Raw genomic sequence first — 72,089 nt, forward strand, 5'->3', positions numbered from 1 at the left:
TTTTGAAAAGCTAGTCTCCGGGCTCCTTATTAACAAAAATATAGGAGAACTGGTAGAATATGTCAATGACTTTTGCATTAAATTCCTGTGAATTTTCTTTCCCTGGTTGTCCCCTAGACAATATGCTCTTCTTACCTCTTGTGCTTCCTATGCTTGCTCATTATTTCTGACTGCTGTGATGTTATCTCTCTCTATATATATGTTTATTTGTGTATCTATATCTACATATCAATGTGTCTATATGTGTGTGCATGTATATGTATATATAAATGTGCAACCTTGATAATATCTATTTTATGTATATATTGTTGGCGATCTTGAATGCTTCTTTCCAATAGAATGTAAGGTTCTGGAGTGCAGGGATGACTTTTCATTTTTGCCTTTATATTCTCATCTCCTAGAGGAGTGGTGTGAAAAAAGGAGTCACTTAATAAATACTGACCTTGGCCAAGTTACTTAACCCCCCTGGAGATTAGATTACAAGGTCTCTTAGGTCCCTTACATCCCCACATATATGATGCTATAATTCCGCTGTAGCTCTTGTTATTCCCTCTGCCAACAATCCATGCAGCTGGGAATAAATGTTCTATTGGGCAAAATGTAATTCTTTGGCTCATGATGAACCATTGGCTAAGGAGGCATGTAGTTTCAAACAAAGGATGACAGTAGGTCAGAAATAAGATTTTAATGAACAGCAAGAATCTTAGTCATTTCTTGTGTTGATTACAGAAAAATATATTCTCATTTTTTCAGCATATGATCTTGGGCAGTGTGGTATAATTAAAGGAAAAATGGCGTTGGAGTGAAAAAAAAGTTGTGTTTCAATGGTAATTCTGACTCATAGAAATCACATAACCATACAACACTAGCTTAAATCTCTCTGAGTTCATTTTCCTCTTTTATAACATAGGGAGGACTAAAAATACTTCCAATATCACCCTCATTAATTTATTGTGGGGAGCAAGTGTAAATCCCTGTGTAAGTAAAGGTAAATAATTATTAGATTTTCTTTTATAACGAATTTCCCATTGGGTACTTGAATACCCATAGCATGTTAGTAAACAATAAGTATAAATTAGATGCACTGGGAAATGCAGAAATATACAAAACATACATGGCATGAGTATTAAGTAATTACTCTACATTTGATTTACTAATGATATTAGGTCCACTTTTTATTGCATTTTTTAAAGGGCAGCAAGGGTATAATTTTGACACTAGGTAGCCATCTGAGGGGAAGAAGAAAAGAACTTGAAAGAAAATTATCTCACATATTCAGGGAACACAAGTAGATAGCTATACAAACAAGGAGGAGGGGGTGATTGGAGGGATGGTTGACATGTTCATCTCACTCTCATCTGAAGTGATCAAGGGGAAAGAAGAATACACATATGCCTGTGGGGACAGAAATACATGTCACTCAAAATGGAAATGGGAGGAAAGGAAAGGGGAATTAGTGGGAGAATAGTTTAAGAAAAAAGATTAGTCTAAAGGAAACAAACTCTAAGTATGTACATAGATATGTATAGGTCCTTTTGAGATAGCAAATTATGAGAATGTCCATACAGTAGAGAATTCTTAAGTTATGGCATGAGAAATGTGATGAAATAACATTGTGCTGAAGATGGCGGCTGGTAAGCAGGGACTAGAGTGAGCTCTGTTACCAAGTCCCTCTAAAAACCTATAAAAAATGGCTCTGAACCAATTCTAGAATGGCAGAACCCACAGAACAGCAGAGGGAAGCAGGGCTCCAGCCCAGGACAGCCTGGATGGTCTCTGGGTGAGGTCTATTCCACACGGAGCTGGGAGCTGGGAACGGAGTGGAGCAGAGCCCAGCCTGAGCGGCGTGGACCATCCAGACCAGAAGCCGGGCGAAGGGGGCCCTAGCGCCCTGATTCAGTGAGCTGCGGCAGTTACGAGACTTCTCAACCCACAAACACCAAAGACTGCGGAGAAGGTTAGTGGGAAAAGCTGCGGGAGTGGAAGGAGTTCACGGTTCGGCTTCCAGCCCCGGGAGCAGCGGAGGTGGGGCAGCTACAGCTGTTGTTACTTCTGGCTCCAGGCACACCTGGTGAGAGGAATTAAGTGGCGGATCAGAGCAGGAGTGCAACAGCCTGCTGAAGATCTAAGCCCAGTTCAGGTTGGGGGTTGGGGAAGGAGCAGTGCTGGTCTGACAGAGCTGGCACCTCCCCATCAAACGTGGAACATAGAACTCGTTAGTCTACAAGCAGTCATACCCCACTGAAAAACTCAAGGGTCAAGTTAGTTGGTTGGGAATATGGCCAGGCAGCGAAAACGCGCCCAGATTCAGTCTCAGACTTTGGATTCTTTCTTTGGTGACAAAGAAGACCAAAACATACAGCCTAAAGAAGACAACAAAGTCATAGAGCCTACAACAAAAGCCTCCAAGAAAAACATGAACTGGCCCCAGGCCATAGAAGAACTCAAAAAGGATTTGGAAAAGCAAGTTAGAGAAGTAGAGGAAAAATTGGGAAGAGAAATGAGAAGGATGCGAGAAAACCATGAAAAACAAGTCAATGACTTGCTAAAGGAGACCCAAAAAAACACTGAAAAATACACTGAAGAAAACAACACCTTAAAAAACAGACTAACTCAAATGGCCAAAGAGCTCCAAAAAGCCAATGAGGAGAAGAATGCCTTGAAAGGCAGAATTAGCCAAATGGAAAAGGAGGTCCAAAAGACCACTGAAGAAAATACTACTTTAAAAATTAGATTGGAGCAAGTGGAAGCTAGTGACTTTATGAGAAATCAGGATATTATAAAACAGAACCAAAGGAATGAAAAAATGGAAGACAATGTGAAATATCTCCTTGGAAAAACCACTGACCTGGAAAATAGATCCAGGAGAGATAATTTAAAAATTATTGGACTACCTGAAAGCCATGATCAAAAAAAGAGCCTAGATACCATCTTTCAAGAAATTATCAAGGAGAACTGCCCTGATATTCTAGAGCCACAGGGCAAAATAGAAATTGAAAGAATCCATCAATCGCCTCCTCAAATAGATCCCAAAAAGAAATCTCCTAGGAATATTGTCGCCAAATTCCAGAGCTCCCAGATCAAGGAGAAAATACTGCAAGCAGCCAGAAAGAAACAATTTGAGTATTGTGGAAACCCAATCAGAATAACCCAAGATCTGGCAGCTTCTACATTAAGAGATCGAAGGGCTTGGAATGCGATATTCCGAAGGTCAATGGAGCTAGGATTAAAACCTCGAATCACCTACCCAGCAAAACTGAGTATCATGCTCCAAGGCAAACTATGGATTTTCAATAAAATAGAGGACTTTCAAGCTTTCCCAGTGAAAAGACCAGAACTGAATAGAAAATTTGGCTTTCAAACACAAGAATCAAGAGAAGCATGAAAAGGTAATCAAGAAACAGAAATTGCAAGGGACTTACTAAAGTTGAACTGTTTTGTTTACATTCCTACATGGAAAGATGATGTGTATGATTCATGAGACCTCCGTATTAGGGTAGTTGAAGGGAATATGCATATATATATATATATATATATATATATATATATATATATATGTATATGTTTATGTTTATGTATATATATAGGTGAATGTGTATGTATGTATATACCTATGTGTATATGTATGTATGTGTATGTATGTGTATATATATATGTCTGTTTTTTATATATATATGTGTGTGTATATATATATGTGTGTGTGTGTGTATGTGTGTATATATATATATATATATATATATATGTAAAAGAGAGAGAGCAGACACAGGGTGAGTTGAAGATGAAGGGAAGATATCTAAAAGAAATAAAATCAAATTAAGGGATGAGAGAGCAACATACTGAGAGAGGGAGATAGGGATAGATAGAATGGGGTGGATTATCTCGCATAAAGGTAGCAAGAGGAAGCAGTTCTGTGGGAGGAGGGGAGAGGGCAGGTGAGGGGGGAATGAGTGAACCTTGCTCTCATCAGATTTGGCCTGAGGGGGAATACCATACATACTCAATTGGGTATCTCACCCCACAGGAAAGAAGAGGGAGGAAGATAAAAAAAATAAAAGGGGGGGGGATGATGGAGGGGAGGGCAGATGGGGGTGCAGGTAATCAAAACAAACACTTTGGAAAGGGGACAGGGTCAAGGGAGAAAATTCAATAAAGTGGGATGGGTTGAAAAGGAGCAAAATGTAGTTAGCCTTTCACAACATGAGTATTGTGGAAGGGTTATACATAATGATACATGTGTGGCCTAGGTTGAATTGCTCGACTTCTTAGGGAGGGTGGGTGGGAAGGGAAGAGGGGAGAGAATTTGCAACTCAAAGTTTTAAAATCAGATGTTCAAAAAAAAAGTTTTTGCATGCAACTAAAAAATAAGATACACAGGCAATGGGGCATAGAAGTTTATCTTGCCCTACAAGAAAGGAAGGGAAAAGGGGATGAGAGGGGAGGGGGGTGTTAGAGGGGAGGGTTGACTGGGGAACAGGGCAACCAGAATATAAACCATCTTGGAGTGGGGGGAGAGGGTAGAAATGGGGAGAAAATTTGTAATTCAAACTGTTGTGAAAATCAATGCTGAAAACCAAATATGTTAAATAAATAAATTTAAATTTAAACATCAAAAAAAACCAAAACATTGCGCTATAAAAATTTATGGTTTTATATGATTTTAGTGAATGATTTTAGAGATGTGTTCAGAGAAATCTGGAAAGTCTTAAATGAACTAATATAGAGTAAATTGAACAAAACCAATGTCTTGATTTATATCATGACATCAATCTGGTGAAGACAGACTTCTCTGAAAGAATTAGGAACTCTAATCAGTTTAATCACCAATCACAATTCCAGAGGTCTAATGAACAAATGTGCTACTTACCTCTGTGGGGAGAATTGAGAGTTTCAGAGTCCAAAATGAGATTATATAACGGGGAAACTGGTTTTGCTTAACAATTTTTGTTTGTAATAGCAGTTAAAAGTTTTCCTTCCTTTCAATGGGGCAAGGTTGGGGTAAAAAGGAGAGAAAGCTGATTTTGGCTTATTTTTTAAATATAATTTCAAAAATAATAGAAAGCTATCTAGACAGTGGATCAAAAGAAGCCGACTTACACCAAAATCTCAAATATATACCATGGTACCTGAAATCTCACCATTAGAAAGTTCGTCTTTTGTGGTATTGGAGATATAAAATTATTTACGAGAGACAACACTTTAAATTATTCTGGCTAAAATCTCAGTGGGATAACAATGGGTAGGAGCAAGTCTATCAGAATAGGATGAGTTGCTGAAAGGAAGAAATTATTGGGACATTAGGAGCTAGAAGAACACCAAAAAGGAAAACTGAGAGTGAGTCTAACTTCACAAAGTTTGCTATGAGCCAACACTATTTAATAAATAACAGCACTTTAATGTTTGCAAAGTATTTTCCCCAGCACAATTCCATGAGGTAGATGTTTGTGGGCCTCAAAATTCAAATCTTCAGCTAAAACCAACTGAGACAGAGCTCCAAGCATAATCAATTTATTACGGTAGAATAGTGGTCCCTAAGCAATTTGGGGGGGGGGAGGGCAGCAGGGCAATTGGGGTTAAGTGACTTGCCCAAGGTCACACAGCTACTACAAGTGTCTGAGGCCACCTTTGAACTCAGGTCCTCCTGACTCCAGGGCTGGTGCTCTACTCACGGTGCCACCTAGCTGCCAAGCCAGCCAGGATTCAAACCTAGAATCTTCTGATCCGTAGTCAGATGAGTTATCTGTTGCTCCAGTGGCCCTTGGCTGGTCCCTAAGCAATTGGATCCAAAACATTTCTATCAGTCAAAAAGACCCCTGCTCATGGGATAGGGGTTTTTATTACCTTCAGGAGGTCGCTAAAAATAAAATGAGGCCTTACAATTTCACCATCAGTCATTTTCAGAAGTGGGAAAACTCTTATGATTAGCTAAGGGAAAGAAGTGAGGGAAACCCCAGGATTGGCTAAGGGCAATATCATTTTTTTACTCTGTTACTACTTTGCCAGCAGTATTCTTGGGCCTTCCACTGCCCATATCAGCAGGTGTTTTCCACAGGCCACCATACACTATGGCTTTGTCAGCAGGGGTTTTATACAGGCCATCATACTCTAGGGTTGAAGAACACTGTAACAAGGGACCAACGAAGTTGTTGCTTTCAAGCAAAGGTCACTTAGAAGTAGAAAGGGAGTGGTTCTAATACAACAAATTCCTAAAACAATTTAGTATATGTTGTCATAACAGGCCTAACTAATACAATATAACTGTCTTATAAATCAAATACAAAAAATATTATCATCCAAGAACTTTATTTCAGGAAAGCCTTGGACATGCTTCACTTCACTCCTTCTTCTGGTCACTCCCTCAATAGCTTTGCTGTAACCCTTACTCTTTCTTCCCCCATCCCACTTTTTCCTTACCATTTCGGGAACAATGAAATGTGATCAAATCAAGTATGCTTTTTTTTTTTCCAAATAGGATGACGCATTTTAACCCCCATGGCCCTACTACCCATCTTTGTAACATTCTGGATCTTTGTGGCCACCACTCCCCTTTATGTTTTGTGTCCTCCATTAGAATATGAAATAAGGGACTTAAGGGCAGGGACTACTTTTGCTCTTATATAACAATAACAATAATAATAATAATATACATAGCTTTAAGATTTGCAGAGATTAAACGGTTTGCCCAGAGTCACATAGCTATTAAGTCTCTGAAGTTGGATTTGAATCCAGGTCATACTTTAGATTTGCTTCATCTAGATGCTCTATTTGTGTCCTCATTGCTCAGCTCAGTATTTGACAAATATTGAGCACTTCAGAATTGCTTTTTTCTTTATCTATTCTTTCTTGCCACCAAATTACTCTGGTCTGGAACTTTGTGCAGTATTATAAGCCAATAGAAAATGACTAATAGGGTCAAACGAGGGGGTGGCCCAGGAAACAGCAAAACGGAAACAAAGAGTTTTCATGAAACACTTAGAATTTTCACTGGCACATCTTGTTTTTTGTATGTTATGGTCAGTTTTGCCATCTAAATCTTAATGAAATGTTTGTCACTGGCATAGTTTAAATGCATTTTTATTCTCTGAGGGAAAATTTCTAATCAGTAGAATAAAAGAGTAGATAGAGTAATTCTGAAATGTCAAAGGGTTAATCCCACAAGAATGATCAGCTATCACTATAGGATCTATGGGTAACCATGAGAGAATCAAGCAAAAAAAAAAAGACAGATTAGAGATCTTGATTATGAGAGCAAAGATTCTTGGAGGTGTTGCAACAACTTGGCTAGCAGCTGCTGTGGGGGTGAAAGACCAACACAAGCCCAACAACAAGAACGCTGTCAGCACAGGTTGTTTGGATCTGCTTTACTAAGGAAAGCAACATTAAGGGGTTAACAATCTTACTTTAATCCAACATATACATATATCATTCACTTAGTTCAGGGGGAAAAGCCAGCACCCTGAACTTCAGAGCAAATACAAACAAATTACAAAGATCCATTACACACAGACCAAATACAATTCATAGTTACCAAGAAGGCATCAACACCTGGGTTCACAAGTTGGAGGACTCTTTACTACAGCTTCCCAGAGTGTCTACATCAACACTCCTCCAAGAGTGTGAGTCCCAAGCAAATAACTCTGTTCTCTCTTTTTATATATTCTTTGGACGTCATCTGTTAGGCGCATACTATTGACTCTGGTATTAGAAACTCCCCTTAGGAAACTGAGGGCTTCATGCCCACATAGGCTTAGCACCTAGTAATTAGGGGTTTGGGCTCGGGGCTTTGCACTTAGTAGTAAAAGGGTATGGGCCTGGGGTTTAGCACCTAGTAAGGCTCAATCAAAGAGAATTAATTAATCAATCTAAAACAGTAAGAAAGTTCCACCTTAGTTACCAATGCAGGAGGAAGCACTGGAAGATATTGACTGTAGTAAATAAATCAAGATAAGGGACTAGAGAACCTGAAGAATTTTGGGAAAATTTTAACTAATGATAATGTTTTCTTTTCTTATGCTTTGAAATATACAGAGGGAGGGATATGCTTAAGCTCTAATCCTGTTGCCTAAGATATAACATGGCATCCTTAGTAAAACTTGGTGGTAAACAAGACCTGGGTTTAATTTCTTCCTCTGTCACTGTCATGTAGTGGTTGCACAGTAGTGAATAAGTTATGCAACTTCTCATTCTTCCTATAAAATATCTAAGATTCTAAGTTACTGAATAGTTGCTGATCAGCATTAGAATTAGGAGTTTTGTTTTTCGTGGCTATATTCAGGAATGAAATGACAAGTTCGGATTTTTAAAAATCAAGTTCCTGTTTCTAAATTAACTTGGCAATTAATAATGGTTTGATGATAAAGATTATTTCTGGTAGCATAAACACAGTTTGTAATTTTTGCATATAGGATGAAATATAAACTCCTCTAAATCCCTCTAAATGTCTTTTTAAAACTCTTTACAACTTGGTTTCAATCTGTCTTCTCTCTCTCTCTCTCTCCAAATAAATATAAATATATATATATATATATATGTATATGTATATGTATATATGTGTCAGTAAGGCAAAATTCATGACCTCAAGATATCCATGAACATGCCTGAATGGTTCAGAATCGCAAAGTATGAAAAACTCTCTATAGGTAGAAGGCAGAGGAAGGATAACATTTATTTAGACTCCAGAGGATAAAATCCCAAGACTAGTAATTCCAATTAGATATATCAGTAATTGTATTCCAAAACTAGTAAGCCCATCTCAATGTAGCAACAAGGAAATTATAACACAGTATTATAGCAAAGAACCAAGTCATCCTCTAACCTTCCCCTCTGCTAGGGCCTTCCTATAAATAATCACTCATGAATCCTAACTCTCTGCTCAGTGCTCTCTCTGTAGCTCCGTGGACTCTGAGTTCCTGCTCATCCTCCTTGGGCTGAATTCTGATTCCTGTAGCTCTCTGAAGATTTTGCAGCTCTCAGTTCTGAGTTCTCAGTATATACAGTCCTAGCCAGCATCTGATTGGCTAGAACTCGGATCTCTGATTGGCTGAATTCATGATTGACTAGAACTCAGTGCACATACCATTGGCTCTGGTTTTAGCAACTCCCCTTAGGGGCCTGAGGGGTTCACACCCAAATTGGCTTAGTACCTAGTAAGTAGAGGCTTTAGGTCTACTTACAAAGATATAATCAGGCTTTCCCACCTAGCCCCACCTGAGGCCTATTGAATGGGTGGGGAAGATCTTTGATTCCATTAATACTATAATATACACATATCAAATTCCTCCTCCCTCAATTTACAATCTAAGTCACACTGACTTTCTCTCTGTTTCTCATATACTGCTCTTCATCTTCTATCTGCATGCCTTCATAATGGTTGCTACTCATGCCTGAGGTGAACTCTCTCTTCAACTTTGCATCATAGAATCCCTCACTTCTTTCAGAAACAAACAGCTCAAAGGCCACTTTCTATATTGTTTTTCTTCATCCCTGCACCACTGGTGTCCTCCCTCTCTGACTGTCTTTTGTTATTTTGAAATTAGATTGCATATACTTACATATCTACATGTTGTCTCCTCAGATGCAACTAAAGATCTCAGACAGCAGGAATTATTTCATTTTGATTTTTTGTTTCTGTATTTTTGTTTGTTTTTCCATTTGTATCCCAGCATCTACCACACTGCCTGGTACATAGTAGAGACTTAATAAAAATCTTATTGATTGATTGATTGAATAGATTTGCATCTCCAAATAATTTTGTTGTCAAATTTTCATTATTTATTTGAAAAATATTCCCCCCTTTTTTTTTCTAATGTGGTAAATGGTACAACAAAATGTCTATATAAATATGATAGCTATATATATATGTATATATATATATAATGCATATACATATATGCATATGTTGTAGAGTAAATATATCTATGTAAATATCTGTATCTATCTATCTTTACACATGAATAGATAGGTAATATAGATATGCACCATATCAATATAGATATTGATATAGATATGGACAGAAATATAGATGATAGAAATGAAAGTTAGAGATAGTAATAGAAATACAGGGAGAATGAAGCAGCTAAGTGACAACAGATAGAGCACTGGGTTTAGAGTTAAGAAGATCTGAATTCAAATCCAACTCTTCAAATTCAATGACATTGTGATTCCACAAATTATACTTGTGGCAGAGTACTTTCCAATGCACTGTGAAGATACTCATAAATAATTTACCTATTCATTTTTCTAATAAATATTTTTCAGACCAAAATAATTTTCAAAGCAAAATAATTTTGTGTATTGGGGCTTTGGTGGGCCAGCCAAGACTCCTTAGCATCTGGGGTTTGAGTCAAGAAAGATCACCACACTATATGTCACCACTAACTTTTCAAACCAAGTTTTAGTTATCAAGTCAACAAGCACCTATTAAGTGCCTTCTGTGTGGAAGTCACTGTTCTAAGTATTGTGTATTAAGTAAAGGACAAAAAAGTGAGAATTTCTGTTTCATCCATCATAGTCATGCCTGAGCTCCAGGATTTTTCAACCCTGGGATATACTGAAACACAAGAATTGTCATCAACCAAGAAATTGCTAACAACTCATGTGTGTTTGCTTTGTCTGAACCAATTAAAGGAGTTCACTGTGTATATGGGATTTTTTAGAGCAAAACAATCAACCAAAATACTATTAAATATCTGTCTCTATCTATCTTTACATATGAATGGGCAGGTAATATAGATATATATCATATCAATGTGGATATAGATATCAATAGAGATATAAATGATACAGATGAAAGCTAGAGATAGAGATAGAAATAAAGTGAGAATGAGGCAGCTAAGTAGCACGGTAGATAGAGCACTTTTGGTTTGGTTAGAGCACTTTTTTTGCTAAGAATTTTTAAAATATTGGTTTTCATAAAAAGTCACCAAGAGAATTTGTTTTCCTTGATTATGCATATTTGTTACGAGTTGTGTGTGTGTTTTTTTTTCTTTGTCTTTCTCCCAATGGAGAAGAGCAATTAGGGAAAATAGATTTTTCTTGATCATTAAACTCAAGCTCGATGGGGGAATAGTGGTAGGTGATCCTTCCTTTAAAAGATAACCACTCTAGAAATAAAAATGTCTGCAGAAAATTTAATTTTACAAGGCTTCACTAGGTTATGATCTTCATACTGCTTGAAAAACCATGAGAGAGTCGCTGGTTTGTCAGCATTCTAAGATAATACTATTATAATGGGTAGATGAAACCCAGGAGTCATTTTCACCAAAATAAATGAGTAGGTTAAAGTAATTATCATAATTTTCATCATCATTATTATCATCATCTTCAAAGAGGACAGGGGTTCAATTCCTGCCTCTTATGTTTAATACCTGCATGAACTTGGACACGTCACTTCCTGGGCCTTAGTTTCATCATTTGTGTAATTTTGGGAGTGGATAGATGGCATCTAAGGTCCCTTTCAACTACAGATCCAAATCCTATGAAGCCAAAAATACATTTTACCCTTGAATAATCCTAATCCTTACATAGATGAACATGGATGACCAGGTCTTTCTTTGGAAGGGGAACAAGGGAAAAAGCATTTATCAAGTGCCAGGCATAGTACTAAGTAAATGCTTTACAAATTTTAACTCATTTGATCCTCAGAAAAATCCTGTGAAGGTAAGTGTTGTTATTATCCCCATTCCACAGTTGAGAAACTGAGGTAGACAGAGGTTAGTGATTTGATCAGGGGCACAAAGCTAGTGTCAGAGGCTGGATTTGAACTCAGGTCTTCCTGACTCCAGGCCCAAACCTCTATCTTTTGGACATCATTTTTCTGTGCATAGCACCATCAGTCAAGTGGTCCATGAGGACTTTTTTTTAATCTTCCCTCTTCCTCTTCCTCACCTCTCATATATATATATATATATATATATAAAGTTATTAGGTCATGTCAATTGCTACAACCTTAATTCACTATGGAATTATCACATACCTGGAGTATTAAAATTGCTACTTACAATGATTCATACCTTTCTACTCCCCTCAACCCCCAGTCTACTGTTCCTTTATCTGCCAGAATATTCTTTCTATTTATCAGCCAAATTATATCACTCATATGCTCAAAAAATTCCCAGTGGTTCGGTGCCATGTATTGAGTAAACCTCAAATTCTTTTGCCTGATAATCAAGGAGTACAAGATCATCTGAAACCATTTCACCTTTTCAGGTTTATCTCATATGATCTCTTGTCATATGTTCTCTTATCATACCAAACTGAACTGTGTAAATTTTGGAAATTTTTTTTCATTCAACATCTCTGTGCCGATGCTTTCACTGGGCCTTCCCAGTAACCTCCTCTATATTCCCTGTATTGATCCCCCAAATTGGACATTATAGGACACCTCCAACTTCCTAATTTTACAGGTGAGGAACTAAGGCCCAGAGAGATGGAAAGTTACTTGTCCACAGTCATACAGATAAGTTAGTAGCGTAGCAAAATTTGAACCCAAATCTGGCCTTCATCACAAGATCTCACATAGTATTGTTCATTGTAACTTTTTTTAATTTTTTTAATTTTTTTTTATTTTTTTATACTTAGTGGTGGTATTTGACATGGTTGCTATTTATTTTATCATTCTCCACTAGGCCAATAGTTAGAAAAGGAAGAGATCATAGCTTGTCCAAGATTTCTAGTTCTATCACCACCCTTTATGCACTTATTAAGCTTATTGCTGCTGGTACATGCAAAAAAAAACAAAAACAAAAACAAAAACAAAACAAAATTAAGGTCTTTATCTTCTGGTAATTAACCATGTATGAAACACCATCCAAAATCTTCCTTTCCCCTAACCTTTCAACTTGGAGTTCACAGTTCTTTTCTTAGCCTGCTTAGCTATGGGTTTGAAATAATAGAGATAGTAATAATGCCAATCAACCAAAGAATACACATTTAATGAATACCTCCTACGTCAAAGGCATTATATTAGACATTAACCAGGTGGGACAGGGACATTTAAAATATAGCACCATAAAAAGTGATACAAATAAACCCATTTTAGCTTTGACTTCTTACCTACCGTACCTGTCTCAATCAATCAATTACAGCTAGGTCTTCATTAGTATGAATAATGAATCTATTATTCACACGTACCATCTAGAAGTATATGTATCATCAAAAGGTACATGTATTAGAATTTGAACTATTTAAAGTTATAATTATGTAAAATGTGAGTCTTTTTATGATCTCTGGGGTATAGACCTATCAAAGGGTATGCACAGTTACATAGCCCTTTGGGCATAGTTCAAAATTACTCTCCAGAATGATTGGATCAGTTCACAATTCCAACAATGCATTAACATTCCAATTTCCTCACATCTTCTCCAAAATTTATCATTTTGCTTTTCTGTCATATTAGTTAATCTGACAGGTGTTAGGTGATACCTCAGAGTTATTTGAATTTGCATTTCTCTGATCAATAGTGATTTAGAGCATTTTTTCACATATTTAGCTGAACTCCTTGAGATGGAACTGCCTGGTGGGAAAGTGCAAACTCTGGGTTTGGCCCTGGCCAGGCCTCCTTGCATTCAATTCCACTCCCCTTTAACCACAGAAGGACCTTGACAGTTTCAAAATATCTGGAAAATGCTAGACCTCATCACCTCTGTATTAATATCTTCGCATTTTACTATTAAGGCCAGCAGTAGCTCCTATCTCCCTTTTGGTGTTTTAAATGGTGTTCTCAAATGAGTTCTGTGTACTCTGCCTCACTGGAATTTAAAAAAAAAAAAAAACCACTGTATCCACAGCTTTACCAAGAGTCCAGGAAAAAGATTATGCCATATTTAAGAGGAATTTCTGTTGTACCCTATAAATGGGAAAATAAAGTACTTCTACCAGCCAGGAGGTGTGAGTTGCCCCTTTGTTATATGTGTTCACTAAACTTGAACATGCTTTCCACTGGACTATACGTGGGACAGTGAGTCACAACTTTTTTTGGGGGGGGGAGGGAAGGATTTAAACCAACAATTTTTTAATGTACCTTAGTAAATATTTCTTTCTAAAAACTGTTTCAAGCTGGCTAACTAAAATGATTCTCAACTAAAAATCTGGGGGAAAAACCCTGGTGGGGGCTCAGGTCAATAGTATGTTTTACTTTTCCTAAAGTTTTGCCCCTCCAAAAAAAACCATTATTTTCCATGACTTCAGAATTCCACAACTTTTACATTTCTATGATTAAATCATACAAAGATAAGGTAGCATGTCAGTAAAAAAGTACACAGATGTGGCAAAGGTGCTACAAAGATATTATGTTTCATCTAATTATCGAAAGTTGTCTGTAAAGAACACTTTATCAAAGATAAAACATCAATACCTCATTTTATTGTAATTATAAAATATGTAACTATTAAATAAGAACCTTAGAAACAAATTTTGGGGAAGCATTCTTTCAAATATATTCAGGTAATTAAACAGTTTCTGCCACTTGACACACTCTAAATAACTGAAAATTTTCTTTAGAAGTTGTTTGCTTTTGTTCTTGTTGTCGCTATGTTGTTTCTATATTATCACCTAGCTCAAGGAAATGATATTTTACTTGATTTTTTTTTGAAGACTAGAAATGATGGAAACCACCATTTTTGAGATTTACTAATAATGAGTTTTCATGTCACACATATGAAAATTTATAAACACAAACATGGTTTACAAGTAAAAAAGATGAGAAAAAGAATAAATCTTGATGCAATTGGGGAAAGGCTGCAATTTTATTCCTAGGTTACAGGACTTACATTATCTACACCACACCATTCTCTACAGAAATATCACTTCACAATGCTGAGAATAATTGTGATTTGACTGAAATGTGTGTGAGTGTGTGTGTGTGTCTCACTCTATCTGTATCTATCTCATAGGTATGCATATTCACATAAATTTATGCCTATACACAAAAATACACACACACACACACACACATATATATACATACAGCCATATGAACACGTATATACCCATGCATATGCAAAAAGTTAGACATGTATTGTGTATGTAGATGCATTCAATACATATGTGCCTATGTGTGTACAAGTGTGTACATATGCAGTACACATACAGACACAAATATTGCATAAAATGTATATACTATATGTACACAATTACATGTACACATGCATGCACATGTATACATGTATAGATATACATATACACACATTGCACTGTCTATAAACATATATACATACACTCACATATACATGTGTATATGCATACCTATATTCAGGCACATATACACATATATATCTACATAATGCAATTCATATGCATACAGACATGTACATAAATAAATGTATACTTACTGACATGGCACCTAAAGATTGATCTCGAGATTTACAACAAGGTGAAAAATTGTGGTTTCCAGTGATAGAGTTCTCCCTCAGAAGAGGACAATTATGTTAATGTTTAATAACCAGCAAAGTCAATAAACATTGATTATCCCCCTACTATGTGGAAGGTGCTGCACTAGGAACTGAGGGGTGGGAGGGAAGAATGATATAATGCTTTGCCTCAGCTATATTTTTTTCCCACAAAGGCAGTTGGGAGAGAAGGGAAGGGGAGTAGAAGAATTTAGATTGTGTACTCTATTACAAATTGACTGAGGCCAAGGCTACAAAAAATTGCAGCAAGGGATCTACAGTAGAATCCTCCAGGTAAAGAGAGCCATAATGAAAGTCCTGGGGAGAGAAGCCGACACAATATACATGGCAAGATTGAGGGAAAGAAAACGCTAGGATGATAATCATCCAGTGAAAAAAATACATTTTCATATTTATTAGTGCTGAAACTTCCTTTGATGTAAAAACCTGTTTCCTAGTTAATGGGCTAGATGCACAAAGTAGGAAAATGCATTTCTGCTTTTAGTAGGGACCAGGAAATGATTCAGAGTAGAAAAAAATATGTAAATGTTTTAATTGAACAGTAAAATTTTGCACAATCACATACAATCATGAATGCATTATGAAATAATGTTTCCCAATCCAACAGAAATGGATGTGTCTTTACCAACTACAGATTAAAAAGTGAAGTGTGGGAGAATTACAAATTTAATATACAAGATATATGAGTAAAGCTCTAGTCTAGACCACAATTTCCTGAACTTGGTTATAATATCATTTAAGAATAAATTTTGACACCTTGCTAAATCAAACTAGATTTAAATAAAACCCCTATATAAGGCATGACAACAAGGATTTCTCCCTTACTGACCAATGAAGGGAAAGCAATGAAATCTATGCCATGTAATCACACAGCTCATGGCACCCATCACAAAGGACTAGCTTCAGTTGGCAAATCTAGAACTTGTCAAGCACTCTTGTACATACTTAAATAGATCTGTAATCTAATCACTCTAGAGATCCCTCCAATAATGCAAACTGAAACATATTCATGTCTAACCATTCTTTACTACTCTTCCAAAGGATAGCTCTTCCAAAAGTAAATTACAACCACTCGTCATAATCACAACCCCGCTTCTTATGCCATGTTTTTAGCAGTTCCTATTTTTTTCTGCTAAAGTTCTGCACCCTCTCTGATTGAGCTCTGTGTTCCAAAGAGTCAACCATACTTCTGCTCAGAAGGGTCAGTCATCGATGTTTTCTCAAACCTACCTGTTTTATTGCCAGAATATCATGAGTAGTTTCCTATTGGCTTTCCTCTGATATTTCCATCACTTCTCTACCTCTAAATTCCATTTCAAGTTTTCAAAAGCCATTAGAACAAAGAAATTCTATGGATATGGGAGGAAAGTAAAAAAAAATTAGTGCTGTCATGGACAAAAGCACAAGCAATGTTTAATTTATGCACTCTTGTCAGTCAGAAAGGAACCCAGTTGTGGGTCTGTAAGCAAGATTGTTCCATTTAATTTCTAAAAATTAAAATCTCTAATATGTCTTTCTAAAGAATATTAATTATGTGGTACATTGGTACTTTAAGATAAATAACATGGAAAATATGCCTTATAGTCTAAAAGCATGAAAGCTGTTAGATACAAATTACTTAGAAGGGGAACAGTGAGGTTAAGTCTGCATCAGACGTCTGGTCCCTGTGGCATTATAAACATCCAGCTACTACCACTTATGACACGCTAGTGTTACCTTTTCAATGTACTTGAGACATCTGACAAGCAGAGATGCCATGCTAGAATGCACATGATCCCCAGATACTTTAGGCTTCCAATGATCTTAATCCAACAAGCTGGATTTTGCAACAGTTCCAAGGAGTCAGAAAAGCCAGTGGGATTTATTTTTGTTCCATAGACATTGAACTAACAGGTGTTAGATTGTTTCCAAGGGTTAGGTGGCTAAACGATTATTCCACTAGCTTTCCTTCTTGCTGTCTTGATTTGAACACCATTTTACACTATCATATGAGACAAGGATGAGATTTAGTGACAAAGTCTTGAAGACAAACTAAATCACAATTATACCTGCCTTTTAATTCCTGGTAATTTAATGTACGCTGCAAAATCTAATCTCGAAAGTGGGGGTATATCGTTGCTTGGAACGTCTGCTCATCATCTAAACTTTTAAAAGCAGATCAAATGAGATAATGTCTGTAAAGCACTTTGTTGCGTAAAAGTACCATTCTTCTCACATGCTAATGGTAATCATGTTATGGAATATTAAGGAGGAAGGGAAGGGATTAACCATTTATATAGCTATTATTATGTGCCAGGCACTGTGCCAAACCCTTTAAAATTATTATGTCATTTAATTCTCACAAAATCCCTGGAATATTGTGCTATATTAGCATCATTTATAGATGAAGAAACCAAGGTAAACAGACACTGACTACCCAAAATCACACAGCCAATAAGCATATATTGATAAATTTGAATGTAGGTCTTCCTGACTCCAAGCCCAGTGCTCTAATGCACTATTGGCTGCAAAGAATACATAGATGAAAGATGCTACCTGTATACACAAAAATATAAATATATGAATTTACACGGCCTTTTCCCATTATAGAGCACTAGTTAGCTCCTAGATGTATTATGTACCATGCATTATTTTTTTTAATCATCATCCTTTGCCTCTGTGTACATCCTATTCCCTTTCTAAATTCTAAGCTCCATGAGGGAAAGAAATTGTATTAATTATGTTTTCACTCTCTCTTCAGAACCTAGCAGTACTCTGTATACACTTTATGCTTAATTAATATTTTAATGGAGTAAAGGCAAATTAATTAGTAAGTTGATTAATCTAAAAATCACTAGCAGTTGCCTTTGGAACATATTTTCGTTTCTTACTTTGCTTGGTTGTGTGTGTGTGTGTGTGTGTGTGTGTGTTTGTAACATCATCATGTTTACCTTCTTGTGTCATGTAGTAGAGGAGAAAAGCAAATACATGCCAGACTCATTGAGGCAGCTGGGAGTCAGGGAGCATGAAGTAAAAAAAGGCATAAAACACACTTGTTAGCAATGAACATTTGAGAACTTGAGAACATCCCCATGTGCACAGACACCTGGACGCTTGATGAATTTTCCATGTAGAAACAAATACTTGTTGAAAACTTTAACAAATAGCTATGTAGTGGATGGGGATGTTAAAAACAATAGAATGGAAAAAGTCCAAACAAGTTGTCATGGAGCAGAGAAAGAGAAAATAAGTAATTTGGACAGGTTTATGTAAACTGGAACCTTGACTTCCATCCCATAAATCAAGTCCACAAGTATTTATAAAGCATTTGCTTTTTGCCAAACAGTGAGCTAAGCAATGGGGATAACAAAGAACAGAAAAAATCAGTCCTTGCCTTCAAGGAGCTCACAATCTGATGTGGGAAACAACATGCAAATGACCATGTATAAAGTGAAAGGTATTTATAAGAAGAAGTGGCAGTCATTTCTTGATGCTGGCAATCTAATCCAACTATTTTACTCTGTTTAAGAAACATAGATTATCATTAAGTGAAACATTGATTAACAAAATAAATTGAAAAAGTTCAAGATCATGTGAACCAGGGACCTCTTTGGTCACAGTGTTTAGAATATCTCACTCTATGTTTATATATTTGTTGGCCTATTGAAAACTGTCCATTAGAGCAGTTACATGTGTATGTGTGTGTATTTTGTGTTTATGTGCATGTTTACATGTATGTACAAATGCACTGATTCCAAGAGAATGAGGACCTCTAGAAAGAGCATCTGTTGCTTCTATGTTTTTGAAAAGACTTAGAAAGCTTGTCTACTCTATTCAGGTGGCACTGCTGATGAAACTTCACCCCAACTATGCTGTCAGCTCTTGTTAAATAATGTAGCTGTGTGTCATTCCCCATTTTTCTAAATAGACACCCAATAAATCCCAGAATTCCTGCAGTATTACAAGTGCATGTGGAGCTTTTCTGGATATATTTGATGGACATGAAATTCCTATGGCAAAAAAATCCAGGAAATGCAGATGACAATATCACAGTTGGTTACACAACTCTTTCAGAAGCCCAAGGAAGTAACTAAGTCACCATAATTGTGATAGTGTACAAGAGTACAGAACAGGGTTCCTAAGCTATTTTGTGCCAAGGACACTTTTATCCGTCTAATAAAGATTTTGGATACCTTCTAAGAATACTTTTTAAAGTACAGAATAAAAACATAGCATTATGAAAGAAGCTAATTAAATTGAAATAATTACCAAAATATCAAAAACAAAAAAATATCACAAGTCCTAGGTTAACATTCCTTCCCCCATTCTCCCATAGGTTATGATACACAAGTGTATGCTTAAATAATTGGTCTCAGAATTCATTAAGGACACCTTACTTGAAAGTAAATAGCATGTCATATCTAGTACTACCATATCAAATCTACCATCACTCTTTTATGAAGGCTCTAACTCTTAAGTTTGTTTGAGTGGCATACAAATTGTATGCACTACTCATCTTCCTATGTTTTCCATATTGTAATCCAGAGTTCAAATAGTGTAAATACATAAGATACTCCTCATTGGTGGAAATGGTGGAGAAAATGATTACTTGATGATTCATGTATATAAAGGGCAGTGTTTGTGAGAAGTTGGAAGAGATTTATTTGTTCGTATGTTTTAACTTCAAGAGATGACATAAAATCCCAGGCTCTCTTGAGAAAGATAGCCCCAGAGAGTCAGGGATTTTGTACACTGAATTCCTGTTCAGGTTTGAATTATATTGATACCTTCTAAAATTTCTTGCAACTCTATGATTATGTAAAATTCAGGCAGCTTACTAAAGATTCCAAAGTCTGTAATTAAATTACCTGATTAGATTTTAAAGACATATGGAAAAAAATTGATAACAAATAAAAGTACATTGTAAAAGTGAGGATAGTCTGACCAGTACTCTTAAGTTTCAAAAACTTTGCTTATTTTTAAAATCATTATCCTCATTTATGATTTACCTCTCTGTGTAGTTCTAAATTTCAAAATTTGGGCATAAAAGGAGTAAAAGGTAGTATAAAAACATGCAAATCGGCACTGTTCTTACTCATGGTACATGTCTCCCACATATGCTGCTGTAGCTGAAATTATAAATCACCTTGACTACTCTTTAGTTCATATTCAATTCAGTTTAATAAAGTTATCAAATGTTTACTATATGCAAGGCAGAATTCAAGGCCTTCTAGTGATAAACAAACAAACAAACAAATTACCCAAACCTCAAGGACTTCCTATTTGACTTGGAGATACAATATGCACATAAATAAGTAAATGCAAGATAACTTGAGAAGAGTATGGTCACAAACAGCTAGAAGTATCTGTAAAGGACCAAAGTAGGAAATGTCCCTGAAGCCACTTTTCCAAAGAGCCTAGGGGCTATTAGAGGTCAAAGTAAGGAAGGCTTGGATTAGAAGCCTGTGCATAAGATGTGGAATATGAAATACAAAATTTTTGGGAGTAGATGATAATTCAATTACCTGGAAAATAAAGTGCCAGAAGGGAAGTCATATAAATTACAATGCATTATATAGCTCATGTTTTCCTTCAAAATGAATGTACTTTGCCATGGCTGACAAAATGATCAATAATTTTAAAATTTCCAAGTTAAACTAGAAGAATGAAAAGAATAACAATAATAATTTAGTAATGCCATATCCTGCCCTACTTCTGAATATTACTGAAATAGGCATAACACCCCAAACTAAGCTTTTTAGTGTTTCAGGTAATGAAATGCAGAAGAATTCAGGTAATAAAATGCAGCAGAATTCAAAAGCAAGGAGGAAAAATAGACACAATCCACTCATTCTTTTTGTCCTCCAAAGACAATATTGGTGATTTGGAAGATTAATTGTCATATCACCACTATCAATGTTCATACACAAAAATCATCTAGTCAGAAAGAAGAGGAAGAAGAAGCAAAATGGAAAAGAGAGAGATTACTTTGAAAATGAAATGAGGGTAGTTCATTCTCTCATTTTGTCCCTTTGTCTCCATTAGTCTCTGTCTCTACCACTCTACCTAGCTGCTGTTTGTTTCCTTCCTTTCCCAAGAAAGAGATATAGAAATAGAGGATAGATGATGGATCGAGAGACTGACTGACACATAGACAGGCAGATAGATATGTAGATAGATATAAGAATGTGTGTATATACAGTATATACACATATTCCTATATCTATGTGTATTTCTATACACACACATATGTGTGAGAGAAAGACAGAGACATGTAGCTGTTGGTCATCAGTTCCCAAGAATTAAATAATCTCTATATTGATGACTCTCAAATCTAGCCCTGACTTTTCTCTTTATCTCAAAGCCCACTTATTTATTAGACATCTTGAACTGGATGTTCCATAGATACCAAACTCAACATTCCCCAAACTAAATTCATTGGCTTTCTCCCAACCCCTTTCCTTTTGCTAACTACTCTATTATTATAGATGGTACTACAAACCTCCCAGGATCCAGAATTGCCATCTAGATTTCATCCTCAATTCCTCAGTCACTCCAACCTGCCGCCATACCCAAACTGTCACTAAATCCTGTTGATATTACCTTCACATATCCCTTGTATATGTCCCCCTTCTTTTCTCTAATATTGATACCAACTTACTACAGATATTCATCACTTCCTCGCTAAATTATTGTAAGCTACCAAGTTGGTCTTCCTGCTTCAAGTTTCTCTTCATTCCAATCCATCCTTCACTTTAAAGCCACTTATAATTTGGCCCTTTCCAATCATTTTACATTTTATTCTTTTCCAAGTGCTCTATGATCCAGTGACATGAACCTCCTTGAGAACAACATACCATCTCCTGATTCAGTGCATTTTCCTTGGCTGTCTTCCACACCTGGAATGTTTTACCCCATTGCCTTTACCTCCTGGTTCCTTGGCTTCCCTCAAATCTCAATTGAAATTCAATCTTCTATAAGAAGCCTTTCCTGGCTCCCTTTAGTGATAGGCCCCTTTCCACTTAGAGAAAGAGATATAGACAGAGACATAGACATACAGACAGATAGATTAGATAGCTATTGAGAGAGAGACAGACAGACAGAAAGAGATTGTATATACTTAATAAAATGCTTGATGACTTGACTTAACTTGACATTACCCCTTCTGGACACACCTTGAACACTGAGATTCAGAGATGATCATGCTTCAGAACAATAAGTAAAGGAGAAGATGGGCTGCATATGATGACACAGGTTCTGTAAACCCCCAATATAAGATAGTAACTTTTTGAAGGCAAAATCTTACAGTGCCTCAGAATACATTCTCCAAGATCTTTGACCACAGGGCATAAATATGAGGAATGTGGAACAGTTTAGCTGACTGAGCTTCAACCCACCACAGCAAGACCTTTGGTTGTAAGGAGCCATTAAGAGTGCAAAATGTCATGTCAGATAGCATCATTATAGTTACTTATTAAGAAAGTGTTCCTTAAGAAAATGGTTTGTGGAGTTTATTGCCTATAGCTTTTCCAGGATGCTTACAATAATAAAATTTTTCTGAAGAATGAGAAGCAGAGGAAAGCACATAGGGAGGAAATATTGAAATCTTACAGTTTGAAATTAATTTCACAGCTGTCATCACTGATCTATGTGGAATAAGTAAAACATTTTTTTTACTCTAGAAAAGAGTTCATAATCTATCAGTATAGCAATATGTTTTGTATTGCTATTACATAAGTCTTATGGATATAATTCCTTTAGAAAGACCTTTTTACATTTAGGATCCATTTTTATTGCTGAACTTAAAATACAGCCGATGTTATTGATGGAAATTATATCTCTTGGTTCTAAGATATTTTGCTAGTATAAGTTGAAATTTTTACGAATAAAATGGTACAGAATATAGGATATAAGAATAAACACCACCAAAATTATGTGATGTTGATATAAGAAAAGAAAAATCATAAAAAATAGAACCATATAGCTGAAAGTAACAATAGAAATCTAATGAATTATTGACATTCTAGAATGTTAAGAAAAGAAGATTCAAATGTCATGAAGATGGCAAGGTTGACTGGGAAAGTTTAAAAGTCATTTTTTATTTGTAAAAGAAAAGTTGCCCCTAATCATGAACCTATACTAACCAATTTCATCCTTTATATTAGGAATTTCATGTGACAATGTATTGAGAAGAATACTATGTTTGGGATGATAGGTGGCGCAGTAGATAAGAGTGCCTGGCCTGAAGTCAGGAAGACGCATCTTCCTGAGTTCAAATTTGGCCTCAAAAACTTACTAGCTATCTGACCATGGGTAAGTCACTTAACCCTGTTTGCCTCAGTTTCCTCACCTGTAAAATGAGATGGAGAAGTAGATGGGAAAGCACTCCAGTTTCTCTGCTAGGAAAATCCCAATTGGGATCATTAAGTGTCTTGAGAACAACTGAAAAATGACTGAACAACTGAAAAGAGCCAAGATAACATTAACTTGGCCTGACATTCTTCTCAAAAGGATAAGAATTATGATACATGCATCATTTGTAGTTGTTTTTGTGGATAGAAAAAAATAATGGAACAGAATAAAATTTATCTATGTGAAGGATACTTTAACTTTACAGAAACCAGACACAGAACTTGAAAAATCTGAAATAACTAGTCATGGTTAACAATACCATAAGCGAAACTTAAATTTTGTCCTACCAAATTCTTTTTATGATGCAAATATGGTACTGATACCTAAAACAAAGAAAGAAAATTATTGAACAATTTCCCTAATGAATATAGATGCAAAAATTTTAAATAAAACATAAGCAAAAAGATTACAGCATCTTATTATGAGAATAATACGCTATGATAAGGTAGGATTTATTCCAGGAATGCAAGGCTGGTTTCACATTAGGAAAGCTACCAGCAGAATAGATCATATCAACAATAAAACTAGGAAAAACCATATGATTACCTCAATAGATGTAGAAAAATCTTTTGATAAAATACAACACCCATTCCTATTAAAAACATTAGATAGTGTAGGAATAGAGTCTTTTTTAAAATTATAAGTAACATCTATCTAAAACCATCAGCAAGTGTTATACATAATGAGGATAAGCTAGAAGCATTTCCAATAAGATCTGAGGTGAAACAAGGATGTCCATTATCACCCCTATTATTCACTTTGGTACTAGAAATGTTAGCATTAGCAATAAGAGAAGAAAAGGAAATTGAAGAAATTAGAATAAGTAAAGAAGAAAATAAGTTATAACTCTCTGAAGATGATATGATGATATACTTAGAGAATCCTAGAAAATGAAGTAAAAAAACTACTTGAAATAAATAAATTTAGCAAAGTTGCAGGATGTAAAATAAAACCACATAAATCCTCAGCATTTTGATATATTACTAACAAAGCCCAAAAGCAAGAGATAGAAAGAAATTCCATTCAAAGTTACGGTGGACATTATAAAATATTTGGGAATCTTCCTGCAAAAATAAACCCAGGAAATTTATGAACACGATTACAAAACACTTTTCACACAAATAAAGTCAGATCTAATTAATTGGAAAACATCAGTTGTTCATGTTTAGTCCAAGCTAATATAATAAAAATGACAATTTTACTTAAATTAATTTACTTATTTATTGCCATGCCAAACAAAACACTAAAAATTATTTTATCAAGTCAGAAAAAAGATTAACAAAATTCATCTAGAGAAACAAAAGTTCCAGAATACCAAGGGAATTAATGAAAAGAAATGCTAGGCAAGATGGCCTAGCCATACCAAATCTTAAACTGTATCATAAACCAGCAATCATCAAAACCACTTGGTACTGGCTAAGAAATAGAGTGGTAGATCAGTATAATAGCTTAAGTACACAAGACACAGTAGTCAATAACTACAGCAATTTACTGTTTGATGAACCCAAAGACTGCAGCTTCTGGGATAAGAACTCACATTTGACAAAAACTACTGGGAAAACTGGAAAATGTTATGTCAGAAACTGGGCATAAATCAATATCTTATACCATATACCAAAATGAAGTCAAAATGGTTTCAGAATTTAGATATCAAGGCTGAAGCTATCAGCAATCTGGGAGAAGAAGGAATAGCTTACCTGCCAGATTTATGGAGAAGGGAAGAATTTATGACCAAACAAGACGTAGAGAACATTATGAAATGTAAAATGGATAACTTTGATTACATTAAATTGAAAAGTTTATTTTTTGTACAAAGCCAATGCAACTATGATTAGGAGGGGAAAAAGAAAAGAGAAACAATTTTTATAACCGTGTCTCTGATAAAGGCTTCATTTCTCAAATGTAGAGAGAACTGAGCCAAATTTATAGGAATAAAAGTCATTCCCCAATTGAGAAATGGTCAAAGGATATGAACTGGCAGTTTTCAGAGGAAGAAATTAAAGCTATCTATAGTCATAAGAAAAAATGCTCTAAATCACTACTGATTAGAGAAATGCAGATCAAAACAACTCTTAGGTACCACATCACACCTGTCAGTTTGGCTAACATGACAAAACAGGAAAATCATAAATGCCAGAGAAGATGTGGGAAAATTGGAACCCTAATGCATCATTGGTGGAGTTGTGAACTGATCCAGTCATTCTGGAGAATAACTTGGAACTATGCCCAAAGGGCTATGAAAATGTGCATACTCTTTGATCCAGCAATACCACTTCTATGGCTGTATCCAAAAGAGATTATACAAGTGGGAAAAGGACCCATATGTACAAAAATATTTATAGCAGCTCTTTTTTTGTTGGCAAACAATTGGAAATTGAGGTGATGCCCATCAATTGGGGAATAGTTGAACAAGTTGTGGTATATGAATATAATGGAATACTATTGTACTTTAAGAAATGATAAGCAGACACACTTCAGAAAAATCTGGAAAGTCTTATATGAACTGATGCTGAGTGAGGAGAGCAGAACAAGGAGAACATTGTACATAATTACAGACACAATGTATGGTGACTAACTTTGATAGACTTGGCTCTTCTCAGCAATGCAAAGTTCTAAGTCAACTCCCAAACACTCATGATGGAAAATGCTATCCACATCCAGAGGAAGAACTATGGAACCTGATTGCAAATTGAAGCAAACTGTTTGCTCTCTCTTTTTTGTTTTGTTTCTTCTTTCTCATGCTTCATTCCATATGTTATAATTCTTCTTTGCAACATGACTTATGGGAAAATATTTTCAATGTGAATGTATATGTAAAGGTCAGATTGCATGCCATCTCAGGCAGGGAGGAAGGGAAGAGAGGGAGAAGGAGAAAATGTGAAACTCAAAAGCTTGTGGAACTGAATGTTGTAAACTAAAAAATAAATAAATCTAAATTAAAAAAATTAAAACCCTTAAATTTTACTTTATTCTACTTATTTATTGCCTCTACTACCCTTCTTTTAAAAGTAATTTCTTAAAAGACTGGAAATATCATACATTTCTACTATAACACAGCATTGATAAAGGTTATTGAATTTGACTTTTGTGTGCTCTTAAAGATGTGAAAACCCTAGGGTGGGGGACAGGTATCCTGAAATAGAATATGGTTGGCATTTCTTTGGCCAGGAGAAATCCAATAAGGTCAAACATACATAGAGAAAGTAAATCAATCATACTCATTGTACAATAGCTTTCTGACAATTCATTGAGCTCTGGGCTTAAGCTCACCTCAGTTCAAAAGAGATGTTTTAATTCTTCCAAGCCAATGAAGTATCACTTTAGATCATCAGGACATTAATTTAGATTCTAATGGGGTTTCATAGTTTATTTGCCTCAACTCTCATTTTGCTGGTGAGGAAACTGAGGCTGAGAGAGCTTAAGCAACTTGCTCAAGGCTACAGAGGTAGTAATTATCAAAGATAAAATCCTGACCTAGGTCTTCTGGCTCCAAACTCAACATCCTTCCAATTGTAACTCTTCTTTTCATAACTTCCTACCATAAAATACTTTCTGCGTATCTAACATTATAAGTAAGTGAATAAAGTCCTTGAAGAACTGGGTTGAATGGTATTTTAATATCATGAAGATGATATTAATATAGTCTAATAAACACTAGTCAGTGGAAATAAAAGGGAGTTTCTTCCTAAATGCTTGATGAGGTCCACAAGCAAAATTTACAAGTACTACAGAAACCAGACAATCAGATTTCTAAATTCTACAAAACTATATACTGTACATAAGTAAGCTATTTCTAAGTGAGAGAAAAACCTGGTAATTGGGAAAAAAAGTATGTTCCATGCTCCCAACTTGTACTCCAAATTACTGCAAATATTGTGACCTTTGAAGTCCTCAATTACTTATTAGTAACTGAATTTTTACCTCTGATTTGCTTTATAAAGATTACCTAAGAACTTATATCAATCCCTCAGCTTAAAGGTCAGAGTGTTCTTCCATGTTACCTGAATTTTCATTATTTCCTCATAAACTATGACATTTTCAAAATGTCAGCTTCTGAGGAAGCTTGTGTGCTCTCTTACTCTCCTTCATATCAAGAATATATGGGAGAGGCCACTGAAATAGATTTTATACTTGTATATTTATTTTAAAATATTTATTATGAATTGGGAGGGTGAGGATTTTGAGTGGGGAGAATGAAATATAACTACAATTAATAAATCTATTTTTATTGCTTATATGTTTTAAACATGTATATGTAATATATTTTTAAAGAAGTTTAGGATTAAAAATTAAAAAGGATTCACAATTTGCCGCAATGACTCTTGAAACACATTACCTCTTAGGTGTCCACTACTTCCAAAACCTAAACACTGAATTGCATGTACATCCTGAGAATAAAGGAAAGAGAAATCAATAAGGCCTATTGTGAACCTAATATATAAAGTTTAAACTAATAAAATAAACATAAAGAATGTTTCCTCCAGTGTAAAAACTGTGCTCCATGATTTCTCACATAAACCAATCATAATGGTAGGTATGTTTTCTTACGATTTTCTAATTTGATATATTGATGTCAAATATTTTTATTCTCAGCCTCACCTAGGATAAGATTTACAAGGTAACATTCATAATAGATATAAATTACAAGGGCATCCTCTGTGTGTGTGTGTGTGTGTGTGTATGTGTGTGTGTGTTTGTAACCCAAATCCCAAAGTCCTTTGGAATGGGATTCTCTTTTCATTGGTGGTGGTAAATGCCCTGTGCCTACATGAGGATCAGGGCAAAGTTGCCCATAAAAAGAGAAAAGAGAGCACCAGGATCTTTGAGTCTCTTTGAGTTTTTCAAAGTTGTTCATTCTCTTTGAATTCTGTAGTCATTTCAGTGCTTCTGGCTTCCAGCTTTGAAAGAGGGAATGGATTATGCCAACCACACTTCAGGTTGCTAAAATTAAAGACTAGGAATAAATTGAATAAGAGGAACTGGCAATTTCCATCATATCTCTATCACCAGCTTACTATATTAGAGTCTTTAAGGAATTTCCCCTTGGGTGAGATCTGAGTCTCTCTTTCTCTTATCTAAGTGTTACCTCACTTCCAGTGAGAGATCTGGCACATGTTCTCAGTATAGTTTCTAGGATTTTTGTTTTGCTATTGACTTGGATAAATGGGTTTCTTTACTAAGTGCTATGTGTGTGCTCTGTGGAACTAGTACCCAATGGGAAAGGACTGAAGGATTGATAATTTTGATAACATTAAATTGAAAATTTTGTAGAAACAAAACCAATGCAACAATATCACAAAGAGAGCAGAAAACTGGGAAACAACTTTTATAACCAGTGTCTCCGATAAAGGCTTCATTTCTAATATATATATATATATATATATATATATATATATATATATATATATATATATATATATATATATATATATATATGTATATATATGTATATATATGTATATATATGTATATATATGTATATATATATGTGTATATATGTATGTATGTATGTTTGAGTCAAATTTATGAGAGCACAAGCCATTCTCCAATTTATATATGGTCAAAAGATATGAGCAGGCAGTTTTCAGATGAAGAAATCAAACATATCAACCAAAATATGAAGAAGGACTCTAAATCATTGTTGATCAGAGAAATGAAAATTAAAACAACTCTGAAGTACTACCTCATACCAGTCAGATTGACTAACATGACAAAAAATAAAAACGACAAATGTTGGAAATGATGTGGGAAAATTGGGACACTTATGTACTATTGGTGGAGTTGTGAACTGATTTAACCATTCTGGAGAGCAGTTTGGAACTATGCCCAAAGGGCAACCAAACTGTGCCAACACTTTGATTCAGCAATACCACTACTAGACTTGTATCCCAAAGAGATAATAAAAAGGGAAAAGGACCCACATGTATGAAAATATTTATAGCAGCCCTTTTCATGGTGGCAAAATATTGGAAATTGAGGGGATGCCCATTATTGGGATATAGTTGAAAAACCTATGGTATATGATTATAATGTAATACTATTGTGCCATAAGAAATGATGAACAGGCAGATTTCAGAAGAAAAAAAAACTGGTAAGACTTATATGAACTGATGCTGAGTGAATTCATCAGAACCAGGATAACAATGTTCACAGTTAACAGCAACACTGTGGAATGATCAACTGTGACAGACTTAGCTCTTCTCAGCAATACAATGATCTAAGACAATTTCAAAAGACTCATGATGGAAAATGCTATGCACAGACAAAGAACTATGCAGTCTGAATGCAGATAGAAGCATACTATTTTTCACTTTTTTCTTTTTTTTTTTCCCTCTCATGGTTTTTCCCTTTTTTTTCCTGATTCTTCTTTCACAACATGTCTAATGTGCGAATATGTTTAAAAAATACTGCTGTCATTGTCACTGGATCAGCTATTTATTTTTCATTTATACAGATGGAAAATGGAGGAATCCTTGAACTCCTGGAGGATAACTTCCTCTTTTCATATAAGTCAGAAAATTTCAGTCAGTTTTTTTTTTTTCGATGTGATGGTTCATAGACACACAAATATTATTACTCCTATATAGTAGGAATAGATGCATGTGGTTGGCTGGAGTCCCCCTTCCACATATGAATAATAGGAAAGACAAACTGGAAGAGTTTTAAGAAAGAGTTGAAGGCTAACGATTCCATATAGAATTTCCTGATCTATTTTTTTCAGTTTTCACTTTATTTAACAAACTACATGATCACAGCATGCTAACACTTTTCATCTGTGAATGTAGAGGCTTACAATTTTAATAAATAAAAGAATATAGGTGATGTGTTGACTCACAAACTGCATATAGCCAGTAGATTTCATGTTTTATGGTTTGGGTAATATTCTTTTTAATCGTCTTGATTAATGTGGGAATAGGGTTCCAAGGTTTGAACCTAACTTCCTACTCCTCCCCCTTTTTTTCCCTGGACAGTGATAATAGTACAGACTTTTAGGATACTGTGCAGAAAAACTAATGAAACCACAGTATTCCTCAGGGCTCAAATAGAGCCTCATTTTGTGGGCATTTCAGATATTGAATTCTCTCCCTGGGCATTTACTACATTAACACACACTATCCCTATAGGCTTAATAATGGTAATGTTCAAACCACAGAACCCAGTGGTATCATGGAAAGGGCAATAATGGACACAGGAATGACACTAGTAACACATTACATTTACATGTAATATCTGTAATTTTCTCAAATTGTCAAATGTTTAGATTTATTAAAACTTTAGCACAACAAGCATTTGTTGAGTAGCTGTTATATTTTCAGCATTGTACCTTCAGGAAGCTTAAAATCTTGTGGGAGAAAATGTGGATGATACAAATTTCCTGTCACAGATTTTCCTCTTCTTGGCTTCTTTAAAAAAAGAAGGAACTTAGAAAAATAAATAGAATTAAACATGTGATCCCTATCAAGTAGCTTGGTGAAATTAACCATAATAATAACCATGGTAGCCCAAAATTTGGCTATGAAAAATCATGAATGTTTCTCATTTTGAAATATTTACAAAGCATTTTCAGCTTATTGAACTAACTTAAAATTATCCAGTATATATATATATATATATATACACACACATATGTATGCATATATATATATATGTGTGTGTGTATATATGTATATATGTATATATATGAAATCTCCTCATTGGAACAAAATAAAATTCTTCCATGCTGAATAGAAAATTTCATGATCTATTGAGATCTTACCCCCACCCCCCAAAAAGCCTAGTGATCAATTGTTTGCTGACATCATGTCAGATTTAGCTATAATGGCTCTCAAACCATTATTACAGGTCATATACTTCAGCCTGATAAATAGGATCTTCCCAATTTTTCTGCTTCTTTCATATGGGTTTCAAGAAATCAAGGTCACCTCCATGCCATGATTAAATATTATGGTAGGTAGTTCTTTGGAATGAAGTCTCCTTTAATAAATATGCATAAATAATAAAATATTTTTGAAAAAAGTGTTACTATTTTTAATCTGTGAGTCTTTTGTTCTTTGATGTTCTAAAACATGGTAAATGACCTCTTAAAAGTTTTTTGGAGCTAAATATTTAGGTGACATATTGGATAGAGTACTTGAGCGAGAGTAAGGAAGGCCTAAATTCAAATCTAGTTTCAAAATGGGGGGAGTGATGGCAAATTTTTAACAAGCAGGGAATTGTAATATTAGCAATTGTAAGCTGGCTCCATCACACTCCTGCTTCACACATTTAACCTCTGATTGCCTCAGCTTCCTCATGAAAAATTGGGATAAAGAATCTAACTCATAAGGTTGGTGTAAGGATCAAATGAGACGGCATTTAAAAAGTGCTTTGTAAACATTAAAACACTATGTAAATGCATGGTGGTGGTGCTGGTGTTAGCAGCAGTAGCACTAGCAGCAGCAGCAGCAGTAGTAGGAGAAGTAGTAGTAAAAAAAAAACCAAATAGGAAACACAGTACTTGGGTTAAAGAAGAGGAAAATAGCAGATACTACCAATAACTCTAAATGATGCTATCAGCCTCTCTCCCACTGTGAAGCTTCCAATAGACTGATTATTACTACCAACAGACTTTGTTATTATCATTATCAGCTTGTTCTCTTCTTTTTCAAAGATGATGAGATAAAGATGGTCCTGGGACAATCACTATCTGGCAATTATTCTTTTATATTTAATATCATAAAGCAGGAGTTTTTAAGCTTCTTTGTGTCACAGACTCCTTTGCCATTCTGATGACACTTATGGGACTCTTTTTAAGATGTTTTCAAATGTATAAAGTAAAAATATCACAAAAAAGCAGGACAACATAGGATTACAAAGGAAACCAACTATAGTGTAATATGGTCATCCAAATATTTTTTTAAAGTCTGTGGAAACCAGATTAATAGCTTTATTCTAAGGACAATTGTACAAGTGGATAAACTAGCTGCCTAATTAAATACCACTATTCAGATGTAATCTTATCTTCTATAGGCTTACTGAAATCCCTTTAAGGACAATTCCAGTGGCAGACAGGACAATGGCAATGATGTGTATTTCTTTCTCTTTCCATATAATGTTGACTTCTTCCAATAGATCTTTACATTTTGAGAGATTTCCATGCCACATAGTTTTGAGATTGTGAGTATGTAACAAAGGGAAAATGTAACAAGATACCTTTTAAAAACATCATTGCTAATTTTTTTATAATTTGATTTTAGTCTAGGTGATGGTGAACCTGTAGCTTTATTTGTTACAATATGGCAGTTTTAGTACAATTTGTTGAATTCTTAAGAATAGCATGAGATTATATTATTATTGATAATAATCTATTACTAATAGATTAAAAAGAGCTGGATGATGCCACATACAGTACTTAAAGTTTTGCAAATAGCTTTCCTATAGATTATCTCATTCTACCCTGACAAAAACCTTGTGAAGTAGATGTACTATAGGAGTTATACTCATGTGATAGAGGAGGTACTGGGGCTTGAAGAAGTTGTGAGTTGCCCATCATCGCATAGCTAAGGGATATAGGAAGAATTTTAAATCAGGTAACTCAAATTCTACCACCCTTTTCCATGGTGCCACCAAGTTTTCCTAAGGTGGCATCCTCTACACTATCCCTTATATCATGACTTCATGGTTGAGGAAGATAACAAGAGGGAGAGAGAAATTCAATTTTAGGGAATTTGGCCCTCTTTATTTCTTGTCATTGCATGCTACTATCTATTTACCTTGATTTTAAGCATTTCCTCTGTGAAAAGTCCCACATTGGATATATTAGGTTAGATTGGATATATTAATTAGATATATCTTTGAGCACTTTGCAAACCTTAGAGGACTATTTAAATAACTATTATTGTTATTATTATTTTACAATGCTTTTTTATGTCTCCCCAAGTCTATCAGTATACTTAACCTCTCTAAGCTTCAGTTTCCTCCTCTGTAAAATGGAGCCAATGATGCCTGGATCAGAGTTTACACAATCCTGGTAGTCAGCATTTGAGGGAATCTGATATTTACATTTTCTTCTATATCTGCTTCTTTTTCCTCATGCTATACCCATTTAAAGGGATACAGCAATGAGTAGAAAACCAGAAAGGGCTGGGTTTCAGTTGTGCCCCCAATATAAACTGGCTCTGGTTCCTTAACCTCCCATAGCCCTTGCAGTTACAGAGAAAGTGAGAACCATCATTAGAAGAAAAAGGTTTCCTTATTAGAGAATTGTTTATACCAGTGAAAGTATAACTCTAGTCCCTATGCCCTTCATAGATAGATAGATAGATAGATAAAAGGTGGATAATCACATTGATCCCAGTGAAAATTCTAAGTCAGAAGTCCAAAGAGCAAGTTAATTATCACTCTTTCAAAAAAGAAACAAGGAAAATATATTTTGTTTTCTATATTTCTGCATCTACAGCAAATGCTTCATTCTATCACAGATTTCATAGTTTTCCAAGCATATTAATACTATAAAATATTCAATTTAAGAACAAGGGATTGACCCATTACACTAGTGGCTTTCCCATCATACATCATAGCATTTTCCCATTTCCTTTTGAGATAGCTGTAGGGTTTTCTACTTGATGACAGATCTATTCAAATAAGCTGTGTGAAATTTTAAGTAATAAGTTGTATGTGAGCCAGGAGCAAATAAGTTTTTCCAGTCTAAAATTGTGGTCAGAAATCCTTAGTTGATGAGATCACCAGAGTCCTGAGGATTTTTTCCCCTTATATCTGGACCACTCTCAAAGTGAAGTTAAACTCAGGTTTATCATCAAGGCATGGAAGTGATTCTGTTTTCTTTATAGATACCGTAATGGAATGAGTAATTTGAGAGTAGTCCTTACAAATTGAAAAGATGTAAAATGTGAGCCTAGCAATGAATTCTTACAAGGACTGACCTAAGCATATGGAAGCTAATGAAGAAAATATTGGGCAACAGGTAATGATATTTTTTTTGGTCACAGCAACTCTATAAACTACCCTTTAAAATATGGAGGAATATTAATCAGCAGTGAAGAGACTGCCCATATGGATGAATTCATGTATCTATTGATGTATTTAATTCGCAACACCTTCTGAGAACAATTTGAAGCTTTTTTGAATCCATAGGAACTCCTTTGGAGAGGAAAGAATACTGGTGAGGACATAAAAAGGACAAAATATCACCTTATTTGCCTGCCCTATAAGCCTGTCATGCTTCTTAAAAATATACATTGGTTAAGCAAACTATATAGAGATGATGTACATCTTTGTTTGTGTATCTTCCTTATCTCCAGCTTCAAAAGCCATGAGAAACAAGGAAAGAGTAATGGATAAAACATTGCAATTAGAATCAAGAAGACCTGAGTTTAAATCCCATCATAGACACTTACTAGCCAAGCAGCTCCTGGCAAATCAATCTCTCTGTAGCTCAGCTTTCTCATCTGTAAAATGAGGTGCTTGGACTCAGACTCTAAGGTTCCTTCTACCTCTATATCTGTCTTCTTTGATATGGTCCTATGGGATTATATTGTTCTAGTGGAAAGACCACGGGGTTCACTGACAAGACAGCTATGTTTTAGTCCTGGCTTTCTCATTAATTAGCTATGGAACAAGTAATTTGCTTAAACACTCTGTGCTTCATCAGTAAAATTGGAATATTAGTATCTATCCTACTTATGTTACAAGATCTTTAACATATTTAAGAGACAATATATAGGAGTGTGCTTTGAAAATGTTAAAATGTGCCACGAGTGAAAGTTTATTTTAAAAATCAGTGTAATATTCAGGAGGCTCACTGTCATGCTAATGTGTCAGGGATTTTTTTTTTCTTACTAAAAATCATGACATTTTGAACGTTATGGATAAAGCTGAACACTGAAAAACCTATACCATAATATCACCTCTCTAATATGATTAAAGAATTCCAGATTGACAAAGAGACGTTAGCCTGGAAATCTATGAGACATTCTTTAACACTTCAACAATGTCACTTTAAACTTCAGAAGTGAACCAATTAATAGTGTTAGGCTACCCAATTTTTTTAAATACCCAAGACATAAGGGGAAATAATTTCATACAGCGGAGAAACAGTATAGCTATATTGCCTAGTTTTTAATTTATTATTTATTTTTATAATTCTTTTCTCTTTAAACTTTTAGTTCCAGTTTCTCTCCCTTCCACTCATTCATTTTAAACACAAGTATATGCTATTAAATATACATGTTAGACATATCACAGAAAAGAAAAAAGACAAAGAAAAATGAAAGCAAGAAAATTATACTTCAATTTTCACTCAAAGTTCATCAGTTCTCTCTCTGGAAGTGGATAGCATTTTTTCATCATGAGTCCTTTGGAATTGTCTTGGATCATTGTATTGATCAAAGTATCTAAGTCTTTCACTCTCCAGGCCAGCCTCAGCCTCTGTGTCAAAGACCTTTCCTGCCAATCTTCTAAGCTGTTTTAGGCTAGAAAATGTCTCACTCTGACCTTTTTGTTCACTATACTGCTCGAAAATTTGATTTGAGGAGTTATTTTAAAGTTGTTTGGAGGGGAATATTCGGAGAGTTCAGCTAGGTTACTATCTATATTCTGCCATCTTCTATTTCCTATTTTTAATAAATAATTTCCATCACAAAAATCTTTTCTTTAAAAAAGAAAAAGATGATCTTACACATCTCTCTAAAGAGAAGTGGTAAAGGAAGATGAAAATTCAGGGCTCAAATACTCACAATAAGGACCCAATAGTTTTTCTTCAAACAATTCAAGTCACAAGAATCATTCAAACATTGGTATCCCTAATGTTCCTAACATTGTAGATTATGATTTGTAATCCTACAAAGAGGTAGCACAGGTTAGGTGACGAGAAGCCCTTAAAGCACACATTGTGGTACTTTTTTAATGAGTACAGTCAATTTGGAAGGTGACTTATTAATCAGCTCCTTTAAACTGGATTCTGCCTCAGTGTGTCCTTTTAGAAAGAATATCACTATGATGGCTGTGATGAGACTGGTACTTAGGGGATAGAGGATTTATTTTAAAGAATAGAAATGAGGAAGGAGAGAACAGAATCCTCTGAAAATTCTCATCTAAATCCAATAAAAGACAGAGAAAAGTTTCTCTATGCAGTCTATACTATATTTGGATCCTGTCTTCCAAATTAATTTGATAGGAGTAGACAATTAGACCTCAAGTTCCTCCAGTTAAAAATCTGTTCAATTTACATGGAAGCAGAATCTAGTAAGAAGTCTCCCAGGGAGGAATGTGATGCTGATGTTTTATTCCTATCTCTTTAAAAAGCCTCTAAAGTTTATGTTCAAGAGTCTTTCTATGCATATTTATTTCAGGTTTCTTTTTTTCATTTCCCATTCCTTCCCCTCCTGCCCATACTTCACACAAAGACATATTGTTTTGTGGGGCTTCTTATATCAATCACATTCTTCTCTTTTACAAATAAACTAAAGGTATTTGTACTCTTTAGTACTGGATCATTCAGCAGATCTGTCTTAAAACAGTCTAATCAATAAACCCAATTCATTTCATCTTCTATATCAAGTGGTATGGTCATAGCAACAAGTTCAAAATTAGCATGAATCACTCACATCAAATTAACTTATTTCTGTCTCAACAACCTGTAGGAATGACTGCATGACTGATTTAGCTAAAAGGTCTGATATCTGATTTGAAGACAGATATGATAAACACTTTGATCATTGCAAACATTAGACACATTAGACACAATGTAATAGATGGACAGCTATGCAGATTTTTCATAAAATTATTTAATTTGATTGACAGACTAAATAGAAAAAGTTCATCTTCTTCATGACTATCATGATCAACATCATACATTTGTAGAATAACTTTTGTTTGAAATACAGTATGTTAAGTACTGGGGATGCCCACAGATATATAATACAACTTAAACACTTAATTAGCTTGTTCTAATTTATATAATTATAGGATTTGCTCATAGTTGATTAGTTTTTAATGTTATATTAAAACATCAAACTAATTGTAAAATTGTAGCCATTCCTCTATGAGATATAAACAAGTTCATTGAGTGAATTAGAAAAAAACAAAGTATTGACTGGGCAAACCAAGCCATGCCAATGAGAGCTTTAACTAGCTAAGGCCTGGAAAGTTCAAGGCAGATCTGATCTGGGAATCAGACATAGAGAACAAATCAGGCCTCTCAAAAGGAGTCAGTCTTGGAGGAGGGAAAGAGAGTTTCTTTCTCTCCTCACACCCTCCATCTGCCATTTTACTTTGAAGCAGAGCTGAGCTATTTGACCAACAGAAGACATTAATTCTAGCAAGGATAAGAGATACACATCACTTATATTTGCAGCTCTTGAGAAGTGATTATTGAAAGCAAGAAATAACTTCAATGAATGGGACAACCAGCAGCAAAGAAGAAAGGTGGCTATGGAGATAAATAAGCCCTGGGAACTTGGCTGAGCAACCCATCAAGCAGAGCATATGTATCCAAGGGAAGCTACATAATGACTGACTCTATAAAGACAAAAATGACTTCTTGGATCTGCAATACCAGAAGTTTTGAATTGCTTTTCACCGCACATATAGCTTAAAATGTGATTCATGATCACTGTTCTTTCAGCTTGAACCCATTACCCTTATAGATATAATATATTTTGTGGGAGAATGTGACCTTAAGTTGAAAGGGATAAATGTTTTGTGGCTACTGTTTTTTACTATGCCATCTTAGTAAACATTTTTAGTAAGAACTAATTGTGTCTACAGACTAATTGTTAATAGGAACCACACAGGTTGGAGCTAATGGCATATGCTATTAGGAGTATATTACCACAAGGTTACCCTTAGAATCTCAGGTAGCACCATTTGGGGAAAAAACTCATTTTCATTGATTGTCCACCATGCTTGGAACTCTTTCCCTCATCACAGCTGTCTCTTGGCTTCCCGCCTTCCCTTCAGGTCTCAGCAATAAGCCCCTTAATCTTAGTGCCTTTTCTCTGAGATTTTCTCCAATTTATCCCCTATGTAGCTTTTTGAGTTGTTTGCATATTATTTTCCCCATTAGATTGTGAGATCCTTAGAAACAGGGGCTGTTCGTGTCTTTCTTTGTCTCCCCAGTACTTTATAGGGACCCTGGTTCATAGGAGGTGATTACTAAATATTTATTAACTTGGTTTAAGTTCAGTGAGAATAAGTTCCAAGAATCATCCATACTTCTAACAACTCCACATTTGTGAACAAAGACATTGGAAGTGAATGCTATATAATCATAATAACCAAGCTTAGCCCAAAGAGAAATGAGAAAATGGATCTCTGCATTTTTAATTAGATAGGGCACTGTAATTCTAGAACATTACATGTACTTTCAAACTCAGTTGAGATATTGGTTAGATTTAATGAACTGCTTTCTGTATTTTTTAAAATTATTTTTTATGAAGAATGGCTCACTGGGTAGGGAAAAGGGGAAAATACATTTAAAATTAACATGATACATAACCAAATATATACAAAACATATTTATGTTGCTTTTACTTAAAGAAAATGAATTTGAATAGCAAGGTAGAGTAGGGTAGTAGAAAGAGGAAAAAGCCCTGGAATATAAGCCCAAAGGTATAGATTCTAAGCCCAGTTCTCCCAGTAATTATCTGAGTAAAAATAAACAAATCATTTTCCTTTCCTGAACCTTGGTGTGTTCCTCTACAAAATAAAGAAATTAGATTAAAAGAACCCTAAGATCTCTTCTTGTTCTATGGAAGTATAAGTTCAGGATGATTTTAGTTACTTATACTATGTTGAAAATATCTGGTTATAAATTGGCAAGTTTTTTTTAAAACTAAAATCAATTTTTTAATCAAAGATTTAGTACATATAAACTTTGAAATAAAAGTCTAATTTGCTTCAGGAGAGCTAGCCACAGCTTCATTTTCAGTAATTTCTGGACAAAATATGTGGCTAGCTTGAGGCATCCACATAATTTTGCCAATCTTGATTTCTCTTTTTATAGGAAAAGTTTTACCAATGTGCTTTGGAGAATGAATTTGGATCAATTAAAAGACATCTGAGCCACAAGTCTTCATTTTCTTAAAGATTTTTAGCTCTACCCTTATTTACTAAGGCTACTAAAGCTTTCCTTGCTACCATTGTGACTTTAAGAGAGAAAGTATTGTAATTAGAATATCCAGTTGGACCAAAAGACTTAGGTCTTTTTTATCTTTCATCAGCATGTGGACGTCAATTAAGCCAGTACAGAAAAACTACCTTAAATGTATTTGATTTAGAACTTTCCTTTCCAATCTCCCTCCCTCCTTCAAATACCACCACCTTGAAAAATAAAGTGAGAAAACACCTATAAAAATGGCTCTGAACAAATTCTAGAGCTGCAGAACCCACGAAATAACAAAGGGAAACAGTGCTCCAGCCCAGGACAGCCTGAATGGTCGCTGGGAACAGCCTATGGCATGGAGCAGGGAGCAGAGCAGAGCACACACAGCATGGGCCGTGCCAGGACCAACCAGACCCAGAGCCGGATGGAACAGGCAGCACCTTGAATCAGTGAGCTGTGGCAGTTAGGAGACTTCTCAACCCACAAATGCCAAAGACAACAGAGCAGGTTAGTGGGAAAAACTTCTGGGACAGAGTGAAAGGGGTTTGCTGTTGGCCACCCCTCTCCCTCCTCCTGCCCTGCCCCCCCTGCCCCGGGTAGCATAGGTGGTGCAGCTCTGAGGCTGCTTCTAGAGCTACAGCTGCAGTTGCTTCTGGGCCCCAGGCTCACCTGGTGGGAGGCATTGAGTGGCAGATTATACTGGGAGTGCAAAGCCTGCTTGCATCCGGGTGGCGGTCTGAGTTGGTGGTTCCTGGGGGAGGAAGAACGCTGGTGTGGCAGAGCTTGCTATGTAGAAGTAGCTCTGAAAATAGCAGCACAGCCCCTCAAGCTTAGGGCAAAGTACTCTCTACTCTACAAGCAGTAACACCCTGACAAAAAGCCAAGTAGTTGGCTGGGAACATGAACAGGCAGCAAAAACGGTCTTGGATTCAGACTCAGACTTGGAATCTTTTTTTGGTGACAAAGAAGACCAAAACATACAGCCAGAAGATGTCAACAAAGTCAAAGAGCCTACATCAAAAGCCTCCAAGAAAACCATCAATTGGTCTCAGGCCATGGAAGAGTTCAAAAAGGATTTGGAAAAGCAAGTTAGAGAAGCAGAGGAAAATTAGGGAAGAGAAATGAGACTAATGTGAGAAAACCATGAAAAACTTGCTAGAGGTGACCCAACAAAATACTGAAGAAAATAACACCTTAAAAAATAGACTAACCCAAATGGCAAAAGAGTTCCAAAAAGCCAATGAGGAGAAGAATGCCTTGAAAGGCAGAATTAGCCAAATGGAAAAAGAGGTCCAAAAGACCACTGAAGAAAATATTACCTTAAAAATTAGACTGAAGCAAGTGGAAGCTAGTGACTTGATGAGAAATCAACATATCATAAAACAGAACCAAAGGAATGAAAAAATGGAAGACAATGTGAGATATATCATTGGTAAAACCACTGACCTGGAAAATAGATCCAGGAGAGATAATTTAAAAATTATTGGACTATCTGAAAGCCATGTTCAAAAAAAGAGTGTAGATATCATCTTTCAAGAAATTATCAAGGAGAACTGCCCTGATATTCTAGAGCCAGAGGGTAAAATAGAAATTGAAAGAATCCACCGATCGCCTCCTGAAAAAGATCCTGAAAAGAAAACCCCTAGGACTATTGTTGCCAAATTCCAGAGCTCCCAGATCAAGGAAAACTAAAATATGAGTAGGTTGATACCACCGAAGACTTGTACTTTAAAGAAATTAGTTGCAAATTTCAAAGTCCCCCAGGGGAGGTAATTAAACAGAACAGATACACTTGACCTACCTGCTTTTCATGAAAACTTTTATTTATTTATTTATTTTGCTACTACCTGACTGATTAATTTCATTTCATCTTGTTGGCAGAGTTATTTTAACTTCAGCAATCCAGTTTAGCATCTGAATAAACTATCTGCCATTAAGGAGTAGTCTAAAAACATAACCAGCTAAAACAATAAAACCTTAGTGGCCCAACTAAATGAAAAATGCATTAATATCTACCTTGCAGCTCTAGTTGTACATCCCACTTCATTATGAGGGAAAGAAGTCAGCAAATCTGCCATCTGTCAGCATTTTCCCTCCTGTATGCCCTATTCTTGCTCCTGCTGGTTCACCTGTGAGCTGAATACTCATAAACACAGTGTTCCATGATGACATTATATCACAGTCTGCTGCTTTAGCTCAAGTTTTTGAAAATCTATTTGCCTCAGTGTCTTAAATCATGCAAATCATTTTCTTTACCTACAACTGGGTACAATTCCTCAAGCATCAATAGAATTATCCATTCCTCTCTCTCTCAGTTTAATTTCTATTTCCAGAAAATGAAATAAAATACAAATGTTTACAGAATCAAACCATGAATAGAGCTGCAAAGGACAGTGGATTTAATTTTAAGTTCTAGAAATAACATTATTTCTCAGATGCCTATACTTTCTGAGGAAATTAAGTTATGTGGCCCTCACCTCAGTTGTGAAAGAGGGCAGAAAGGGCCAAAAAGATGAAATAGAAACAAATCAATGAAAATAATACGGGGTTTTGAAAGTTAAAGAGAGATTTCCTTTACTGACTTGACTTAATTAGGCTCAGAATTTTAATATGGAATAATTTCCTGTCACAAAAGAACTAGGCAATGAATGAATATTTGACATTCAACTGTACCAGTTTACATATTTTTATTAATTATTGATAAAGGCAACATAAAAATGTTCAAAAACCAAATTTACCATGTATTTCCCATGTTTCCCCACGTATAAGATGCACCTTAATTTTAGGGCCCAAAATATGAAAAAAATGTATTACATAAAGTTATTGAACTCAAGTTTTATTCATCTGCTCATAGCTTTCAGGCATCTTTTGAGCAAACGTGGTGCATGTAGGCATGCTTAGTCCATTCCATTTCATGAACCTGAAGCATCAATTGCGTCCTCCTTTAAAATCACTAACTTCTTTTTCATCAGCAATTCTTCTTGCCTCATGCTGACCCATCTTTGTGGACACAGGAATTCCAATTGCCCTTTGCTCTTCAATCCATATCTTCAGTTCCCTCTCTAAACCAGGCCATTTTCCTGACTTGCCTCTCATGGCCTTCTTCTGCTGTGGCATTTTCAGTAGGGTTTCTTCTTCCCATAGCCAGTCTTGTATTTTCTCAGTTAGAGGAGGACCAAACACGTTCAGCAGCATGATTTCCATTCACTTTTGCAAACTTGATCACTTCTAACTTGAATTCAGCACTGTACAAAAATATTTTCTGAGCCATTTCTGGGCAGAACATGGCAAAAGGTAACCTAATATACCGGTAACAAATGCAAAACAATGAGCACAAAGACAACAAGCACAAAAAAGGTGAAATGCAAGTAAAAAATATACAACAATGAGCACAAAAACAAGCATGAAAAATTGGGATATGCTAGTAAAAACATCTACAACCACTGTATAAGACACACCCAGTTTTTAGACCCCAAATTTTTCAAAAAAGGGTGCATCTTATACATGGGGAAATATGGTATGTGTTTGTTGATGATGTTTTGAATCTGTCTATTGGAAAAAGTAGAATTAATTTTTAAAATTCATGTGGCTTGCCTAATTTGGAGTTTCAAAAATTCAGAATGAGCTTAAGAAGGGAGATAGTATAGAATCATAATAGCTCTCATTTAAATTGGGCCTTAATGTTAGTCTCAACCAGATGGGGTAGGGATTACAAGAATTTTTGAATAATATCTTAATTTTCATAGTACATATAAAAACAATTTTTAATGTTCCTTTTTTGAAAATTTCAAGTTCCAAATTTTCTCTCTCTCCCTTCCCTCCCCTCTCCCTGAGGTAGTAAACAACTTCATATAGGTTATATATTGCAATCATGCAAAAAATATTTCCATACGAGTCATGTTGTGAAAGAAAATACAACAAAAGAATGGGGGGGAATAATGAAAGTGAAAAATAGTATGGTTCAGTCTGCAGTCAGAATTCAGTTTTTACCCCCTCTGGATGTGCATTGCATTGCTCATTGTGAGTCCTTTGGAATTGTCTTGGATTACTGTATTGCTGAGAATAACTAAGCCACTTATAGCTGATGATCGAAAATCTTATGGAATTACATGACCAAAATCAAGGGAAAAATTTCAAGCTATTCAAAAGTGTTGATGACTTATGAGTTCAAAATCTCTATGCCAGAATTCTCACAGCAATGAGATAAGAAAATAACAATTTATGCCCATTTTTTTTAGGTCAGGTAATGGAACCACTGAGAATTTAACTGACTTTACTAAAAGTAGATTATGAACCTAGTGTGGCTGGAAGTTAGAGAAAGTTAGAGACAGTAAGGAACAGTGGAAACACTGCTGGAGTTGGAGACTGAGGATTTGGGTTTGAACTTTCACTTTCCACATGACCATACAATGATAAATATTTAAATCAAGTGCAAAGTCTATTTTAGATTAATTTCACTAACGAACATAGATGCAAAAATCTTAAATAAAAAATTAGCTAGGACACTACAACAATATATCACAAAAATTATATAAATGTGCCTAAGTGGGATTTATACCATGAATGTAGAGATGGTTCAACATAAGGAAAACTATTAACATAACTGATTATTTCAGTAACAAAAGCAATGAAAGTTATGTCGTATCAATAGATGTAGAGAAACTTTTAACAAATTACAACACTTATTTAAGAAACACTTGAATTCATAGTTATAAACAGATTTTTCCTTAAAATGATAAGAAGCATCTATCCCAAACTATCAGTTAGCATCATCTTTAATGGGAGAAAGCAAGAAGCTTTCTGAATAAGGTCAAGAGCGAAACAAGGATGGCCATTATTACCAGCATTATTCACTAATATATTAGAACTGCTATAAATTGCAATGAGAAGAAAAAGAAATCAAGGAATCAGAATGGACAATGAGGTAATAAAACTATCTCCTGTTACAGAGGATATGATGATAGACTATCCTAGAGGTTAAAAAGCTAGTTGAAACAATTAATAACTTTAGCAAAGTAATAGGACACAAAACAAACCCACGTAAATCATCATCATCTCTCTATATCACCAACAAAAGCTTTCAAGAAGTGATAGTAAGAGATACCTATTTAAAATAACCATAAACAGCATAAAATATCTGAGAGTATACCTGCCAAGATAATGAAGGAACTAAACAAACATAATTATAAAATATTTTTGTGTAAATCAAGTTAGATTTATATAATCAGAGAAATATTGATTGTTCATGGAAGGGAAGAGCCAACATAATAAAAATGACAAGTCAACCTAAACTGATTTACTTATTCAATGCCATGCCAATTAAATTATTTTTTTTTCTTTTTTTTTTTTTTTTTTTTTTTCAGCAGATGAGATTATCTTTATTTGGACCAGCATAATTCTTTGAATGTTGTCTCTTGCTAAATTCTTTGACTTTCAGTTATAATTTTATACATATTGAGCTCCTGTTACTGTTTGAGACCTAAGAGAGCAAAAGGTTAATTCAGGGGGTGGGGTGAGGTTAGAGATTTGAGGTGTGCTGTAATCATGGAATAGTATAATAGCAATATAAAATTATTTCACTGTACATGTCTACATTTAAGAGTTCAATTTTAATGGACCATTGAATTAGCACTAAAGTATTAAAACCTTTTGCAACTATTAGAATGACTAATTAAATGGATGCTCTCTGGCCAAATAATACTGCCAACTTCATTTTTGATAGTTATTTATAGGTGAATAGAAAAAACTTAGTTGTAGCAACTGGGACTTCTCCTATCAGTCTCTACCAGGTGACTGGACTGGAGAAGGCATAGAATGGAACATATAAAATGTACACTATCTGTTCACCTATGCCCTACTCCAGGAAAAATGGGTAGATGAATATTCCTAATTAACTGCAAATCCCAAGGACTACAAACCTTGAAAGATAATAATGATGTTTCCTCATACTGTTTTATGAGGAAACCATCTCTCTTCTTCATTGACATGGTTTAATACACTACAGACAGTTATTGAGAAGTACTTTTTTGGTTTAATTGCTTGCAACAAACTAATATTAAATAAATTTCATAATTTTTATGTAAAATATTTGGAGATGTATGGAAATAATATATATATATAATATATATATGGCATGATTATTATGTATCCATATGGGTTTCCTCAATTTTAAATTTATTTTTTATTTATTTTTAGTTTACCACACATGGTTCTGCATAGTTTTGAGTTCCAGTTTTTCTCCCCTCCCTCCCCCCTCCCTCCCCAAGACGGCATGAAGTCTCATATAACTGTCATGTATAACTTCGCATTGAATTAATTTATGCTCTAGTCAAGTCGTGGAGAAGAATTTTGACCAATGGAATGAATCATGAGAAAGAAGAAACAGAACCAAAAAAAAAAAAAAAAAACAAAAAAAAAACCCAAAACCAAAAACAAAAGAGAAGCAGAAAAGGCGAGCATGTAGTAGTGTGCCTCAGTCTGTATTCAAACTTCGCAGTTCTTTCTCTGAATGAAGATAGCATTCTCCATCGTGAGTCCCCTGGAGTTGTCCTTGCCCCTTTAGGTTGCTGAGAGAAGCGCAGTATGTCAGGGTTGGTCCTCACGGAATCCACATATCTGTGGCTGTGCACAACGTTCTCCTGGCTCTGCTCCGCTCACTCAGCATTATGTCGTGTAGGTTTTTCCAGGTTGTTATGAAGTCTGCATCATCCCCATTTCTTATGGCACAATAGTATTCCATCACCTTCATATACCACAGCTTGTTCAGCCATTCCCCAATTGATGGGCATCCCTTTGCTTTCCAATTCTTGGCTACCACAAAGAGAGCTGCTATAAATATTCTTGTACATATGGGTCCTTTTCCCGCTTGCGTGATTTCTTTGGGATACAACCCTAGAAGTGGTATTACTGGGTCAAAGGGTATGAACATTTCTATAGCCCTTTGGGCATAGTTCCACACCGCCCTCCAAAATGGCTGGATCAGCTCACAACTCCACCAGCAATGCAACAATGTTCCAATTTCCCCACATCCTTTCCAGCATTTATCATTCTCCTGATTTGTTATTTTAGCCAATCTGACAGGAGAGATGTGGTATCTAAGAGTTGTTTTGATTTGCATTTCTCTAATCAGCAGCGATCCAGAGCATTTTTCCATATGCCTGTAGATAGCTTTAATTTCTTCCTCTGAAAACTGCCTGTTCATATCCTTTGACCATTTCTCAATTGGGGAATGGCTTGTATTCCTATATATTTGGCTTAGCTCCCTGTATATTTTAGAAATGAGGCCTTTATCAGAGATACTAGTTGCAAAGATTTTCTCCCAATTTTCTGCTTCCCTCCTAATTCTTGTTGCATTGGCTTTTTTTGTACAAAAACATTTCAATTTGACATAATCAAAATTATCCACTTTGCATTTTGTAATGCTCTCTATCTCTTGTTGGGTCATGAATTCTTTACTTTTCCACAAATCTGATAAGTAAACTATTCCTTGCTTTCCCAAATTACTTAGAGTATCAACTTTTACTCCTAAATCATGAACCCATTTTGACTTTATTTTGGTATATGGTGTAAGATATTGGTCTATGCCCAGTTTTTGCCCTACCATTTTCCAATTTTCCCAACAGTTTTTGTGAAATAGTGAATTATTAGCCCAGAAACTGGCTTCTTTGGGTTTATCAAAGAGTAGATTGCTAAACTTGTTGATTTCACCTACTTGTGTACCTATCCTATACCACTGATCCACACCCCTGTTTCTTAACCAGTACCAGGCAGTTTTGATGACTGCTGCTGTGTAGTACAGTTTAATATCTGGTGTGGCTAAACCACCATCCCTAGCATGTCTTTTCATTAATATCCTAGATACTCTAGACCTCTTGTTTTTCCAAATGAATTTTGTTATTATTTTGTCCAGCTCAGTAAAAAAAAATTTTGGTAGTTCGATTGGTATGGCACTGAATAGATAGATTAATTTAGGTAGAATTGTCATTTTTATTATATTAGCTCGGCCTAACCATGAGCAACTGATATTTCTCCATTTATTTAGATCTGATTTTATTCGCGTGAAAAGTGTTTCATAGTTATGTTCATATAGGCCCTGGGTTTGTCTTGGCAAATAGACTCCCAAATATTTTATAGTGCCTTCAGTAACTTTGAATGGAATTTCTCTTTCTATCTCTTGCTGTTGGGCTTTGTCAGTAATGTATAGGAATGCTGAGGATTTATGTGGGTTTATTTTATATCCTGCAACTTTGCTAAAGTTGTTTATTATTTCAAGTAGTTTTTTACTTGATTCTCTAGGATTCTCTAGATAAATCATCATATCATCTGCAAAAAGTGATAATTTAGTTTCTTCTTTTCCTATTCTAATTCCTTCAATTTCTTTTTCTTCTCTTATTGCTACAGCTAATGTTTCTAGAACCAAATTGAATAATAGGGGTGATAATGGACATCCTTGTTTCACCCCTGATCTTATTGGGAATGCATCTAGTTTATCCCCATTACAAATAATGCTTGTTGATGGTTTTAGGTAGATGCTATTTATAATTTTGAGGAAGGTTCCCCTTATTCCTATGCTTTCTAGTGTTTTTAATAGGAATGGGTGTTGTACTTTGTCAAAGGCTTTTTCTGCGTCTATTGAGATGATCATATGGTTTTTGCTAGTTTTGTTGTTGATATGATCAATTATGCTAATAGTTTTCCTAATATTGAACCAGCCTTGCATTCCTGGAATAAATCCTACCTGGTCATGGTGTATTATTCTCGTAATGAGTTGCTGCAATCTTTTTGCTAATATTTTATTTAAAATTTTTGCATCAATATTCATTAGAGAAATTGGTCTATAATTTTCTTTCTCTGTTTTAACTCTACCTGGTTTAGGTATTAGTACCATATTTGTGTCATAAAAAGAATTTGGTAGGACTCCTTCTTCCCCTATTTTCCCAAATACTCTGCAAAGTATTGGAATTAGTTGTTCAAATGTTTGATAGAATTCACATGTAAAACCATCTGGCCCTGGAGATTTTTTCCTAGGGAGTTCGTTGATGGCCTGCTCAATTTCTTTTTCTGATATGGGGTCATTAAGAAATTTCACTTCCTTCTCTGTTAGTCTGGGCAGTTTATGTTTTTGTAGATATTCATCCATATCTCTAAGGTTGTCAAATTTATGGGCATACAGTTGGGCAAAATAATTCCTAATTATTGTTTTGATTTCCTCTTCATTAGAGGTGACTTCACCCTTTTCATTTTTTATACTGGTAATTTGATTTTCTTCTTTCTTTTTTTTAATCAAATTGGCCAAAGGTTTGTCAATTTTATTGGTTTTTTCATAAAACCAGCTCTTTGTTTTATTTATTAATTCAATAGTTTTCTTGGTTTCAATTTTATTAATCTCTCCTTTGATTTTCAGTATTTCTAATTTGGTATTTAATTGGGGGTTTTCAATTTGCTCTTTTTCTAGCTTTTTCAGCTGTATGCCCATATCATTGATCTCCTCTTTCCCTATTTTATTCATGTAGGCATTTAGAGATATAAAACTTCCCCTAAGAACAGCTTTTGCTGCATCCCATAAGTTTTGGTATGTTGTTTCATTATTGTCATTCTCTTGAATGAAATTATTGATTGTTTCTCTGATTTGATCTTTGGCCCACTCACTCTTTAGAATTAAATTATTTAGTTTCCAATTAGTTTTTCGCTTATTTTTCCATGGTGCTTTATTAAAAATGATTCTTATTGCATCATGATCTGAAAAGGATGCATTGACTACTTCTGCTTTTCTGCACTGGATTGTGAGGTTTTTATGCCCAAGTACATGGTCAATTTTTGAGTATGTGCCATGTACTTTTGAGAAGAAAGTATATTCCTTTTTATCCCCATTCAGTTTTCTCCAGAGGTCTATCATATGTGCCTTTTCTAAAATTCTGTTTACCTCCTTAACTTTTTTCTTATTTATTTTGAGGTTAGATTTATCAAGTTCAGAAAGGGGGAGGTTGAGGTCTCCCAATATTATAGTTTTGCTGTCTATTTCTTCCTGTAACTCCCTTAACCTCTCCTCTAAGAATTTGTATGCCTTACCACTTGGTGCATATATGTTAAGCAATGATATTGCTTCATTGTTTATGGTGCCTTTTAGCAGGATATAATGTCCTTCCTTATCTCTTCTAATTAGATCTATCTTTACTTTTGCTTTGTCTGAGATTAGAATTGCTACACCTGCTTTTTTTACTTTAGCTGAGGCACAATATATTTTACTCCAGCCTTTTACCTTAACCCTATGTGTATCCCCCTGTTTCAGATGTGTTTCTTGTAAACAGCATATTGTAGGATTATGGTTTTTAATCCATTCTGCTATCTGCTTCTGTTTTGTGAGAATGTTCATCCCCTGCACGTTCAGGGTTATGATTTCTATCTGTGTCTTTTTCTCCATCCTAATTCCCCCTGTTTATGCTTTTATTTCTCCCTTTCCCCTTCTCCTCCCCAACAAAGTTTCGCTTTTGACCGCCGCTTTCCTCAGTTAACCCTCCCTCTTTATTCCCCTCCCTTATCTAACCGTTACCCACTTGCTACTTCTCCTCTTCCTTCTGCCCTCCCCCCTCCCTTTTTCCCCCCTTTCCCTCCCACTTCCCATAGGACAAGTTAGATTTCTAAACTTATCAGAGTATGTTATTCCCTTCTTGAACTAGATCAGATGACAGTAAAGCTCAAATACTGCTCTTCTCCCTCCCTTCTTTCCCTCTACTATAATATGTTTTTTTTGCCACTTCCTTTGGTGTAATTTACCCTTTTCTACAACCTTCTTACCACTTCCCTCATAGCCCTCCCTTTATATCTCTTATTTATATTTTATATCTTTACATCAGTTAATTTATACAGGCATTCACAACCTATGTATATCCCTTTCATTTGTCACAATAGTTGTACCATTCACAAGAATGACTTATATATGTATATGTATATATATATATACATAAAAAACATACATAAGATGATATATCCCACATAAAGATGTAAACAACCTAAGCTTATTGGTTAATGAAGTTTGTGGGGTTTTTCCCCCGGTTACCTTTTTATGTCTCTCTTGAGGTTTGTATTTGGAGATCAAATTTTCCATTGAGTTCTGGCCTTTTCATCAGGAAGGTCTGGAATTCCCTTATTTCATTGAATGTCCATCGCCTTGCCTGGAAAATTATGCTTAGTTTTGCTGGGTAGTTGATCCGTGGTTGTAGTCCCAACTCCTTTGCCCTTCGGAATATCATATTCCAATTTCTCCTGTCTTTTAATGTGGAAGCTGAGAGATCCTGCGTGATCCTGACTGTAGTTCCACGATATTTGAATTGCTTCTTTTTGGCTGCTTGCAGTATTTTCTCCTTAAGTTTATAGCTCTGAAATTTGGCTATAATATTTCTTGGTGTTTTCAGTTTGGGATCTCTTTCAGGGGGTGATCGGTGAATTCTTTCAATGACTATTTTGCCCTCTGGTTCTAGGACCTCTGGGCAGTTGTCTTTGATAATTTCTTCGAAGATACTGTCAAGGCTCCTTTTTTCATCGTGGATTTCCGGTAGACCAATAACTCTCAAATTGTCTCTCCTGGATCTATTTTCCAGGTCAGTTGTTTTGCCAATCAGATATTTCACATTTTTTTCTATTTTTTCATTCTTTACATTTTGTTTTATTACTTCTTGATGCCTCATAGATTCATTAGCTTCCACTTGCTCAAGTCTAATTTTAAATGAGTTAGTGTTTACATTTTGCTTTTGAGCCTCCATTTTCAATTGGTTGATTTCACCTCTCAGGGTGTCCTTTTCTCTCTCTAGATTCTGAATCTCCATAGCCATTTCGCCAATCTTATTCTTTAGGGACTTGATTTCGTCAGTGGATTTTTTCTCCCTTTTTTCCATTTTTTCCATATTTTCTTTTAGCTCCCTAATTTGGTTTTTAAAATCCTCTTTTAGCTCTTCCAGCAGTGCTTTTTGGGCTGGAGACCAGATCATATTAGCTTTTGAGGTATCTGATGTATCTACCGTGTCATTGCTATCTTCTTCTAAGTCGATATTTTGATCCTGCCTGTCTCCATAAAAAGAATCTATTGTCCTCGGTTTTTTTGTGTTCTTCTTCATGTTGGATTGCCTTTTGCTGGCGTTAGAACGAATTTCTATCTGTGAGTCTCAGGGCTTTCTGTCCCAGCTTTCTTATTCTGGGGGTTGTGAGTCTAAAATTATAACCTTCAGTTTCCTGAGGTGTGGGGGAGGGGTCTGGCTCCCTGGCGTCTCACTCCCTATGGGTGCTCTCCAGCACTTGCTTTTCAGCAATGGTCTCAGCTGTTTGTTGTTTGAGCTGATGACTGGCGCTTCCCCTGGGGGAGCAAGGTTACGTCTGGGCTCCTGGCTTGGCCCCCAGCCGACTCTTCCCCTCTGGGACTAATGAGCTTCTAGTATTTGTCCTGTGAAGCCCCGCTACTCTCTCCTCTGTTTCAGTTTTTTTTTTTTTTTTCCGAGGAATTCTCTGGGTGAGGGGGGGAGGGGTTAGAGCCGCTTACCTAGCCATTGAGTCTTCCGGAAGTTCAAGAGACCGAGATCCTGGGTTTTGCAAGCGTCAGAACTGGGTGTTTTCGCGGCTGTTGGCGTTGCGCTGCCTCTCGTCGCTCCCAGAGACTGCCGTCCTGTGTTGGGAGGCCTGGGGATCTCTGCCGGTTTCGGGCGCCCAGCTTTCTCCCAGCTCGTCTCCCACGTGGATTTCCCGGCCAGCCGCTTCCGCCTTGGTCTGGAGCAGCTCCGCACCGAGCACTCTCCGCGCCTGCAGGTTCGTTCCTCTGGCCTTTCAGACTCTCCCGGCTCGGAAATTTGCCCCACGCAGACTGCTCGCGGTTTCTGACTCTCTCAAATCTGCTCAAATTCACTTTTTTATGGGAATCTGACAGACCTTGTGAGAGAGCTCCGGTAAGAGGCTGCCTTCATGCGGCCATCTTGGCTCCGCCCCCATGCCAATTAAATTATTAAAAAAAATTGAGCTAAAATAATAAAATTCATTTGGAAGAACAAATAAGTAAGATTATCAAAGGAATTAATGAAAAAATGCAAATTAAGGAAGTCTAGCAGCACCAGATCTTAAACTGTCTTTCAAGATGGGAATTATCAAAATTATCTACTTCTAAGAAATAGAAAGGGGGATCAATGGGACAGAGTAGAGACACAATATGCAATAGCAAGTGATTATGATCATAATAACTTTGAATTCAACAAATATAAAGATTTAAGCTTTTGGAATTAGAATTCACTATTTGGTAAAAGAAAAAAATGTTGAGGAAAATGGAAAACAGTCCAGCAAAAACTAAGTATTGACCAATACCTTACACCACTTATCAAGATATTGTCAAAATGCGTACATGACCTAGACATAAAGGGACATATCAAGCATAAATTAGAAGAATATGGAACATATTATATATCAGACTTATGAATAGGAAAAGAACTTATGAATAAACAAGAGATAGCATTGTGAGATATAAAATGGATAATTTTGATAACATTAAATGTGAAAGGTTTTCTACAAATTAAACCAATGTAGCCAAGATTACGAGGAAAGCAAAAAATTTGAAAATGTTGATAGACAATTTCTCAGATAAAAGTCTCATATCTCAAACATAGAAAGAAATTTGTCAAATTTATAAGAATATAAGTTATTCCTCAATTGACAAATGGTCAAAAGATATGAACAGGCAGTTTTTCAATGAAAAACTCAAGGCTACATATACACATATGAAATTGCTCTAAATCATTATTAAATAGATACATGCAAATTAAAACAACTTTGAGATGTCTCACACCTACAAGATTGGCTAAAATGTTGGAAAGGAAAAATGACAAATGTTGGAGGGGATGTGGAAAAAACCTGGGACATTAAAACATTATTGGTGGAACTGTGAATGGATTCAAAAGTTTTGGAGAACAATTTGGAATTATGCCCAAAGAATTATAAAACTATGTATCTCTTTAGAACCAGCAATCCCACTGTTTCCCAAGGTGATCAAGGAAAAGTGAAAAGAATCTACATGTTCTAAAATATTTGTTGTAACTCTCTTTGTGGTGGGAAAGAATTGGAAATCGAGAGGATATCCATCAATCGGGGAATGGCTAAACAAGTTGTCGTATATGATTATTATGGAATACTACTAGATTGTTTAAAATAATGAGCAGGTTGATTTTAGAAAGACATGCATGAAATAATAAACAATGAAATGAGCAGAACCAAGAGAACATTGGAGATAGTTAAAGCAATATTTTTGAAAAAATAACTGTGAATGAATAAGCTATTCTGAGTATTATAAATATTCAAATCAACTACAAAGTACCTACGAAAGAGGTACACCCATTTAAAACATAAAATGGAACCAAAAAAAGTAAACCAAATTAAATTAAAAAAAACACATCATGTGCCTTTTTAGTCCACAGTATCCTCATCTAAAAAATGAAGAGCATGGACTAAATCAAATGAGATAATATATGTAAAGAATTTTTTCAAACTGGAAAGTGATATGTAAATGTTAACTATTACTATTAATAATTGTAATACCTATTGGCATTATGAATATTAAATGGTCTCCACCATCCCTTTCACCTCTAAATATCTCATTCTATGAACCTAAATTAAATAACCTTATTTATTCCTGTTTTTCTCTCTCTTGCTTGCCTTTGTCATTTTCAGTTTCTTTCCCTTCCTCTCTTTTTCTCTGTCTCCCTCTTTTTTTCCCTCCTATCCTCAAATTTTTATTGACTCCCTACTTGGTACAAGGCAATGAGCTAGGCAAATTGAAGCTTAGCATATCATATCTACTAGTGGGAAGAGTTTACAGAGGTAGTAATAGGCATATCTATTGCCCTTAAGCATTCTCCACCAATGATAAATCTCACTTTGAAAATAATGACAATGTGGAAAAATAATGAGGTATGTGCTTGAAAAATGAATTAAGCTACAGTAAGGAAAAAGAAACACACTGGCACAGACACTATAAAGAAATACTTCTTCATACCCTAATTAGGGTTGGATTTCATTGATTAGGTTGCAATTATGCAGCCTTTCAAGATCTTACATTATAGGTGGTTGGCTAAGGGCTAACACTCACTATACCAAGAGACTTATAATCTATTACAAATTTGTCTTGACTACAGTGAGTACCAGGGAACATGGCTTAAAAAAAGATTGTGGCTGGACTCAAATTAAAGGAATTACTTTAAGGAAACAAAAAGAAATGTTCTCATTGCCTCTGTTTGCAGTCTAGGACCTAGAGCATCCTAGAACAGATTGGTTGCCAGAATCGCACAGGATCAGTTAATGATTCTTGAGGATACTCCTGTAACACATAACCATAAAATGAAGTGAAGTGAGATTGTGGAGGTAAGCCTTGATTTAAACACAATTTTGACTATCAGTTGTTATTCAAGACAACTAAACAATAGTATATATTAGTCGTGGAAATGATATTCCACGGAAGGCATGATTATTAGTAAAATGTCAAACTTGCATTATGAAAAAAAATCAAAAGATCAGGAGAGCTAGTAAATGTGTATTTCAGCTAGGGAATGAGCTGTGAGAAAATGAGATTCTGTCATATACACATTTCAAATAGAAACATAACCATTGGCTCCTGGTCAGCCCTTGGAGAATTGCTATTTAAAGGAGATAATATAACTGTGATCCTCCAATGTGCTGAAGGCAAAACACTTTTCTCAAAGTAAGCACATCCTTTAATTTAGTCATTGGAGGAAAGGATCAATTATTCGATTGCTACCTATATTTTATTGAATATGCCTTCCTTTACAATTAAAAAACAAGAGAAAACAGAAGACAAAGAAAGGTTTAGGTTGAAACTCAGCTCCTTGATTTTAGAGATTGTGTAGTACTTTATTTTTACATCCCCAGTGCCCAGCTCAGTACCTGGCACATGTGGAGGGTTAATATTATCTACTGATTGTAACGAATACAGCTGGGCAAAAGTCTTCAAGCTAACAAACAAAAATGTCTTTAACAGATATAATTAAATTCTTATAAACTCCACCTATCCTCTCCCCATCCTCCTTTTTTCCCTCTCTTTTTTAGCTACCTTCCTCTTCTCCTTCTGTGTCATCTCACTTTCTTTGCTTCAACCCTTGCCTTCTCTTTTTTCTTCAGTCCCTTCTCTCTTCTATTCCTCTTTCCTTTACCTACCACCCTCCTCCTCCCTCTACATCTTTCTCCTTCCTTTCCCCCATTTTACTTCCCTTCTTCTTCTTTTACTTTCCTCCCTACAGCTCAGTCTCTTTCTTCTTTCTTCTCTCTTTTCTTACCCTCAACCTCTCTCTCCCTCCCTTCATAAAGACCTCTCTTTTCTTCTGTTCTTCTCTGCTCCCTTTTCCTTCTCCTCTTTTCATCTCATTTCTTCCCCTCTCCGTATATTCCCTATCTTCTTTTCTTTCCCTTCACCTTTCTGTCTCTTCCCTATACTATTTATTAACACTTTTGTTTCACTTCTTGTTAGATATTCTAGGTGAGAGTGGAACCGTTATGTAACAGAACATAAAGTAAGCAAGTTTTGGGAAAAGAAGGGGATGGAGGAGAAAGAAAGAAAAGATGTGAAAGTATTTCCAAGGGAAGTCAGATATATATGTAGCACAACATTCAAGAACCTGAGACAGCTAAGAAGTAACTTTAGATCCTAACTGGCGAGAAATGTTTACAAAGGGTAGAGGACCCTAAAGATAGAGATGGAAGCATACCATAAATTTATTTTACTTCCTTGATTGCTTTTTCCTAGATCCTGTCTTGCTGTAAAGAACACACTGAGTCTAGCTATGTTTCTGATGCTGTTCTGCTGAATTTTAATAGTTTGATATATTGTACAAATAGAAATGTTACTACATCAAGCTATGGTGCTTCAAGCTACATGCATCATTTAATAGAGAAAATGAGTTTTTGTACAAGTAGCTAATGTAAAGTACATTCTGCTGCAATGGGATTTAAGCAGGTAGAAAATGAAGTTTACATGTTGATGTTGTAGAGGAACAAACATAAGCTACATTGAAATAAATGTCAGTCATTTGGCAGGTATATTTGCTTACAAGATTGAAATGCTTAAGAGCCACAGGAGTATTTCATCAGAGAAAACAGGTCTGCTTTTAGATAATGAGGATTTAGTCTAGGCAAAGAAGTCATTTGCTGGTTATTCAACTTTATGTACGTTTGAACAGTGAAATGAAAATTAAATGAAACAGAAGGATTATTTTACAGGGATAGGGAAGAAGAGTTCTTTCCCTGGTTCAAAAATAAATGGACTCAACTCATAACCCCTTACCAAAATTTCTCTTTCAGGCTGACTTAAGATGACAATAATTTCATGAAGGACATACCTCTGTTGAGAAAAGAATAGGGAACTGTTTTGTAGATAATCTTCAAAAAATGTTGATTAAGTGTCAAGGCTGAAAAAATATACCTCTGTGAATGTCCTAGAAGCAGCTGGTTCTTTTCCTCCCCTAATCCTTTGACAATTTTTTAGGAAATATCTCTGAGGTCATTTGAATAAACTATACTAGCTACCTACAGGAAGACAAGGAATGGAGTTTGGGAAAGAGCTATCATTGAGAAATAAGTGAAGATATTCCCTTGAACTCTGGGCCCCACAGTGAGGATAAGGTAAGAGAAAGGTAATGACACCAGTGGGAGATAGACAATATAGCTATTAGGGAAAATTGGAGGCATACGATAATAACTCAACACAAATTTGTGGTGCTGAAGATAGACTTATTGAACAGAGCAAGAAAAGAATTAGAACATCAACTTTGAAGAAAATACCCAGAGGGAACCTTGTTTTGAGTACTAGATACAAGGTATATCCAGAGCTTTAGGAATTAAGCTGGAGGTTTGTTCATAGAAGAGTGATCTTTTGTAATAATTAGCATATTAATGGCAAATCAGTTTTATCTTTATACCTGTGCATTACACAATTACACATAACTAAGAAAATTCAAGGGGAACATATAGGCTTATATAAACTGCCAAGCATAGATCAGTGGTTAAGGCAAAGTGATTAAATAAATAGAGGGCTGCTGGAGTAGAGGTGAGGGCATTGAACAAGTGTGTAGTGTTATAGAAAGTAGGAAAAAATAAGAATCTTTCAAACAATTAAAAAATGATAATTATCTATAGAGGACTTAATATGGTATTTAAAGGTGAGGTGTAAACATCCACAGGTAGGATAAAAAACAATTTTCATCCATACAGAGACCAGGGACAATTTTGTAGTGACTTCAATTGAATGTATCATGTTTACATTGTCTCACAACCAATTACTATTGTCTCTGTTTTGAATATAGGTTACTATCCTTCTTGGAAGAGAAGGTGAAGGAACTCAGGAATCACTTTATTATGGTCCAAGCTGTTAGGAACAATAAAATTATCCTACAAGAAAGAGAAGTAGAGTTTCAGTGGTTGGAAAAATAAGTGGAGTGGGGAAGAATCTGAGTTGGAAAAAGAGAAACAACTCTTGTCAAAGGAACAACAAAGGATAACAGAGGAGAAAACGAAAGCAAAACAAAGTTATACACTAAGCTAAAAGGAGATAAGAGAATCTTTCTGAAGATATGAGTTAGATGCTTTGAGGAAGAAAAAGTTGATTGTCCTCTAAAGTGTGATATAACACTTCTTCACAACATGGATGTCATTTTATTTGCTACTGTCAACTGAAAACAAAGGATTTTTTTGTAGTACCAGGAATTTTGCCAGATGCAGAATGGAAACAGTGATTTCCAAAGTGAACACCTGACTAAAAAGATATGGTTTGGGGAAGAAATATAGACTTCTAGACCCTGGCTTAAAATCTAAGAATAAGAGATGTCTATTGGGTGATGGAGTATGCTTAAGAAAAGTTACTAATGAAGTATTTGTCAGGTACCTTCCAGTTATATTTTAAATAGCTTTAAACTATAAGTGATTGAAAATAGAGAAAACTGACTATACATCTATATCTATCTATATTTGTATGTGTGTGTATGTGTGTGTGTATTTACCAAGTTAGACACCTTATAATGCAGGTAAAGTGAAGAAAGAATGTGGATTGAGGTGCCAAGAAGTTTACAGAGACAAAATCCAAAATAGATCAAGTAATAATGTTCCTTTACTCAGATGACTATATAAAAATTCCCAAAGTTCAGGAAACTAACAAGAAGGAGGAGATAAATTTGAATGCCTAGATATCAATGAGATGGTAGGCTGAGACATATGATTAGAATGTGCATCTGGACAGATAGACCTTATTCAAAATAAAACAGATGTGGGGAATGAGGTAGCATTGCATTTTATGTTTTTAAATATTGCTCTGAGGTCACTATATTAATTTTTTGATTTTTGTATTATATTTTTAGTTTATGGACTAAAACAAGCATTTCAATGACACAGTACAATAAAAAGATTATTACTTGAAACTGCAAATCTACTTTGCACAATTTGCTATTCCTTTTTAATATATAATAAAATTATAATGTAAATTTCTTTTTTTCTCCCCTCTTCCATAGAGATGGCTACCATTAGACATACACACATATGCATATGTATGTAAAATTATTTTATACGTATTTCTATATATCAGTTCCTTCTCTGGATGAAGATAGTGTCATTCCTTATATGTTCTTTATAATTGATTTGGGTACTTATACTAGTCAAAATATATTATTCACTCAAAATCATTCTTAAACATTGATTTTACTGTATACAATGTTCTCTCAGTTCTGCTCATTTAACTTTTCTTTATTTCATGCAAGTCTTTCCATGTTTTTCTAAAATCACTGAGTTCATCATTTCTTATCACACAGTAGAATCCTATCACAATCATATGCCACAACTTGTTAAGTTATATTAAAATAGAGTATGCACTTGGTAAAATCCCAGAACCAGAGTAGAGAAGCATGGAGTAACACATTTGGTCCTGAGAATGGAAGGCAAAACAAATTATATTTTCAGCTTTATACAGAAGATCACCTGGACAGGAAGAAGAGCTAGATTAGGAATTTAAGAGATATTCAAAAGCTTTGCACAGAAGCATGATATAGCGATGATTTTTGTTTTTGTTCAGTTGTGCCCAACTCATTTTGGCACCTTTTGGGGTTCTCTTGGTAAAGATACTGGAATGGTTTGCTATTTCCTTCTGCTGCTCATCTTATAGAAGAGGAACTAAGGCAAACAGGTTTTAGTGACTTGCCCAGAGTCACACAACTATTACATATCTGAGATAAGATTTGAACTCAGGAAGATGAGTTTTTCTGACTCCAGCCCCAGCACTCTACCCACCGGACCACTTAGCTGCCATATATATAGTGTGGTAGTAGTCTTCAATTATCTAGACATCTGCTAGAGCTCTCTGTCAAGAACAGAAGAGCTAATGTCTTCCTTAAAGATTCTGCCACAGAATTACTCACAAAAAAATATAGTAAACACCTAGGAAAAAACCATAGTTTATGAAGTCAACAGATTCAAAAAGACAAATTAAAATACATTTAAACTCATTCTTCAATCATAAACAAATTCCTCCCAGTCATATTCTCTCTATCCAAATAATTCTGAAGCCCTAATGTTCATCATTCAAAATTCCCTTCTTGTCCTCCACTACCAGATCCCTTATTCTCATTCTCTTGAGTCATTTTCCACTCCATAATGTGCCACTCTAAAGATAGTCACCCCTTCCACTGTTTTCTCTGTAATGCTTGCTCCATAAGTAACAAACTTGTTTTCTTCTAAAATCTTTTTCTTCCTTTTCTCTTCTGATTCTCACTGAGGACTGACACGCTTTTAATGACACAACCACCTTGGCCTCCCTTTCTGACTCTGCATACACTTTCAATCAATTCCATCAAATCACTGGTTGAGGTGGAAGAGTTAGAATACCTTTTGTTCCTCATGGCCAATTTGTGCTTGGCTGAATATTTTTCCCTGTTTTGGTAAGTAAATCTATTAAGACAACTAGATGGTGGAGTGTATAGAGAGCTGGGCCTGGAATGAAGAAGACCGGAGTTCAAATATAGCCTCAGACACTTACAGTGTGAACCTGGGCAAGTCAACTAACCTCTGTTGGCCTTAGTTTCTTCAACCATAAAATGGGGATAATAATACCTCTCTTGTAGGATCAATGTGAGGCTCAAATGGGATTTTTGTAAAGCACTTTGTACAATGCCTGGTACATAGTAGCCTTATTCTTTTCCATTCTATTCCCCTGGGCAACTATTATTTGATAGATAATAAATATCTCAATTCATTCTAATCTTGAACTCATAAAGTGGGTCTTTGTTAATGCCAAGAAATCTTTTTACACCTCTCTATTCATTTCACTAGATCATTCACCACAGTGCTTCTTCCAAAACTTTACATCCCTCTTCAAATTTCCCCACACACTTTCAGCAAAGAATTTCCCCTCATATTTTACTATATTAATTAAGGATATTTACTGAAGAGCTCCCTTTTCTCTATTCTACCTGATCTCACATGACCCAGATACCTTCTACCATTATCTCCTTAATCCCAGTCTCATATGAAGAGGAAGGCCACCTCTTGACAAAGAAAAACCCCCTATAAGCCCAAACTATCTCCTTCATGCCATTTTCTCCAAAAAAAAATTATCTCCTCTATCATCTGTACTATCTCATTATCTTTAATCTTTCCCTATTTGCTGTTTCCCTACTGCCTACCTACAAGCCCATCTCTCCTCTATTCTCAAAAACTCATTTCATTTATCCATCCCTGCTGTCTATCTTACCAAGTATCTCCTTCCTTTTGTGGCTAAATTCCTTGAGAAGGCATTCCATAATAGGTAATAGGTTCCTTTCCTCTCATTCTTCTTGACTTTCTACTGCACAGCTTCTGAAAATACCATTCAATTAAAACTGCTCCCTCTAAGGTTACCAATGATCTCTTAATTACCAGATTCTACATGCTTTCTCAATTCTCATCCTTCTTGACCTTTCTGCAGTCTTTGACATGTCAATCACCATTTTCTCCTTGATACTCTTTTCTCTTAAGGCTCTCTCGGCACATTTTCCTATTTTCCAACTGCATATACTCTGGCTCTGTCTCCTTTACCCACTTAGGTCATGCCCTCTAAACATTAGTATCCAACAGAGCTCTGTCCTGAGCCCTTTTTTTAATTTAACCTCTTCACTAATCCATTTGTCAGTCTCATCAACTACTACAGATTCAATTTTCACCTCTGTGATGATGATTCTCATGTCTACTTAATCTATCCTTAACACCTCTGTTGACTTCCAGTATTATATATCCAACTGCCTATTAGAAATCTCAAAATGGATGCCCAAATACATTTTATACTCATTATGTACAAAACTGAATTCATTATTTTTCCCATCAAACCCTCCCCTCTCCTAACATCTTTGCTATTGGAAGGGCATCACCATCCTCCCAGTCGCCCAAGCTCGGAATTGAGGTGACATCTTCAACTTCTCACTCTCATCCCCTACATCCAATCCATTGCTAAAGCCTGTCAATTTTACTTTATAACATCTCTCATTTATGGCACCTTCACTTTTCTGTCATTGCCACCACCCCAGTAAAATCTTTCAGCATATTATACCTGAATTATTGCAAAAGCCTGCTGTTACTCTTCCTAATATGTCTCTTCCCACTCCAGCACTCATCTGTCAAAGACCTCTTTGACAGAAGCCTGACCATGTCACTCCCATACTCAATAAACTCTAGTGGCTCCAAATCACCTCTAGGATCAAATAAAGATCCTTCATTTGAGATTCATACCTTTTTGCTACCTGGCTCCCTCTTCATATCTTTCTAGTCTTCTTATACCTCATATTCCCTCCCCTCCACACACACATACTCTGCAATCCAGTTATAGTTGTCTCATTGCTGTTCTGTGGTCAAGAAATTGCATCTCCAACTCAGGGCATTTTAATGGCTGTCTCCACCCCTGGAATTCTCTCCTCTTCCTCTTTTCCTCCTGGTTTTCTTTTTTTTCTTCAAATCCCAGGGAAAAACTCATCTTCTACATGAAGCTTTTCTTGATCCCACTTAATTCTAGTCATTATATCTCTTGATTATTTCCAATTTATCCTGTATATAGAATGTTTGTAAATAATTATTAACCTATTGTCTCTTTTATGAGACTGTAAGTTCCTTAAGAATGGGGACTGTCATGATTTTTCTTTATAGGCCTAGTTTTTAGTATAGTGCCTAGTAGGTGTTTAATTAATATTTATCAGCTGGCTGAGAAAGACAAATCTTTTAAAACTAATATTTCCTCTTTTGACCACTTTAAAAAACAATAACAAAGTCTACTTTGAGAGAAAAAATATCTAAATTACCAAAGGAAATGATGATATAATGTAGAAGTAAAAGAGGAACAGTACTTTCAGACTTCAGACTATCATAAAGCAGCAATCATCATAACCATTTCATACTGATTTTTAAAAGTGGAAAAAGGGATCAGTGACAAAAACTACTAGAAAAAAGTGAAAAAAAATTCTATCAGAAATTAGATTTAAAGAAGTACCATATACTATATTTTGCAATAAATGGAAAATGGTTTTGTGACCCAAACTTTAATGATCTTATCATAAAAATAGAAGAGAAATAGAGTATATTACTTTAACACCCATGGTAGGAAATTAATTCAACCAAAGAAGCAATAGAGACAATTAAAAAATATAAAAATGATAATTTTGACTATATTCTTTTTCAAAAAATGCTTTTCACAAAAATCGCGCGTGTGTGTGTGTGTGTGTGTGTGTGTGTGTGTGTGTGTATGAGTGGAAGTGACAGAGGGAGAAAAAACACCTCACTATAAAACTCTTCATATAAAAACAACTGACATATATAAGAACAAAAGTCATTCCCAAACAGCTAAGAAATCAAAGAATATATAGAAACAAATCTTGAAAGAACTGAAAACTATTAACAACTACATGCAAGAATCTTGCAAAGCATTTGTAATAAGAAATAGAAATAAAAACAACACTGAGATCTCAATTCCCAAACATGTTGGCAAAGATGAAAAAAGATAAGACTAATAAATTTCAGAGAGGTTGTGGAAAGATAGGCACATTAATGAATTGTGGATAGAATAGAATTTTGAATTTACATAAATCTGATGGAAAACATTTTGGAAATAAGAAAATAAGGTAGTCAAATTGTATGTATATTTTGGCCTGGAGATTCTTATGTTAAGTATATAACCCAAGGAAATCAATTGATAAAAAAGAAGGGCTCCATTTTTTTAAAAAAAAGTATTTTTTGCAGTAGTTTTTTGTTGTGGCAAAAAAAATCTAGGAACAAATTGGATATTTACATACTGGGAAATGGATAAATTAATCATGGTACATGAACATAATGTAATATTACTGTAATGTAAGAAATATTTAACTGGGTCCAAAAAGTAAACCATATTACTTTATAAATGTTATCTGACCATATTTAAGTGAATACATATTCTTCTAATATAGAGAAACACAAAAAGAGTTACATGAATGATGTAAAGTGATATAAACAGCATCAGGAAAACAATACATACAATGACTGCAGCAATGTAGGTTGAAATAATAAGTACAGGGGGTGGAGCCAAGATGGCAGCTGGGAAGCAGGGACCTGCATAAGCTCCCCGCCAAGTCCCTCCAAAACCTATTTAAAATGGCTCTGAACAAATTCTAGAACTGCAGAAGCCACAAAATAGCAGAGGGAAGCAGGGCTCCAACCCAGGACAGCCTGGATGGTCCCTGGATGAGGTCTATCACACATGGAGCTGGGAGCGGAGGGGAGCAGAGCCTGGCGTGAACAGTGGCAGGACGAACCAGACCAGGAGCCAGGCAGAGCGGGCCCTATTACCCTGAATCAGTGAGCTGTGGCAGTTACCAGACTTCTCAACCCACAAACACCAAAGATAACAGAGAAGGTTAGCGGGAAAAGCTGCAGGGGACAGAGTAACAGGAGTTTGTGGTTCGGCCACCACCCCAGGGACAGCGGAGGTGCTGCAGATACAGAACTACAGTTGCAGTTGCTTCTGGCCCCAGGCCCACATGGTGGGAGGAATTAAGTGGTGGATCAGAACAGGAGTGCAGAGCCTGCTTAAGATTTGGTCAGGTCAGGGCTGGGGGTTCTTGGGGAAGGAGGCATGCTGGTGTGGCAGAGTTGGCTGTAAAAGCTCTGAAAACAACAGCACATCCTCTCAAGCTAGGAACAAAGTACTCTTTACTCTACAAGCAGTCATACCCCAAGGAAAAACTCAAGGGTCAAGTAACTTGGCTGGGAACATGGCCAGGCAAGGCAAACGCACTCAGATTCAATTTCAGACTTTGGAATCTTTCTTTGGTGACAAAGAAGACCAAAACATACAGACAGAAGAAATCAACAAAGTCAAAGAGCCTACAACAAAAGCCTCCAAGAAAAACATGAACTGATCTCAGGCCATAGAAGAACTCAAAAAGAATGTGGAAAAGCAAGTTAGAGAAGTAGAGGAAAAATTGGGAAGAGAAATCAGAAGGATGCAAGAAAACCATAAAAAACAAGTCAATGACTTGGTAAAGGACACCCAAAAAATACTGAAAAAAATATTGAAGAAAACAACACCTTAAAAAATAGACTAACTCAAATGGCAAAAGAGCTCCAAAAAGCCAATGAGGAGAAGAATGCCTTGAAAGGCAGAATTAACCAAATGGGAAAGGAGGTCCAAAAGACCACTGAAGAATATAATACCTTAAAAATTATAATGGAGCAAATGGAAGCTAGTGACTTGATGAGAAATCAAGATATTATAGAACAGAACAAAAGGAATGAAAAAGTGGAAGACAACGTGAAATATCTCATTAGAAAAACCAGTGGCCTGGAAAATAGATCCAGGAGAGATAATTTAAAAACTATTAGACTACCTGAAAGCCATGATCTAAAAAAGAGCCTAGATATCATCTTTCAAGAAATTATCAAGGAGAACTGCCCTGATATTCTAGAGCCAGAGGGTAAAATAGAAATTGAAAGAATCCACAGATATCCTCCTCAAATAGATCCCAAAAAGAAAACTCCTAGGAATATTGTTGCCAAATTCCAGAGCTCCCAGATCAAGGAAAAAATACTGAAAGCAGCCAGAAAGAAAAAATTTGAGTATTATGGTAACACAATCAGGATAATACAAGATCTATCAGCTTCTACATTAAGAGATCGAAAGGCTTGGAATACGATATTCCAGAGGTCAGTGGAGCTAGGATTGAAACCAAGAATCACCTATCCAGCCAAACTGAATATCATGCTCCAAGGCAAAATATGGATTTTCAATAAAATAGAGGACTTTCAAGCTTTCTCAGTGAAAAGACCAGAGCTGAATAGAAAATTTGACTTTCAAACACAACAATCAAGAGAAGCATTAAAAGGTAATCAAGAAAAAGAACAAGAAAAAGAAATCTCAAGGGACTTACTAAAGTTGAACTGTTTTGTTTACATTCCTACATGGAAAGATGATGTGTATCATTCATGAGACCTCAGTATTAGGGTAGCTGAAGGGAATATGCATATATATATATATATATATATATATATATATATATATACACACACACACACACACACACATATATATAGATATATAGATATATATAATATTGTATATGTATATATACACATATATGTGTGTGTATGTATATATGTATGTGTGTGCATATATATGTGTGTGTATGTATATATATATATATATATATATATACATATATATTATATATATAGACAGAGGGCACAGGGTGAGTTGAATATGAAGGGATGATATCTAAAAAAATAAAATAAAATTAAGGGATGAGAGAGGAATATATTGAGAGAGGGAGAAAGGGAGAGATAGAATGGGGTAAATTATCTCACATAAAAGTGGCAAGAAAAAGCATTTCTGTAGGAAGAAAAGAGGAGGCAGGTGAGGGGGAATGAGTGAATCTTGCTCTCATCAGATTTGACCTGAGGAGGGAATACCATACACACTCAATTGGGTATCTTACCCCACAGGAAAGAAGGAGGAAGAAGATAAAATGGGATATGATAGAAGGGAGGGCAGATGGGGAGGAGGTAATCAAAAACAAACACTTTCAAAAAGGGACAGGGTCAAGGGAGAAAATTCAATAAAGGGGGATAGGTTAGGAAGGAGCAAAATATAATTAGTCTTTCACAACATGAGTATGGTGGAAGGATTTTACATAATGATATGCATGTGGCCTATGTTGAATTGCTTGATTTTTTAGGGCGGGTGGGTGGGAAGGGAAGAGGGGAGAGAATTTGGAACTGAAAGTTTTAAAAACAGATGTTCAAAAACAAAAAAAAAAGAAGTTTTTGCATGCAACTAGGAAATAAGATACACAGGCAATGGGGCATAGAAATTTATCTTGCCCTACAAGAAAGGAAGGGAAAAGGGAATGGGAGAGGAGTGGGGTGACAGAAGGGAGGGCTGACTGGGGAATGGGGCAACCAGAATATATACCATCTTGGAGTGGAGGGGAGGGTAGAAATGGGGAGAAAATTTGTAATTCAAACTCTTGTGAAAATCAATGCTCAAAACTAAATATATTAAATAAATTTAAAAAAGAAATAATAAGTACAAAATTTTTTGAGGTAATGCTGCAAAATTATAAAGAATGTTTGGTCCCAAAAAGATATGAGGAGATATATCCCCTTTCAGTTTTCAGAGGTGAGTGTAGAAGATAGGTTTCCATGAGTCTGGAATATTGCATATGTTATTTTTAAATATATTGATTGAATTTGATAATTTTCTCTTCTTCTTTTTCTTTATGAAATACGTTATTTTAAGGTAGATTTTCTGGAAAGGGGAGGGACATAGAGGAAAATCTAGGCAATATGAAAACAAGAAGATATCAATAAAATAAAATACATTATTAAAAAGTCATGTCATAATGGCCTTACTTTCTTTTTGGACCTGATTACTAATTTGGTAAAATATTTTATTCCTGTGGAAAAGATGTAAAGATGTAGAGTAGATGGTTAATAATTAGGTGAATAGAGAAGAGGTTTAGCTTGATTCAACGAGTTGCCTGTCAATTAGCCAAGTGGTCTCTGGTGAAATGTTACAATAATATTTGATTCTCCATGTTTTTACATTCTTATTTGGTTGACTATTATCCTTTATTCTCAGAGGACCAAAATGATATTACTATGTTAGAGTCAAGTTACACTGTACCCAGCTTTGACTCCTCAGACTGATATAAGCTCAGAAAGCTCTACAACAGTTTGAGCACAAATAGTCCATGTGAACATTTAGGGTGGATTCTCTAAAGTTGTACATCTCAATTTTTGAGCTGCTGCAATTCTGCTTTGCTCATAGAGCGCAGCACCTTCTTTAATGACTACACAACACATTGGGCAGTCCTTCGCCAGCATCTCCTACATCATGCAATCAGAGAGACCAAGGGAGTGTCCTTATATTGTTTATTCTCACCACCATGTGAGTGCTTTCGTTGAATGAATTCCTTGCAAAATAGCCTTTTAGGTAAGCATGCATTTGGCATTCGAGCAATGTGGCCAGGCTATCAGAGTTGCGCTCTCTGCACTAGAGTTTGAATGCTTGGCAGTTTAGTACAAGAAATGACCTCAGTGTCCAGTATCTTATCTTGCCAGTCATCTCAAGAATCTTCCTAAAAGAGTACAAATAGAAGAGATCCCTGTCATGGTTTACACAGGTACACAGCAAAGAAGTCAGAACAACAGCTAGACAGACCTTCAGTTTGGTAGGCAGTCTAATACCTCTTCTCTCCCACACTTTCCTTCTGAGCTCCTGAATACCGAGCAAGCATTGGCAATGCATGCATCAACCTCATTATCAATGTGTGTATCCCTGGAAAGTATACTTCCAAGTATTCAAAACTTCTCCATTTGCTATGGTTCCATATGTCTATGGTATTGTGCCAACCAGTGGAGAACCTCTGTTTTTTTGGTATTGATTGTTAGGCCAAAATTTGCATAAGCAGCAAAGAATCAATCCATACTTTGTCACATCTCAGCTTTGCAGATTGCATTGATTGCATAATCATCTGTGATAAAGAAAACCCATGCACCAACTTTAAATCTACTTTAGACTCAGCCTGTAGTCTTCTCAAGTTATATAATTTACTATCAGTGTGGTAGCTGACCTTGATGCCATTTTTTGTCTTCACTGAAGCCATCTGACCACATTGCTGAAAATATCATGCCAAAAAGCACGGGAGCAAGGACACAGCCCTGTTTCACTCCATTGTTGACTACGAAAGTATGAGAGCATTGTCCGTTATCTAGAACCTGGACAGCATGCCATCATGAAATTGATGTAAAACACTCATGAACTTCTTAGGGCAACCAAATTTTGACACAGGTTTCCATAAGCCCTGATGGTATCAAAGGCTTTGGCAGATTGACAAACATTGTGTGGAGACCTCTGTTTTGCTACTGGCATTTTTCCTAGAGTTGTCAGGGACCAAGCACCATATCAATCATTCCTCAGTCCTTGCTGAAGCCCCCTGGCTCTTGAGTAGACTTCCAGGTGAAGGATCTGCATAATAATGAAAACTCTGGCAAGAATCTTGCTAGCAATTACTGAGACACTTCCAAACCATGATTGTCACAGAACAACCTATTTTCTTTACCTTTGTAGAGATCAGCAATGAAGGCATCTTTGATCGCCTGGGGATAACCTCCTCTTACCATATAATGTGGAAAATTTCAGTCAGCTTTTGTATTAGCAATGGACCCCCTGCCTTGTAAACCTCAGCTGGAATAGAATCAGCACAGATGCTTTGCTACAGGAGAGGAGCCTAACAGCATACATTCTTATTCAGGACTTAAATAAAACCATATGAAAGGTATTTATGCTGATAAAATTCATAGAAGATACAGAACTAAGAGAAATAGATGATACACTGCATTATAGAATTGGGACCTAAAAATTCTTGACTGCTTAAAGCTGTTGAATCTATTATGGTGAAATTCAATAGTCATTTAGTAGACTAAATAGACATTTAGTCACATTTTAGTTTGAAAAATTAGCTTCAACAAACTATAGGATGAGAGGAATGGCTAGCCAGTATTTTGTCTGAAAAAAGAGTTTGTTGTATCAGTGGTCTGTAAGTTCAGTATTAGTAGACAGTATGATGTGAAAAACAAAAATTTTCATGTAACCGTGAACTGTATTAAGAGAGGCACAGCTTCCTACAGTGAGGAAAGTTATAGTTCTGCTGTAACACATTGTGTTAAAACCCCATCTGGAGGACTGTGTTCAGTTCTAGAATCCAAAGTTTTAGAAGAACATTGTAAAGTTCGAAAGCATCCAGAGGAGAAAAACCAGAATGATAAAAGAATGAATCTATTGAAAAAGAGGATAGATTGAAGCAACTTAGAAATATGTAGCCTAGAGAAGAGAAAACTCATAGTATATATCTGTTTGAAAATATTTGAAAGGCTATCATGTGGAACAAAGATTCAATTTTTGCAAAAATCTTAAATAAAACACTATATGACCAGATGAGAATTCCAGCGAGAATGCAAGGGTGGTTCAATATTAGGAAAATTATCAGCAATATTGATCATCACAACAAAAATTCATATGATTATCTCAACAGATACATAAAAAGTTTTTGACAAAATAGAACATTTATTTCTATTAAAAATTCTACAAAGCAAATAATAAATGCAGCATCCCTTAAAATGCTAAGTAGTATCTATTTAAAACCATCAGCAAGCACCATCTGTAATGGGGATGTTAGAAGCCTTTCCAATAAGATCAGGTTTGAAACAATGATGCTTATTATCACTACTGTTATTCAATATTGTTCTAGAAATGCTAGATATAGCAATAAGACAAGAAAAAGAAGTTGAAGGAACTAAAATAAGCACTTAAGAAACAAAAGTATCATCCTTTGTAGACGATATGATGGTATACTCAGGGAATCCTAGTGATTCAATTTAAAACTAGTTGGGACAATTAACAGCTTCAGGAAAATTTCAGGATAAAAAATAAACTTGCTTGTATCATCAACATATCCTTACATTACCAACAAAGCCCAAAAGGAAGAGATAGAAAGAGAAATTCAATTTAAAATAAACGCAGAGAGGCAGAAATGAGATGGTGGGGGAAAGGCAGCATGTTTCCCAAGCTCTCTCCAAAATCCCTTTTGACATGTTTAAATAATGCCATAAAATGGTTCCTGAAGTGGCATAACCTACAAAAGGATGGGATGAAATAATTTTTCAGCCAAAGACAGTTTAGAAGGTCAACAATAAAAGTCTGTCACACCTGATTGAGAGTGGAGCAGAGTCCAGCACAGGCTCCCTCAGTGCAGACTAGGCCCCAGCAAGCCAGAAGCAGGCCTTGGGACCCACTGAATCAGAAGTGGTAATGACTGATTCCAGAGATCTCAGCTCACAGATGATAAAGGGTTTGAACAACTAATCAGAAGGAGATTACAGGGGTTACTACTGGCTCTGGGGGCAGGATTCTGTTGCTTTACCCATATTGGATCCAAGTTGCAGTCTTGGGTAGCAGTCCTACAGTGAGGAGGAACACTAGAACACCAGAGCTTGTAGCTACAGTGGAGCAGGGACCCTCATCACAGTTCCAGGGCCGAAATGAGTGTTTGTGATCACTCACAGACCAGAGCACAGGCAAGGAAAGTAGTAGACTGACCTCTCCTGAGATCATACCACCTTGGAAGAACTGAAAACTTACAGGTCCCTAGAAGTATCTATGAAAAGAGCTACACAAAACCCCAGAAGCTTGGGACAGACAGTGCACCTTCCACCCTGGAAGCAGATGCCTATTTTAATGAAGAATTAAATGTCCAGAAATTGACTGGGGAAATAGGCATACAAGGGGAAAAAAATTCTAACTACGAAAAGTTACTCTGGTGACAAGGAAGACCAAAACGCAAACTCAGAAGACAGAGAAGTCAAAACTCCAACATCCAAAGCCTCCAAGGAAAAAAAGACTTGGGCTTAGGTCATGGAAGAGTTCAAAAAAGATTTTGAAAATCAAGTAACAAGAGTAGAAGAAAAACTGGGAAGAGAAATGACAGTGATGCAAGAAAATCATGAAAAACAAGTCAACAGCTTAGTAAAGGAAAAACAAAAAATATTCTGAGAAAACAGCACCTTAAGAAACAGAGTAGGCCAGCTGGTAAAAGAGGTATAAAAGTATACAAAGTCAATGAAGAGAATGC

The sequence above is a fragment of the Trichosurus vulpecula genome, chromosome 4, assembly GCF_011100635.1.
Source record: "Trichosurus vulpecula isolate mTriVul1 chromosome 4, mTriVul1.pri, whole genome shotgun sequence".
Classification (NCBI taxonomy): domain Eukaryota; kingdom Metazoa; phylum Chordata; class Mammalia; order Diprotodontia; family Phalangeridae; genus Trichosurus; species Trichosurus vulpecula.